General features: G+C 45.0%; 3 protein-coding genes across 4 annotated transcripts in view; 1 reads left to right on the top strand and 2 right to left on the bottom strand.

Moving 5' to 3' along the window:
• The window catches only part of OST4 (oligosaccharyltransferase complex subunit 4, non-catalytic), a 6,794-nt gene extending 5,514 nt beyond the window's left edge, over positions 1-1,280 (bottom strand). The window contains exon 1 of the mRNA XM_077489097.1: positions 1,185-1,280. The gene's annotated coding sequence lies outside the window, so the exon portion shown is untranslated. The remainder of the gene's footprint in view (positions 1-1,184) is intronic.
• A 2,924-nt stretch (positions 1,281-4,204) lies between these two features.
• On the top strand, positions 4,205-18,941 carry LOC143989082 (coiled-coil domain-containing protein 166-like). 2 transcript variants are annotated; one of them, XM_077489095.1, is made up of 2 exons: positions 4,205-4,394; positions 16,959-18,941. In XM_077489095.1, the coding sequence occupies exon 2, from the start codon at positions 16,959-16,961 to the stop codon at positions 17,808-17,810; it is 852 nt and encodes a 283-aa protein (XP_077345221.1). In that variant the 5' UTR covers positions 4,205-4,394; the 3' UTR covers positions 17,811-18,941. The 2 variants fall into 2 exon arrangements, with proteins under 2 accessions (XP_077345221.1, XP_077345222.1); XM_077489096.1 differs by lacking the exon at positions 4,205-4,394 and adding an exon at positions 8,598-8,716.
• A 21,294-nt stretch (positions 18,942-40,235) lies between these two features.
• LOC143989080 (putative G-protein coupled receptor 139) lies at positions 40,236-47,738 on the bottom strand. The gene is made up of 2 exons (XM_077489094.1): positions 46,275-47,738; positions 40,236-43,384 (listed from the first exon to the last, which is right to left on the bottom strand). The coding sequence occupies exons 1-2, from the start codon at positions 46,342-46,344 to the stop codon at positions 42,432-42,434; spliced, it is 1,023 nt and encodes a 340-aa protein (XP_077345220.1). The 5' UTR covers positions 46,345-47,738; the 3' UTR covers positions 40,236-42,431.
• Positions 47,739-72,089: the final 24,351 nt, after the last annotated feature.

The raw sequence follows: 72,089 nt of genomic DNA, 5'->3' as shown, positions 1-72,089 counted from the left end.
TTCACGCCTTGACTACTGCAACTCTCTCCTTAATGGCCTACCCTTAAGCAGGCTATCCTCCCTTCAGTCTATTAAGAATGCTGCTCTGCCCCGTACTGCGCAGGAGCATCACTTGTGCAGTACGTAGGACAAGGAGATGCCGAAAGTCTCAGAAGATGAACGGCGCCTGTGCACTTAATAGTACCTTCTGCCCTGAGGCCAGGTTCAAGCCCCACCCTGCAAGCGGACATACGGTAGATGATGTTAAACAGCACTTAGTAAGAGGGCCGCTCGCCGCGATTCGGGCACGGCCTCGCTCTGCAATTTTTTTATTCTAACTCTATGTCCACTTGGACATGGGGCGCAGGCATCGTTCATCTTCAGAGACCTTTGGCGTCTCCTTGTCCTCCATACTGCGCTTGCGCAGTACAAGGCGGACTCTACCCAACGGGGGACATTATTAGACAAGACACCGGCACTGCACACCGCCAATCACAAGCAGCTGCTGGTCCTGAGATGCCTATGACTGGCGGCATGTAGTGACAGCTTCCTGGCGGGGCTCGATCAGAACACGCCCGAGCCTATCACTAGTGGTGAATGATGAACACAGATCCCAATGGGAGTGCTGATTGCCACTTTAAACAAGCTGCTAGCATTCTTCAAGTAGCGGTGAAGCCTGCTAGCAGCTTGCTGGTCACACTGTTATAATAAGCACAAGGCATGTGGGATAACTTCCTGTTTTGGCTATGGGACAGGAAGTGAAAGTCTCCCTAAGGACATCAGGATTACTAGTTCTACCTTAAAATCGATGGGTTTGCTCGCTTTGAATTGGTCCATATTAGGTCAATGAGGTCATCCCCATCCCTTTTTGCCACATATGATTGGAGGGGCGGGGAATTCACACGGCTGCAGCTGATTGGTCCAGTGGCCTATGACCATTTCATGCAGATAGAGGGCGCACCTTACCTCCCCACTACTCCACACCGCCCCCCAGTGTTGGGCACCGATTACAGCAGCCGCAGGGAGCTGTGCCTGAGGCCTGAATACACAGCCATGCCGAGGCACACTCACCTACCCGGAAGTTCGTCATAGACAAGTCATACATTTCTACCGGTCTTCATTATGGGGGTCCTCTAATAGTGTGAGCCCCACACAGACATGAGGCGCCATTACCTCTCCCCCTCAATATCTCAGTCTCTCATTACCTCTCCCTGGTGTCCGGCTCTTATATAATGTCTGTCAGTATCTTGCACCTCTCTGTAGAGTCTCTTCCGCTCTGGACAGACACGTCACCCCTCTGCTGCCTCTGTAGTGTCACAGTTTGCTGCCTATCACAGGATGGTGCGGAAGTGACGTTGTTGCGTACTGCGCATGCGCGATGCGTTCCAAACGCTCGCGCCGTGCGTTCCAACATAGTTTCGGCAATACAGTTCAGCGAAACCATCACATAATGTTACGGAAGTGATGTTACACACAACACAAACACGGGCCACGTTGTTGCGTACTGCGCATGCGCGATGCGTTCCAAACACTTGCGCCGTGCGTTCCAACATAGTTTCGGCAATACAGTTCAGCGTAACCATCACATAATGTTACGGAAGTGTTCGTTACAACACTAATACTTCCCTTGTTACCTAGTAGGTTTTGCATTGCTGGGACTTGTAGTGCCTATCCTGAGCTCATCCCTATCCCCATGCTTCAATGTTCAGTGTCCATCCTTATCCCCGTGCTTCAATGTTCAGTGTCCTCATCCTTATCCCCGAGCTTCAATGTTCAGTGTCCATCCTTATCCCCGTGCTTCAATGTTCAGTGTCCTCATCCCTATCCGCGAGCTTCAATGTTCAGTGTCCTCATCCTTATCCCTGTGCTTCAATGTTCAGTGTCCTCATCCCTATCCCCATGCTTCAATGTTCAGTGTCCTCATCCCTATCCGCGAGCTTCAATGTTCAGTGTCCTCATCCTTATCCCTGTGCTTCAATGTTCAGTGTCCTCATCCCTATCCCCATGCTTCAATGTTCAGTGTCCTCATCCCTATCCGCAAGCTTCAATGTTCAGTGTCCTCATCCTTATCCCTGTGCTTCAATGTTCAGTGTCCTCATCCCTATCCGCAAGCTTTAAATGTTCAGTGTCCTCATCCTTATCCCTGTGCTTCAATGTTCAGTGTCCTCATCCTTATCCCTGAGCTTCAATGTTCAGTGTCCTCATCCCTATCCCCCTGCTTCAATGTTCAGTGTCCTCATCCCTATCCGCGAGCTTCAATGTTCAGTGTCCTCATCCTTATCCCCCTGCTTCAATGTTCAGGGTCCTCATCCTTATCCCCGAGCTTCAATGTTCAGTGTCCTCATCCCTATCCCCCTGCTTCAATGTTCAGTGTCCTCATCCCTATCCGCGAGCTTCAATGTTCAGTGTCCTCATCCTTATCCCCCTGCTTCGATGAGGACACTGAACATCGAAGCATGGGGATAAGGATGAGGACACTGAACATTGAAGCTTGCGGATAGGGATGAGGACACTGAACATTGAAGCACAGGGATAAGGATGGACACTGAACATTGAAGCTCGGGGATAGGGATGAGGACACTGAACATTGAAGCAGGGGGATAGGGATGAGGACACTGAACATTGAAGCTCGGGGATAAGGATGAGGACACTGAACATTGAAGCAGGGGGATAGGGATGAGGACACTGAACATTGAAGCTCGGGGATAAGGATGAGGACACTGAACATTGAAGCTCGGGGATAGGGATGAGGACACTGAACATTGAAGCTCGGGGATAAGGATGAGGACACTGAACATTGAAGCAGGGGGATAGGGATGAGGACACTGAACATTGAAGCTCGCTGATAAGGATGAGGACACTGAACATTGAAGCTCGGGGATAGGGATGAGGACACTGAACATTGAAGCTCGGGGATAGGGATGAGGACACTGAACATTGAAGCATGGGGATAGGGATGAGGACACTGAACATTGAAGCAGGGGGATAGGGATGAGGACACTGAACATTGAAGCTCGCTGATAAGGATGAGGACACTGAACATTGAAGCTCGGGGATAGGGATGAGGACACTGAACATTGAAGCTCGGGGATAGGGATGAGGACACTGAACATTGAAGCATGGGGATAGGGATGAGGACACTGAACATTGAAGCATGTAGCTCAGGATAGGCACTACAAGTCCCAGCAATGCAAAACCTACTAGGTAACAAGGGAAGTATTAGTGTTGTAACGAACGGCCCAGTGTTTGTGTTGTGTGTAACTTCACTTCCGTAACATTATGTGATGGTTTCGCTGAACTGTATTGCCGAAACTATGTTGGAACGCACAGCGCAAGTGTTTGGAACGCATCGCGCATGCGCAGTACGCAACAACGTGGCCCGTGTTTGTGTTGTGTGTAACATCACTTCCGTAACATTATGTGATGGTTTCGCTGAACTGTATTGCCGAAACTATGTTGGAACGCACGGCGCGAGCGTTTGGAACGCATCGCGCATGCGCAGTACGCAACAACGTCACTTCCGCACCATCCTGTGATAGGCAGCAAACTGTGACACTACACCTCCTCGGGCGAGCACCGCCCCCCCTTTCTATGACTAACCAATAGTCAGTGTGCGACGGCGGCCATCTTACTATACCCAAAGAGTCTGTTTGCCTTCGGCACGCTGGTGGGTGTATACGTGTGACGTAGCGCGTTACTAAACGCAGAGACGCGCTTTCCTGCGTGCGCCCCTCATTCGCGCATGCTCAAGAGATAGCTATCCGTGTTATGCGTTTGCGCATGCTTAGGGGTGTCAAAGAGAAGCGCGCTCAAGTGCGCTGGAGGAGGGGTTCTGTAAATGTCTCTTTCACTATAAATAATAGAAATGTGATTGGTATCATTATACATACATTATAAGGGTATAGTTCTGTCTACCGAGTGTGGTTGGGAGGGGGCGGAGGAATGAGGTGGAATGGAGGTTGACAAGAAGTGATTGGTAGAGATGGAGTTGGACAGAAGGGATTGGTGTAGGGCGGAATTGGACAGCAGTAATTGGTGGAGGGCGGAGTTTGGAGAGCAGTGATTGGTGGAGGGCGGAGTTTGGAGAGCAGTGATTAGCGGAAGGCGGAGTTTGAGGAGCAGTGATTGGCGGAGTTGGACAGCAGTGATTGGTGGAGGGCGGAGTTTGGAGAGCAGTGATTGGTGGAGGGCGGAGGTTGATAGCAATGATTGGTGGAGGGCGGAGTTGGACAGCAGTGACTGGCGGAAGGCATAGTTTGGAGAGCAGTGATTGGTGGAGGGCGGAGTTGGACAGCAGTGATTGGTGGAGATGGGCGGAGTAATGAGATTTGTTTCTGGTCTCCAGGTAACAAGCAGAGTGATGAATACACAGAGTGCAGAACACATTGTAGAGGTGTGATCCCTCCTGACCAGGGGTGAGTATTACAATGTAAATAGCTTCCTATATATCACCCCTGTATTATCACCATATCATACCTGAGAGCATCTTCCAGGCACACAGCCCACATCTCTTATAATAGAGGATTAGTGATGTACAGAGAACCCCCCAGCAGCCTTTCTCTGCATTTTTACACCCAAAATAACATTCTGGTCCCAGAGAACTTCTATTAAAAACAGTTTATTAGTGGGAAGAATTTCCTGCCTTACACTAATGTTCAGAATGTTACCCTCACACGCAGAAGGCCCTGACACCCCTCTGAAAAGCAACCCCTAGTGGATCACCTTTCAGAGGGTATTTGACAGGTGGTGAGGGGGGGGGGGGGGGATATGTCACATTTTCACTCTAATAAGGGAGAACTGGCATGTTGTAAACCCTTTAAAAGTGTTTGTAAATCTCAGTCATGAAATATGAACAAAGCATATCCCCATAGTGTGTACTTGTCTCAATCCAGAGCACTAAGTGTCATTTTTGTCTGCTGCCTCCTTCCTCTGCTATCAGCATGAAGTTTTCCTGACACCAAGAGAAAAAAAGGTGACAGGGGAGGGACCTCCAGCTGATTGACAGCCTCAGCTCTGTTCCTGCATGCTGTGTGAAAGGGGGGGGGGAGCGTCCATTCCCTTCCCTCCAATCAGCTCTCAGAGCTCTCCTTACTGAGCTCCGTAGAGGGTAACTTCAGCCTCCCACCCCCTTTTTCTGAACTGGCAGACACTTTGAACAGATGTAGAGAAGAGAAGACTGCAGATGAACAGGTACAACTTGTAGGGAGATTTGTTTATTCTCTGTGTATCACCCGATGTCAGTCACTTCACTGGGCACATGGAAGGGTTTACTATCATTTTAACTAATAAACCCAAAAGCAAACACTTATTACCAACTCTTAGATGTGATCCCTGGATTAGTTTACTTTTTTTTTTTTTTAGGCTTTCTTTCTTCAGATCAGTGTTCATTTGGGCAGCAAATTTTAGTTTCTTTTTAGTCCCATTTTAGTCTTCTGCAGGTGTTTTAATATTAGTCATATTTAGTCGACTAAAATCTCCAGTACATTTTAGTCGTCTAAAATCGAATGGGTGTAGTTAAATTGTATAAATCTCCCTACAAGGCTTTACCCTCTACAAATCTGCCCTTCTCAAATACAACTCCTGCCTCCACACACTCCTCCCCTACCCAACACAAGAGGTACACCACCACACTCAATACTCTCCTCTTTTTGCCCAGTTACCACAGGTGAAGTAGATAAACTCCTCTCCATGGCCCACCTCACTACCTGTTCCCTGGACCCTGTCCCCTCACAATTACTGCGACCACCTTCCCACTCTATCCTCATCTCACTAACCCACATCTTCAACCTCTCCCTCTCTTCCGGCACCTTTCCTTCCCCACTCAAACATACACTGGTTACCCCTATACTCAAAAAACCCTCACTAGACCCCACTTGTTTGAACAACTTACGACCCATCTCCCATTGGCCTCCAAGCTCATCTTGTCCATGGCCGAATGAGTCGCTACCTCACGGACAACAACCTTCTCGACCCCCTACAGTCTGGCTTCCGCCCACAACATTCTACTGAAACTGCCCTACTAAAACTCACCGATGACTACTAACTGCTAAAACCAACGGTCACTACTCCATACTCCTACTTTTAGACCTCTCTGCTGCCTTTGACACAGTTGACCACCTGCCCCTCCTCAGCAAATTACACTCCTTTGGCCTCCGCGATTCTGTTTTATCCTGGTTCTCCTTCTAACTATCTCAGCGCACTTTCAGTGTCACTTACAACTCCATCTCCTCCGCTCCCCTCCCTCTTTCTGTTGGGGTACACCAAGGTTCTGTCCTTGGGCCCCTCCTATTCTCGCTCTATACCTCTTCTCTGGGCCAGTTGATAACCTCCCATGGCTTCCAATACCACCTCTATGCTGACGACACCCAGATCTCTCCACTCCTCAACTCACCCCCTCAATCTCCTCACAGATCTCAAACTTACTGAATGACATATCAGTATGGATGTCACACCACTTCCTCAAACTCAATCTTTCTAAAACTTTTTATATTTCCTCCTTCACGATCCCCCCCTCCCCGTGACTTCACCATTAATATCAACAACACAACCATTGGTCCCTCCACACATGCCAGGGTCCTCGGTGTAATCCTTGACTCTGACCTCTCCTTCAGCCCCCATATCCAATCACTGGCTAAATCCTGCCACCTTTACCTCCGCAATATCTCCAGAATTTGACCTTTCCTGACTAATGACACCACAAAGCAACTCATTCACTCCTTGATTATTTCCCGCCTTGGCTACTGCAACTCTCTCCTTAATAGCCTACCCTTAAGCAGGCTATCCCCCTTCAGTCTATTATGAATTCTGCTGCTAGACTAATACACCTCACTAACCGATCTGTGACTGCCGCCCCTCTCTGCCAATCCCTTCACTGGTTTCCTCTATCCCACCGTGTAAAATTCAAAATGTTAACCATAACATACAAGGCCATTCACAACATCGCCCCCGTCTACATCACCAACCTCATCTGCAGATATCGCCCAAATGATCCCCTCCGCTCCTCCCAGGACCTCCTGCTTTCTAGCTCACTTGTTACCTCCTCTCATGCTCGCCTTCAGGACTTCTCCAGAGCCTCTCCCATCCTCTGGAACTCCTTTATTCACGGAAGCCTATCCCACACCCACCTAACAACTGTCCCCAGCTACCCCATCAAATCATTCTCTGCAGCTATTACCTTTTGTACCACCACCCTCTCCCTTTAGAATGTAAGCTCTACGAGCAGAACCTTCCTGTACCTTTTGTATTGAACTGTACTGTAATTGTGTTGTCCCCCCCTATACATTGTAAAGTGCTGCGTAAACTGTTGGCGCTAAATGCATTATTTAAGCATTTCTCTACGATTGCATCTGGAGTGTTAATATTTATGGTATTAAAGGGATTGTAAACCCTCAATGTTTTTCATCTTAAGCTACTGTCTCGGGTCCTCATTGGATAGATTGATAGCAGCAGGGGCCAGGGGTACTCGCAATGATCAGCTTTTATTTATTCACATTAACCACTTCCCGTCCGGCACACGCCGATGTACGTCGGCAGAATGGCACGGATAGGCAAATGGGCGTACAGGTACGTCCCTCTAAATTGCCACCGTGCCATCGCCGGTCGGGACCTCTGTGAGTTTTATCGCGGGTCCCACGGGCTTGATCGCCTCGGGGATACCCGCAATCGTCTCACGGGGAGGAAGAATGTGGAGATGCTAAAGTAAGCAAGCATCTCCCTGTTCTGCCTAGCAACAGTGACACTGATCTCTGCTCCCTGTGATTGGAGCAGAGATCAGTGATGTGTAAAACACAGTTAGCAACACACCCCTAGGATACACTTAACCCCTACACTGCCACCTAGTGGTTAAGCCCTTCACTGCCAGTGTCATTTACACAGGAATCAGTGCATTTGTATGGCACTGATTGCTGTATAGATGACAATGGTTCTAAAAACATGTCAAAAATGTCCAATGTGACCGCCATAATGTCGCAGTCACAATAAAAAATTGCTGATCACCGCCATTACTAGTAAAAAAAAAAAAAATTATTAATATAAATGCCATAAAACTATCCCCTATTTTGTAAACGCTATAACATTTGCGCAAACCAATCAATAATCGCTTATTGCAAATGTTTTTTGCCAAAAATATGTAGAAGAATACGTATCGGCCTAAATGGAGGACAAAAAATGTTTTTTTATACATTTTTGGGGGATATTTATTATAGCAAAAATAAAAAAATAATGCGTTTTCCCAAAATTGTCACTCTCTTTTAGTTTATAGTGCAAAAAATAAAAACCGCAGGGGTGATCAAATACCACCAAAAGAAAGCTCTATATGTGGGGAAAAAAGGACGCCAATTTTGTTTGGGAGTCACGTCGCACGACTGCGCAATTGTCAGTTAAAGCAACACAGTGCCGAATCGCTAAAAGTGGTCTGGTCGTTGGCAAGCAAAATTGTCCGGGGCTTAAGTGGTTAAAAACCTTTATCCCAAAGGGAGTAAAACGGTTTGCTGTAACTGACTATAAAGTGAGAGCTGGAGTTTGGTTTCAGTTTGTTAGCGTGTGTAAAGCTGATAGTACTTGTAACACTCCCCCCCCCCCCCCAGACTGACAATGATGCTGCCTGCTGTACCCTCTGTTCTCCTTCATCCAGAGTGGGGGCACCCTAACAGGAAGTGTGTTACTGGGAAGATCACCAGATGAAAAGAGAGGGAAAGATACCAAAGAAAATAAATGCAGTCATCACATCTAATGATTGGTAAGCTGCAATACAGTATATTACATTTTTGGTTTTGGGTTTAGTACCTCTTTAGGCCCCTTTCACACTGCCGCAACATTAAATTTGCGCTATTTTGTGGCCACGATTTTGCAGCAATTTCAAGGGATGCCTGTGTAAACTTGAGGTCTATGGACCTCAACTGGCATCAAAGTCAAACCAAAGTAGTACAGGGACTATTTTGAAGTTGGTGCGACTTGAATTCGCACAAATATGAAACTGTAAAAAGAAGATCTGTCCAAAGATCCGAGTGCAGATCATGTTGCCTGTTTTTATCTTAGGGGAATTGGTAGGAAAACATTCCAAACCATAACCTGGGGAATTACATTGGTTTGAATGATGCTTGATTTGTTACGTTGCTTAGCGGATTGCTTGTGTGACATAGTCTGCCATTCCAGTTCTGGCAGATCCAAGTGGTTAATAACTAAAGAAGAATGTGAAGTTTCAGAAATGATGCCCTATTCGCGTAGAGTGGCAATCCCTTTCGTCTAAGGAGGATATTGAGACGGTAATTCCATTGTGAGTGATGGACAGAATGGCAGGGTATCTCCATTTATGTGGGATTTTGTGGTCTCTCAGTGCCTTGGTAATGGTTGCGAGATTGTGACAGCGTTAAAGCATGTGCTTGGATAGGTCAGGGAGCAGCTGTATGTTGGCGTAGTGCTCGGGTAGGCCTTCAACTTTTCTAAATGTGGTCATTAGGAGTTCTTTTACATGGCAAAAGTGTACCCTTAGAAGCACATCCCTGAGAATGTCAGCTGGTAGGAAGGAGGGTTTTGGTACCCAATGGATTCTATCGATCATAAGGTCCTGTGCTGACAGTGTGGGGGCCATAGAGGATAACAGAGTTAGGGTGAATTGTTGCAGTTGCCTCTAATTTTTATGTTGTTTCTCCTGGATCTGTCCTCTAGGTCAGCAATTTTATCTTTAATCCAGATGATTTCCTCTGTGTGGGTATTGTGAGCATCCACTAAGGAGTTAAATGCGACAGAGTACTCTCCCATTGTCTTCTCCACATGGTCTACTCTGTCCCCCATTGCCTGTACATCTTTTTGGCATTGGCTCACATTTGATACCAGATCAGAGACAAAAGAAGCCCTAAGTGACAGCATCATGTCTTTTAATTATTATTATTATTATACACGATTCATATGGCGCCAACAGTTTACGCAGTGCTTTACAATGTAGAGGGGAGACAGCACAATTGCAGTACAGTTCAATACAGAAGGGACGGGAGGGCCCTGCTTGTAGAGCCTACATTCTACATGGAGGGGGTGGTGGTTCAAAAGGTAATAGATGCGAGTAATGATTTGATGGGGTGGCTCGGGGACAGTTGTTAGGTGGGTGTGGGATAGGCTTCCCTGAACAAGTGAGTTTTCAGGGTGGACAGGTTAGGGGCTGATCGGACATACAGGGGCAGGAAGTGCCAGAGGATGGGAGAGGCTCTGGAGAAGTCCTGAAGGCAAGAATGTGAGGAGGTAATAAGGGAGCTAGAGAGCAGGAGGTCCTAGGAGGAGCGGAGGGGACGATTTGGGAAATATCTGCAGATGAGGTTGGTGATCTAGCTGGGGACGATGTTGTGGATGGCCTTGTATGTTGTGGCTAGCATTTAGAATTTTATACTGTTCGGTGGGGTAGGGGAAGCCAGTGAAGGGATTGGCAGAGAGGGGCAGCAGTCACAGATCGGTTAGTGAGGTGTATTAGTCTAGCAGCAGCATTCATAATAAACTGAAGGGGGGAAAGCCTGCGTAAGGGTAGGCCATTAAGGAGAGAGTTGCAGTAGTCAAGGCGGGAAATAATCAAAGAGTAAATAACATGGTGTCTGATACTGGTTGGCCCATGGTGGGAAAGGCAGTGATGGGATCATCTCTGGGTGGCCCTGTACCTTCCCTGGATGCATGTGGCAGACTGACATCCAAGCCTATGTCCTCTTGGTGCCTGGAAGGAGAATCCCTGTGGGGCTTGGCTTTGGGTGGATGGGCTGGAGCTGCCTGAGGGTGTCCTGCTGTTAGATACCTGAGTTTGGGTTACTTTTTTCCTGGGATTCACGGCCCGCGACCTTTGCTGAGGCCTTGTGTGCAGGCTGCATGGCGTGGACACCACCGCCATTTTGTTGTGGATCTTTCAGGAAAGAGGAAAAGAATCCTGGCATCCTTTGCAGCTGTTGTTGATCTTTGCGGCGCTTGGACATTGTGGCCACTTTCCAGGACCCGGGAAGGCTGTTTGTGGATGACTTGTGTGCGATAGAAGGCTCCCAGGAAAAGTCGCACAGTGTGAAAGGGGCCTTAAGGTGCCTATTCACAGCAGATGCAGTAAAATGCATTTTTAAACACAGGACAGGCATATGCAAGAAAAAATAAATGTACTTCAATAAGCCTAGTGTACGTCATTGGGATGCTACATTTTTGTTGCACATAAACAGAGCACATATGCCTGTAAATGCAACTCAGTGAAATAGAAAAATATATTGTAAAGCGCTGTACAAACTGTGGGTGCTATTGAAATCCTCAATAAAACAATAAATGACACTTAGACATATCTGCGAATGCATTACAAACACATGTAAACGCATGTGTAAAACTGCCCAGTGATTGCGAGGATTGTGGTATAAAGGAGCCCTAATGGGTCAAATTCAGTAGCCATACTGCCCACTAAATGTGATGGGATTTTTTAGTTATTTTTTGCCACACATCGTGGCCAGCGCATGTGTACAGTCCTGAGGACTGATAGTCTCTCTTTAGGTGTGCACTCAGGGGGTGCTAAAACTGCATCCTAGCCACCTGCTTTTACCACCCCCCGGTAGCATATCTGAACAAGCCCTAATGACACACGGGGGAATGTTTTTTTTTTTTTTTTAACAGGGATTAATGACCACTACAGCATGCAAATACAGTGGGGCAAAAAAGTATTTAGTCAGCCACCAATTGTGCAAGTTCTCCCACTTAAAAAGATGAAAGAGGCCTGTAATTGTCATCATAGGTATACCTCAACTATGAGAGACAAAATGTGGAAACAAATCCAGAAAATCACATTGTCTGATTTTTGAAAGAATTTATTTGCAAATTATGATGGAAAATAAGTATTTGGTCAATATCAAAAGTTCATCTCAATACTTTGTTATATATCCTTTGTTGGCAATGACATAGGTCAAACGTTTTCTGTAAGTCTTCACAAGTTTGTCACACACTGTTTCTGGTATGTTGGCCCATTCCTCCATGCAGATCTCCTCTAGAGCAGTGATGTTTTGGGGCTGTCGCTGGGCAACACAGGCTTTCAACTCCCCCCAAAGGTTTTCTATGGGGTTGAGATCTGGAGACTGGCTAGGCCACTCCAGGACCTTGAAATGCTTCTTACGAAGCCACTCCTTCGTTGCCCGGGCGGTGTGTTTGGGATCATTGTCATGCTGAAAGACCCAGCCACATTTCATCTTCAATGCCCTTTCTGATGGGAGGAGGTTTGCACTCAAAATCTCACGATACATGGCCCCATTCATTCTTTCATGTACACGGATCAGTCGTCCTGTTCCCTTTGTAGAGAAACAGCCCCAAAGCATGATGTTGCCACCCCCATGCTTCACAGTAGGTATGGTGTTCTTTGATTGCAACTCAGCATTCTCTCTCCTCCAAACACAACGAGTTGTGTTTCTACCAAACAGTTCTACTTTGGTTTTATCTGACCATATGACATTCTCCCAATCCTCTTCTGGATCATCCAAATGCACTTTAGCAGACCTCAGACGGGCCCGGACATGTACTGGCTTAAGCAGGGGGACACGTCTGACACTGCAGGATCTGAGACCCTGGCGACGTAGTGTGTTACTGATGGTAGCCTTTGTTACATTGGTCCCAGCCCTCTGCAGGTCATTCACTAGGCCCCCCCGTGTGGTTCCGGGATCATTGCTCACCGTTCTTGTGATCATTTTGACCCCACGGGGTGAGATCTTGCGTGAAGCCCCAGATCGAGGGAGATTATCAGTAGTCTTGTATGTCTTCCATTTTCTAATTATTGCTCCCACAGTTGATTTCTTCACACCAAGCTGCTTGCCTATTGCAGATTCAGTCTTCCGAGCCTGGTGCAGGTCTACAATTTTGTTTCTGGTGTCCTTCGACAGCTCTTTGGTCTTCACCATAGTGGAGTTTGGAGTGTGACGGTTTGAGATTGTGGACAGGTGTCTTTTATACTGATAACAAGTTTAAACAGGTGCCATTAATACAGGTAATGAGTGGAGGACAGAGGAGCCTCTTAAGGCTGGGTTCACACTGCAGCGGTTACGAGAACCGGATGTGATTCGCACCGCACTGCAGTGCAAATCACATCCGATCTCAGATAGTATGGCTGAATTTGCATCGCACCCGGCCCAAACTCGCACAGGACCCTTTTTTTGGTCCGCAGCAGAATCGGATCGCATGGGTGTTCACACCATGCGATCCGATTCCTGTCCGAGTTTGCAGATCGCACTGCGATATGCAAACTGATCTGGGGGTGTCATTAACGTTTCACTGACACTCCCAGCAGTTCGCATAGGGCAGTGTGAACTGCCGCCAGGAGGTATGCGATGCGGGAACCCGCCGCGGATTTGCGGCGTTCCCGCATTGCTGCAATGTGAACCTAGCCTTAAGAAGAAGATACAGGTCTGTGAGAGCCAGAAATCTTGCTTGTTTGTAGGTGACCAAATACTTATTTTCCACCATAATTTGCAAATAAATTCTTTCCAAATCAAACAATGTGATTGTCTGGATTTGTTTCCACATTTTGTCTCTCATAGTTGAGGTATACCTATGATGACAATTACAGGCCTCTCTCATCTTTTTAAGTGGGAGAACTTGCACAATTGGTGGCTGACTGAATAATTTTTTGCAATGCTGTACCAATATTAACAGCTATATGTAGAGAGCAATTTAATCATTGGTGACTGTCAAACTTTCCCATGTAAGTGAATGGTCGTTGTTGCGGCACGATTCCACAATTTAAAATTGCCAATTGGTAATAAAAAAAAAGCAACAAAATGACAGTCCTCAGGAGGTGGCAGAATCACCCTCTAAGCTCATTTCACTTCCCACTACAACGTGATCCACTGCGATGGGATATGGGGCAGTAAATCATACCACTAGTGTGAAAGGAGCCTAAGAGCGATTTTGCTGCCAAGCCGAAATACAGATAGGTTGTCATTGCAAATCGGTAGAGCAATAAATTGCTTTAAAAGGAAAGGCTACCTGTCTAACAGTTCCTTCTCGCTGGCATCTTCTCCCGTGTGCCAGTCTTTGGGGCTTCTTATTGGCCGGAGCAGGATGACATCACTCCTGTGCAGGCGCAGAAGGCTGTCATCCCAGCAATAAGAGACCGGCCCAGTGCTGTAAGCTGCTGATGCACAGCTCAGTTGGCAGCACTGGAGAAGACAGCGAGCAGGCAGGACAGTGCATGTCTCTTCTTCAAAGCCCTGCCTGCTCGCTATTTTTTACTGCAGAACTTCTGTTCTACTTTAACCACTTCCCACCCGGCCAATGTATATATACGGCCGGGTGGGAGCCGCCTGCTCCTGATAGGACGTTCAGGAACGTCCTTCAGGAGTAGCGGGATCGCGCGCGCGCGCGCCCGCCCAGCGGCGCGATCCCGATGTGCTCGTGTCACCCGGACACGGCACATCTCAGATCGGCAGGAGGGCTCTGTGATTGGCCCTCCTGATCACATGACGGCCGTGTCCAATCACGGCCGTCATGTGATGTAAACAAACAGCCGGTTGCTAGGCAATCGGCTCTCCTCTCCTCACACGGAAGTCATCGCAGAGGAGAGGAGAGCGGATCGCTGCAGCCGGCTGATGATCAGTGAGTATGGGCTGCTTTTCACAGCTTTTTACTCACTGATCATCAGTGTAGTGTCAACACACAACACACCACACAGTACAAACACAGTCCCCACATATGTCCCCAAAACACACATGTCCCAAAACATACATGTCCCCAAATAATAAAAACACATGTCCCTAATAATAAAAACATGTCCCCCACATATGTCCCACTAAAATCACATGTCCCAATGATTATCTGCACACATATGTACGTGATCACCTGCACACATATGTACATGATCATTTGCGTACATATGTCCGTGATCACACAAACCAATTATTATACACTTAACGGAATTTTTTTTACCAAAAACATGTAGCAGAATACATTTTGGCTTAAATTTATGACAAAATTTGATTTTATTGGATTTCTTTTCAAATAGAAAAAAGAAAATATTGTTTTTTTCCCAAATTTCCGCTTTTTTTGCGCTTATATCGCAAAAAAACAAAAACGGAGTCGTGAATAAATACCACCAAAATAAAGCTCTATTTGTGCGAACAAAATGATAACAATTTCATTTGGGTACAGTGTAGCATGACCGCGCAATTGTCACTGAAAGCGCTAGAGCGCTGAAAGCTGAAAATTGGGCTGGGAAGGAAGGGGGTGAAAGTGCCCTGTATTGAAGTGGTTAAAGTGGTTGTAAACCCTTACATCTACCCAGTGAAGTGACTGGCCTCAGATGATAAACAAAGATTAAACAAATCCTCCTACATACGTTGTATCTGTTTATCTGCAGTCTTCTCTTCTCTACAGCCATTCAGAATTTATAAAGCCTGTGTGAGCTGTCAAAAAATATGGGGGGGAGGGGGGGGCGGAGAGCTGAAATTATACTCTGCACAGCTCAGTGAAGAGAGCTCTGAGAGCTGATTGGAGGGAAGGGACACATCCCACTCCACACAACATGCAGGAACAGAGCTGAGGCTGTCAATCGTCAATCACAAGCTGTGTGCTGGAGCTCCCCTCATCACCCTTTTTCTCTTGCTGTCAGGAAAACTTGTCAGAAGTGATTCACGTTGATAGCAGAGGAAGGAAGCAACAGACAGAAATGATGCACCAACTGCCTGCCGGCCCTTTAAGAGTTGTAAAAGCTGGGAGGCGGAGATGGGCATTTGGATCATGTGACCGCTGTGATTGGCTGTCACAGCAGTCACATGACCAGAAAGCTCCCGAGTGCACATATACAGCTTACCAATCCCCGCCAGCTACTGTGCGAGGAGCATGCGGGGAGCACGCTTTCAGCACGGTAAGTTATGTAGACAGGTCCGCATTTATATGCGTACTGTTGCCGCCTTGGGGATTAAGGTTGATGGCATGTGGGCAACTAGGCTGATAGCAATCCCACCACTGACAATTTGTGAAAATCAGCAGGAGCAAGGATCACTAAGAGGCCACATGTTTTGTCTCTATGGAATCGTTCCTTCTGTAGCTGAGGCAGGGAGGTGTCACTGCTATCACTGGCGATCCAGATTTAGCAGCATTTGGGTCAGGGACACAGGCTGCTGATGGAATCTTATCATTAGTGATCCAGCCAAAGACAACTTGTCCCCTGTGTCGTCTGCTTCAACAGGAGTATGCCATTCCTTCAGAGCTCTGTGCCCCGGCCATAGTTCCAATGTACATGTGTACATATTGACCTCAGATTCATTGGTTTTAGTAAGGGTTCCTCAAAACCTGAAAAATATTTTTGGGGATCCACTGGGGTAAAAAAGTTGAGAAAGGCTGACCTTGCATTTTCAAGCAAGGTTCACCCATCACCATCCTCATACACCATAACTGAGAGATTCCAAAAACACACAAAAATGGATTATCTGCTGCTATACACATAATCCCTGTATTTTACCTAATATGTTCATTTCCTATGACCGTCAGTTCCAACTAGTGGTATAAAGCAGACTTTCCTGATTGAGGTATTTCTGGAAAATACCACATTATGGTCACTAGATGGAAACCCCATAGACTGAATCTTGTTTAAAAACACTATATAATACAGGTGGCTGAATGTCTAGCAAACATTTTGGGGTATGAATTGCACAGTAAATCCTTTATAAGTGGACCCCTTTGTTGGCTGTTCTGTTATAGATGCTGAATTTGTATGTTGTGTTGGAGAGATGGCACAGATTACATGGATTAGCAGAGTCAAAATGTTAAGAATGATCCTAATCCTCACTGCATAGGAGACACTGTATTGTATAGTGACTAAGGCTCTTGTGTAAATGTGAATTTTGTAACAAAACTGACAGATAACGACTGCAAATGTTTTTCTAAAAAACACCCAAATCTCATAGGTTGCTCTTATTTTAATGAGCCCAGGTAGAGAAATTGTGTAATGAAATCTCATCAGAAAATGGTCACTAAACCTCTATTCATGTATGTCACAGATGCCACCAAAAAAGAAGTCCCAAGGCAAAGCTGCAAAAGATTCTGGGAAGACAAGCCCTGAACAAGCTGAAGATGACGGGGACGGAAAAGAAGTTGTGGTTAGCGAGAGAGAGGCGCATCTACATGACGAACACGACCGCCTGATTGCTGAACACGATGGCCTGAGAAGACGACTGGAGCAGTTACGTCGAGAGAATGAGTTCCTCCAGGAAGAGGCTGAAAGAGTCCGTGTGGAGAGTCAAGAATATTTATTGTACGTGGGCAAAAGAAGCCAACGGCGGCAGGATGCCATTATCAGCCTGAATGACCAGAACACACGAGAGCTGGAAGACATCAGGAAGCAGAAAGAGAAACTTGAGGCCTCCTTCCAAGAGAAAGAGAAGAAGATGAGAGATCAACTTCTCCAGCGGGAAACCGAGCTGGCCAATTTGAGGAAAGAGCTGAAGGAGCTAGAACCTATGAAGGAGATTCAGAAGGAGCAGGTCTCACTCATTAGGCAACTGGAATCTGAAGTAATGGCCTCCCGGGGTAAGCATGCAGAGTCCCTGCTGAGGGTGAAGAGCGCCTTCCTGCGACAAAAAGTGGAATGTCAGCAGGACTCAGAACGGCAGCTGAACCAGTTATCCCAGAAGGCCCATGAGGAGGCCAAGAACGTCCTGCAAGATGTAAGCCGGAAGGTGAAAGAAGAGAACCAAACTTTGAGGCAGGAGCTTCTCCAACTTATCAATCAATACCGTGATCTACAGGCCCAGAAAAAAAAACTTCTGGAGCAAAACAAACAGTTACGGAGAGAGCAACAATGTCAGAAAGAGGTGAGGTATGCCCAACGAAAGCTGAAGAATTTATGGTAAACCCAACAATCAAAGACCTAGGACGCAGTAAAAAGATCTTGGAAGGGGTACTATATACCACCTAATTTTTAGTACAAAACACTCATCCTGTGCTGTGAGTTCATTGGCTGCTTCTTTATTTATTTTGTTGGCTCATGCACTAAGGATACCAGACATACCGAGAGGATATCTGTTGTCACGTTTTATACCAGTCAACTAAGGACTTGGTTTTCAGATGGCAGAAAAACACTAACTGCTTTCGATTTAGGCCTACTAAAATGCCAAGCCAACAGTTCAAAATAGATGCCGGGACCTGGGAGTTTAAACTCAGGCTTGAGTATACTTCAAGCCAATTTGCTTTCTAGTTTTTGGTGGAGTGGGGAAAGGGTGATACTTCTGTCAGATTTCTTTTAATCTCTGTGTTCCCTTTTTCTTCTTCTGTGTTGGAGATGTCACAGGAATTGAGAAGAAATCTCCCCAAAATGAGAGGATAGTCCCACCTTTAACAAAACAGAAAAAGTAACCCCTTTACAACTTTTAGTTTATGTCCAGGTGTTAGAAGGGAATATCCACAAAATGAAAAAAAAGTAGACGTAAACGTAGAGTTGCTAATGCCGCGTACACACGATCCGAATTCCGGCCAGAAAAAGACCGATGAGAGCTTTTCATTGGAAAATGCGACCGTGTGTATGCTCCATCGGAATTTAGCTGTCCGAATTTCCGCCAGCCAAAAATTGATAGCATGTTCTCAATTTTCCAGACGGAAAAACTTTCTATCGGTAATTCCGATCGTGTGTATACAATTCCGACACTCCAGAAATCACGCATGCTCAGATTCAACTACGAGACAGAAGCTATTGGCTACTGGCTATTGAACTTCCTTTTTCTAGTCACGTCGTACGTGTTGTACGTCACCGCGTTATAAATGATCGGAATTTGATATGACCATGTATAGGCAAGACAGCTTGAGCCGAATTCCGTCGGGAAAACCATCAGAGCTTTTTCCAAGGAGAATTTCGATCGTGTGTACATGGCATAAGACTGTTCCACTCTACCCACAACTGTTTTTTGTTTTGGCTGTCACTTGACCTTACATTAAAATAATAGAAATGGGTTAATGTATCATCTTAAAATAAAATGTATTTTACTTTTCTTACATTTTCCTTGTATTTTTTTATGTTCATAATTCACACAAAAATATGTATAAGTATTGTGCAGTCGGGGCCAGAAAGGATTTTAGTGATGCTCCCTGTCAAGCACAAATCTTCACTGTGTCCACTGCGTCGTACACGCGATCAAATTGTCCGGCGAATTAGTCGCCGCATTTCACCGGACAATCCGATCGTGTGTGGGCTGCAGCGGACTTTTTCAGCGTAAAGTCCGGCGGACTTAGTATTAAATATTGTTTATTTCGTTTTCCACATTTACAAAAAGAACAGTACAAAATATTCCTTATACATACTTTTAAAAATCACTTTAGTTAACATTCATGTTATTTCAGTATTTTCAACATTCACATAAAAACAGACAGTAAAAAAAAAAAAAAGTACACATTGGGTGTCCGACCGGATCGATCTTAAATATCCCAAGAGGAAAGAAGAAGAAGAAGAGAGAGAGGGAAAAAAAAAAAAAGGGGGGGAAAGGGATCTTTTCCCTTTCTCTTCCTTCCTCCCCCTTCTCCTCTTCCCTCTTTTATATAAAAAAAAAAAAAAAAATTTATAAGGGGTTATGAAGTATATGCATCCTACCTCCCTCCCCTAGACGCCCTCTCCATCCCCCATAATTCCAAGATATATTGAGGATTTTCTAAATTCCATCCAGTTCCTCCAAGTCGCCTGGAATCTAATTTCGGCTCCCCGTTGAAGGTATATTAGTTCTTCCATAATCCTCAATCTATCTATTTCCCTAAACCAATCTCTTATCCCTGGTGTTTCCTTTACTTTCCAGTATCTCGGGATCAGTACTTTCGCTGCATTTAGCAAAAATGGAGTTAATGCTCTTCTATATTTTTCCCTAGGGCCCTCGGCCGCGTGAAACAAACATTTCCAGGGATCCAGTTCTATTTCCTTCCCATCGATCTCTTTAATTAAGCCCACCACTTTTTCCCAATATAACTGGATTGCACTGCATTGCCACCATATATGGGCGTGGGTTCCCTCCCTCCCACACTCCCTCCAACAGAGGGGTGATAAGTCTTTGTTAATCTTATGCATTTTCGATGGAACATAATACCATCTAACCAATAATTTATAGTTCATTTCTTGGATCTTCGTATCTATTGAAGTGGAGTGGGTATAGTCTATAACTTTCCCTTTCAGTTTTTCTGGGATTGATTGATTCAATTCCCCTTCCCACCTCCCAAAAGCAGGTATCGCCTCATCCTCCATTAAAGATATTAAGGTCCTATATATCTTAGAGATCCCCTGTCTGCCCACTCCTCCCCGGTCAATCAATTTCTCCCAAGGGTTTAAATTGTCACCAGAGCGGAGAGGTTTTGGAAGGGACTCAACAAAATGTTGGAGTTGTCTGTATCTCCATCCATCCCATGGTGTTCTTCCATATTTCTCTCGTATCTCCTCCAATGAGCATAAGCTATTTACTTTTAACACATCCCTTAACCTTAATATGTCCCTATGCGTCCACTTCTGGAACATTTTGTTTTCTTTCCCCGGAGGAAAATAGTTATTTCCTGACAGGGGCATTAGAGGGCTATTGTTATTTTGTCCTTCTGTACCTTTGAGTACCCCATCCCATGTTCTTAATGTTTCCATTGTAATCGGGGATATTCTTCTAGAGAGACCCCTAAACTTCATTGGAATCCAAATGGTCTGACTCAGGGCAACATTACTCATATTATCTTCCAGTGATACCCACTTTTTATATGGAGCGTTGTAAACCCAATCCAAAATCCTCCTCATTACCGCTGCTGAATGATATTTTTGAAAATCTGGGAGAGATACCCCTCCCTTATCCTTAGGCCTATTCATTACCTTATAAGAGACGCGACTTCCTCTTTTGTTCCATATAAATTTCTGAATCAGGGATTTAATAATTTTAAAATAGGCCCCTGGGATATTTATCGGGAGGCTCTGAAAGATATATAGAGCCTTTGGCAGAATCATCATTTTAATTACATTTATCCTGCCAAACCATGACAGTCTGTGTGCAGGGTAACCTTTAAGATCTTGTTTAATTTTATTTAAAAGAGGGAGATAATTATCTTGATATAAATCTGTAACTGATGTCGATAAGTATATTCCTAAGTATTTCAGGCCCCTCTCTTTCCACACAAAGGGGAAAAGAGCTCTAAGTTCTCTTCTCTCCTCTGGGGGAGAATAGACATTTAATATCTCAGTTTTCTCTCTATTGATCTTAAAGTTCGAAACATTCCCGTATTCCTCCAGCTCCTGCAGAATCCTAGGAAGGGACTGTTTGGGGTTCGTTATATAGAGCATAATATCATCTGCAAATGCAGATATCTTATGCTCATTCTCTGATACTTTTATTCCCTCAATACCTTGGTTCGCTCTTATAGAAACCAAGAGAGGTTCTAAAGAGAATACGAAAAGTAAGGGAGATAGTGGGCATCCCTGACGTGTGCCATTATAAAGCCCAAAAGAGTTTGATAGGGTCCCATTCACCTGAATCTGAGCTGTAGGGTTAGAGTATAAGGCCTCTATCCACCGCAGCATTCTTGGGCCTAAACCAAATTTATATAATGTCTGCAGCATGTATTCCCATTCTAACCTATCAAATGCCTTTTCCGCATCGACCGATAGGAAAAGGGAAGACTGCTTCTTCTTCTTCTTAACTTCCTGCATTAAGAGGGTTGTCCTCAGTATATTATCCCTCGCCTCCCTTCCAGGTACAAAACCTGCCTGATCTCCTTCTATACAATCTGGCATATGTTGTTTCAGCCTCTCGGCTAAAATCCTTGCATAAATTTTTACATCCTCATTAATCAGAGAAATTGGTCTAAAGCTAGAGCATAATGTTGGATCTTTCCCTTCCTTTGCTAATATAGTTATAAAGCCCCCCAAAGCTTCCTTCCGTATCTCCCTTCCTTCCCCAATTGAGTTCATGTACTGATGAAAATAAGGTGTTAAAGGTCCCAAAAACTTTTTAAAGTATAATGACGTGTATCCATCGGGCCCTGGGCTCTTCCCATTCTTACTATCCTTAATTGCTCTCTCTATTTCCTCCTTAGAGATATCCCTATCGAGCATACCAGCATCCTCCTCTGCTATCCTCGGTAGATCTATCTTCCGGAGATATTGTTCAATTTTTTCCCTTCTCTTTTGTTTATCCTTGGGGTCCTGGTTACCATTTACCTTATACAGTAGTTGGTAGTATTCTGAGAAGGTGTTACTAATATCTCTTGTTGCATATTTCATTACTCCCTTCTTATCTTTAATTTTTGCAATATAATTAAAATTTCTTCTAGGTTTAATTACCCCTGCCAGGATTCTCCCCGGTTTATTACCAAATTCATATTGTCTTTTAGCGGACTTTAAAAAGGCCTGCCTGGTTTCCTGTTCCAATATATCTCTCAGTGCCTCCCTTTTTCCCATAAGTTCGTCCATTATTTTATAGTCATTTAACCCTTTATGTAACTGTTCCAACTCCTGGATTTCCTGTAAGATTAGTGATTTTTGCGTTGACCTTATTTTCCTCCTCTTAGCTGCTTCTGCTATCAATCTCCCTCTCATATATACCTTATGGGTCTCCCACAACACAGTTGGTGCAATATTTTCTACATTATTTTCTTTAAAAAATAAGTTCATATCTCTTTCCAAAGCTTCAAATATTTTATGGTCATGCAAGAGGGATTCATCCAACCTCCATATTCTTTGCCTAATCGGTATATCCTCCAGGTCCAAAACAGCCATAACTGGGGCATGATCGGAGAGAGTTATTGATTTTACTTCTACTTTCTTTAACCCCTCCAAAAGCTGATGGTCCAAGAGGATATAATCGATTCTTGAGTAAGAGTGATGTACCTGGGAATAATATGTAAAATCCTTTCCCCCTGGATGCGCAATTCTCCACGCCTCCACTAGTTGCTGTCGATGTAATTTTTGTTTAATTATCTTTAGGTATTTACCTTCTGAGCGTAGGGATGGGGGTTGGGCATCCAGGGTTGGATCAAATACAAAGTTAAAGTCCCCTGCCATAATCACCCCCCCTTCCTTAAAACATTCTAATTTATTCAACACTTTCCCCAAGAAGGGACAGGGGAGATAATTAGGGCAGTAGATACAAGCCAACGTATACATTTTATTAAAAATCAAGCCTTTGATAAATAGATATCTCCCTTCAGAATCCGATTCCATAGCCTTTAAAGTAAAGGGGGTATTTCTGTCAAACCCAATAGCAATTCCTCTTGCCCTTTTGCTAGAGGAATATCCGTGAAACCAAGTTGGATAATTTTTAGACTTCAGACCACTATTATGGGACCATTTAAGATGAGTTTCCTGTAGGAAAGCAATATTTGATGACCATTTTTTCAACTCCTGCAAAATCTGGTATCTCTTATTGGGACTATTTAACCCTCTAACATTATATGTAACAATCTTCAACGGGGCCATCTTTCATGGAGATTGGTTATAGCCCACCATAAACATTCCATCATGAAGTCAAAAACAAAAATAAACGTATATTTTTTACCTAGATCGATCCAGTCGGTATACCCTTCATTGATAAATGTGAAACAACAACATATTCTCCCCCCCCAATATTTTCCTCCCTCCCTTCCCACCCCCCCACCCTTTACACATTGAATATCAATGTTATCGTCCTCCAGGCTAGTGCCTATTTACTAGACCCCAGCCCTGGTTGGACCTTCCTTGAGGGAGTATAAGTGCCCGCGTGAGCCCCCGAGCCTCACCCCTCCTTGGGGGTGGTCTCGGGGGGGGACGCGGGCACCGCCCCGCCCCTGGCGCATACTTCCCCCCCATGCGAGCCTACTCAAAGTCATCCTTGCCTAGAACCTTTCTTTATTTTTTCCTTTTCTTTCCCTTTTCTTTCTCCTCTTTTTCCTTCTCTTCCCCCTCTCCCCTTCTTCCCCTCCCCTTTCCTTTCTCTTCCCCTTTCCTTCCCTTTTACTATTCTTCCCCTATTCCTTCCCATTAACCTGTTATTATTTATTTACCCCACTATTTGCCTCTTCCACCCCCCTCCCCTCTCCCCTAATCCAGCAAAGGAGAAAGGGAGAGGAATAAGAGGAAGAGAGGCCCTACACTCTATTCCAGGGTTGTTCTCTTAATTTCGTCCAGTCTAGGGGTTTTTTCTCCCAGTTTTCTAGATTAACACATGGTATATTCAGTTTATTGCAAAATTCTTTCAGGTCCTCTGGGAATCTTAAAATGGCTGATATCCCTTGGTTTTTAGCTATCAGACATGCGGGGAAGCCCCATCTATAAGTGATCTTCTTCTCTTGTAGTTGATTTATTAGGGGTTTCAGTGCCCTTCTCCGGCTCAGTGTCTCTTGTGAGAGGTCAGAAAAGAAAAGCAACGTAGCTCCTTCATATTTAATAATTTCAGAGCTTTTTGCATCTTGCTGAATTTGTTGTTTTGTTTCGTATTGAGTGAACCTCACAATCACATCTCTCTCCGTCTCGGGTCTTGGCTTCTCTTTTGTTTGAATTCTGTGTATTCTATCAAAAGCTATATGAGATGTTATTTCTTTTTTCATTATTTTATTAAAGACTTCTCGAAGCACAGTCTCCAACTCAGTGCTTTTCACGGATTCTGGTAGGCCACGGATTCTTAAATTATTGCGCCTGTTCCTGTTTTCCTGGTCTTCTAATTTATATCTGATGTTTCTCATTTCTATCCAGTCCATATCCGCCCTTTTTTGTAGTTCTGAAATAGCTTTTTTATGCTCTTCTAATTGTATTTCCGAGTCTTCTACCCTTTTTAGTACGTTTTGGATATCTGCACGGGTTGCCTTTAATTCTCCCTTAATCATCCCTTCCAGATGTGACATCATTTCTGCCATATCCTGTTTAGTGGGGAGTGATTGGGGGTTGATTCCTTCTTTTTCTAGTTCCCACATCTTTCCTGATTCTTTTTGTTGATGTCGTTCTTTCAAGCTTTTCTGTGGAGTTGTACCTTCCTCTATATTAAGTTTTTTATTTATCTGTTCTTCACGGACGGGTGATGTTCCTTCTCCCCTTTCAGCCTCCCTTTCCTCCCTCTGATCTACTCTGCCCTGGGCCATATAAGTTTTTATAGAGTTCCCTTTCCCGCTTTCTGTTTGTCCCGCTTTGGCTCCCCTCCTTACCATTATCCTTTCTTCCCCCCTTCCCCCCTTCCCCTTCAATTTAATATTTCAAATTTACGTAAGTAAGCGTTAGTATTATTTAATTCTATTACCAACCTAGTCACCCCCAAGTTATAACTCCTCCTGGGGAGCACACTCTTTCCTTATTTATTTCCCTTCTTTTCCCCTTCCCTCTCCACTTCCCCCAATATATTTGTATACAAATCCGTTTTCAATTACAATACATTCACAGTATTATTCAGTTTTTATATAATTTTTCCAAAACTATATTTTATATATATTGTGTATCCTCACTCTTAAATAAAAAAAAAAAAAAAAAGGAAGGATTTTCCTTCCCTTCTTCTTCTTTTTTTAAAATAGATGCAAAAGGTGCAGAAAGTGCAAAAAAGATGCACAAGGTGCAAAAAGTGCTAGAGGTAGTGAATTTGCCAAAAAATGCAAAAAATGCAGGAAACGAGTTCCTCAGTAGAAAGGTGCTTAAAATAAAAAAAAAATAAAAAAAAAAAAAAAAAGAAAAAAGGGAGGATAAATAAATAAGTGCAGTTAAAGCAACGAGTGCAAAAAAATAAAAAAATAAACAATTTTTTTTTACAAAAAATGCAAAACATACAAAAATACTAAAAAGTGTAAAAAAGAATAGAGTGAAGAGAGTGCAAAATTGCAAAAAAAGTGCATAGAGTGCAAAAAAAATTGCTCAAGTATAAAAAAAAAAAAAAAAAAAGGTTTTTTTTTTTTTTTTTTTTTTTTGGGGAAGGAAAGGGAGATGGGGTACTCCCGACAGCAGGGTTGGGGGGGGGGGGGGAGGGGGGTACTAATTATTTCTTAGTTTGTCTACTTTTTTTTTTTTTTTTTCCCTTCCTTCCCTACCAAAACATTTTTTAGTCCAGACCCTATATCCTTTTTATTACCCCCGAAAAAAAAAAAAAAAAAAGGGGGGGGGGGGGGATACAGGCGATAATACAGTGACAATAAGGAAAAAGGGGAAAAAAGGTAGGGTATTATGTTGGTTTACAGATGTATACACTAGTCTAGTCTAATCTTAGTCTCTTGATCTCTACACAAACGGAGAAGCAGTGTCCATTAGCTTTCAACTTCAGCTGTAACAAAGAGAGAGAAAAGGGATTCCAGCACATACATCTTAATATCTATTCAACTCCATATCCAGAGTAAAATAACCGAAAAAAATAAAAAAAAAATAAAAAAAAGAAGGGGGGGGGATACAAGAGCCTGTCCAATACCTCCTCCTGGGTCACACTTTCTCTGTTTGTAGTTGACTTAATAGCATTATTATTTTTTGTAATTCATATAGTGTCCTTATTTCAGGTTCCCCCAAAGCTCTATCGTGTTCTCTCAAAGTATCATATCACCCAGAACCTTCGTTCAGTCTGCTGAGGTAAGTGTTCTGTTTGGGGGAATCCACGCCGCTTCTACCATCCGATCGAATTCACCTCTCACTTAGCCCCAGTGCATCAGTCAGGCCGTGGATCTTTCATCCAACTTAATACTTAGAGGGACTAGTTATATGGACCTAGGCATGAACTGATTTCTATATCCACCATAGACCCAAGGCAATTCTCAGAGGAATAATCCAATGCAGCAAACCTCTCGAAGCAATCCGCGGGACATGGGGGAGGCAGGGGGGGAGAGTAATTTCGGTCTATCAGTCTGTCCGTCTACACAGCCACAGGAATACAGCCGCTCTCTCTTCCCTACCCCCTCAAGAACCCTCTCACCGTCAACCGCATCAGCGTCCTCTCCCTCTGGATGTCTCGGAATCCTTCACACTCCGCTCTCTCACTAGGGGGAAGTCTCAGCGAGCAAACGCCTCCGCAGTCAATAAGTCACGTCCTGGGTCTGGAGCTCCTGGAGCGGACCTCCATCCGCTAATCTCCCTCACTCCTTCTCCTCCACTCCTCCGCGTCTGGCAAGCTCTAAGCTTCTTACCATGAGGGGTACGTAGGTCTCTATGTCTGGCTCCACCGACAGCAGGGTATTTGGGCTCCACACGTTCGTTGCTTCAGTTACTTCAGTAGCTAAGCATAGGCATAGGCATGGGCAATGTCAGTAATTAGCACAGCATGCTTTCAGCTCGCCGGGGAGGTGCGCCTTTGGCCGCGGCGTTCAGCTGGTGTGTGGCGCCATCTTGTGTAGCTCCACCTCCCTTTCTCTCGTCCGGCGGACTTAGAAAGTAGTTTTGCAGCCGAATCTTTCCGCCGGACTTGGGTTTCAGCGGACAATACGTTTGTGAGTATGCTAGTCCGGCGGATTAAGAATGACGCATGCTCTGAAGCAAGTACGAAAAGGAAGCTATTGGCTACTGGCTATTGAACTTCCTTTTTCTAGTCCCGTCGTACGTGCTGTACGTCAACGCGCTAGCAATCGTCAGACTTTCCGTGTGTCTGTGTGTGGCCAAGTCAGTTCAGTAGAAAGTCCGCCGGACTATCCGCCGGATTGTTTGCCGGACTAAGTACACTGGACAATTCGATCGTGTGTACAAGGCTTAAGAATTACAGAAATCACAGGCTTTGAACCAAGAACCTGGTGCTACTTAGTTTTGGTTCAGTGGAGTGGTTTTCCCCAGGAAATCTCCCCTTCATTTCCCCAGCAAGGATCACCTTTTATAGCTTCAATAAGCATAATGTAAATACAGATTGTAAGGAGTTAATGTTAGAGGTTGAAGCTGAATTCCAGGAATTATTTGTACATTGTACATATGTTTACATTGGTCCAGCTTGGCACAGTGTATGTATTCCTATTTCAGGGACCGCTGGGGAAGCTGGAAATTACTGTACTAGTTGGCACTACTACAGCGATCGTTCTGCACGAGAGTCTGTTCCATTGTACATTGTCCAAAAGGGGTCTGAATGATGGCAGGCGCCAAGCAAGCAACCCCCTATAGCCTATGTGCAATGGAAAAGCCATTTGCATAGAACCTGAGCATGACCTGGAAGATTGCAGCTATCACTGTAGTATCATCAACTACCATAGTGATCGAAAGCTTCTCCAGCAGCCCCTCAGGTATGAGTAATGAATACGTACATTCTGCCAAGCTGGAGTTCAGCATTTTGGTGGAACTAAATTTGGGAATGGATGTCAGGTCTGCTGGCTTAACATGCTACATTCAAAAAACAGCACCCAGATACTTACCTGTGACCTGGAGAGGTCCCTCTATAGATTCACAAACCCAAATGATTTCAATGAATTCTGTGGTTGACTGAAAATTGTCTGCTCAGGCAAAAGCAGTTGTTCACTGTCTTGGCCTCTCATACCGTATTTCTAGTCTCTTATCCATAGCATTAGGCTGGAAGTACTTGTGGAATTAGCAAGCCTTGCATTCCCACAGGATCCTGGTGCCAGGTATTCTTCTTTAAAGAAAAATTCCAGGTATGGATACTTTTACAAAGTTACATAGTGGTCCTGCTTGGATCAATATAAGTATGTACAGGTATATATTATACTGTATGTGGCCGATACACCTAGAAGCTGGAAATCATTGTAGTAAGCACTGCCACTCCACTATCTTCCAGGTCCCATGTCGAATAGCTGCCCTGCTGCATTGTGAACATTGGAGGTCACCTGGTCGGCATGAGAAACTCCTGTGTTCACAATGCAGCAGGGCAGCTGCTCGGCACAAGCCCAGGAGCTAGTGGAGATTACTGGAGTAGCAGAGACCGGGAAGCTAGTGGTGCCTACTACAGCGACTTCCAGCTTCCAGGGGAGTCCCACAGGTGTGGTGTATGCATAGTTACAAGCTGGACCAATGTAATTAAATAAAAATATCTATAAAAAAAAATATCTATACCTGAAATTCTTCTTTGACCACTAGCCAACCAGCACACGACGATGTATGTCGGCACAATGACATAGCTGGGCAAATGGGTGTACAGGTACGTCCCCTTTAAATAACGCCACTTACTCTGTGACCGTGCCCATGTCTATGTCCGCCGGGGGCCCGCAATCACGGAGCCGATGAATGGGGAAATGCCTTTGTATACAAGGCATTTCCCTGTCCTGCCTAGTGACATGATAGGGATCTACTGCTCACTGTCATCGGGAATAGTGATTGCTGTCATGTCAGTGGTAGCCCTTCCCCCCCACAGTTAGAATCACTCCCTAGGATGCACTTAACCCCTTGATCGCCCCCTAGTGTTTAACCCCTTCCCTGCCAGTGTCATTTACACAGTTATCAGTGCATTTTTATAGCACTGATCGCTGTATACATGACAAGGGTCCCAAAATAGTGTCAAAAGTGTCTGATGTGTCCGCCATAATGTCGCATTCATGATAAAAATCGCAGATTACTAATAAAAAAAAATATTAATAATAAAAATGCCATAAAACTATCTCCTATTTTGCAGATGCTATAACTGTTGCGCAAACCAATCAATAATCAATATACGCTTATTGCAAATTTTTATTTATTTTTTATTTTTTTACCAAAAAATATGTAGAAGAATACATATTCGCCTAAACTGAGAAAGATTTATATATATATATATATATATATATATATATATATATATATATATATATATATATATATATTTTTTTTTTTTTTTTGGGGGATATTTATTTTAACAGCTCTTTTTTTGTTTATAGCACAAAAACTGCAGAGGTGATCAAATACCACCAAAAGAAAGCTCTACTTGTTGGGAAAAAAGGACGTCAATTTTGTTTGGGTGCAATGCCGCACGGCTGCGCAATTGTCAGTTAAAGCAATGCAGGGCCGTATCGAAAAAAGTGCTCTGGTCAGGAAGGGGGTAAATCCTTCCGGAGCTGAAGGGGCTAAGATGAATCTGGGCTTTGGGCATGCAGGGAACTGACTACTACAGTGACTGTCACCTTCCACAGGGATTTTTGATATATGTGGTTACATTGTGCCAAGCTGGACCATGTAGCTATGCAATTAGGATCATAACTGGACTTCAGCTTTAAATGGACATCATATGACATCACACCTCTTTATGCTGCGGTTTGCCAAAACTGTCAGATAATTTGGTTATATATTTGTGCCCGGTACACTCGGTGCAAGCTCTACATTACATCACTTTACTTTCTTCTTTTATGTTGATCCTGAGAGGCAACACTTGTGTGACCCTTTTACTAACACAGATCAACACACATAAAGGCCCCTTTTACACCTATTTTAATTAGGGGCAAGGCATTCATTTGTAGGCGTGGCCCAACAGGAGCGTTAAGTGCACCGCGGTAAAAAATAGGTGTGGTTTAAATTATGTGAGATATTGGGCGTGGCTTAAAGGGGTGTGGTTAGAGTCTGAGATGACTTACATAGTGAATAATGTGGTAATGTATTGGGAAAGAATAAAGAGAAAGGGGGATGGAAGGAGAAAGAAAGAGGGAGAGGGAAAGAGAGAGAAAAGAAAAAGAAAGACAGAAGGAAAGTGAAAAAAAGAGGGACGGAGGGAGAGAAAAAAAAAAGAAAGGGATGAGGGAGAGAGAAAGAGGTGTAGCGATGACACTTTGGACAAAATGTCTGTCATGTACAAATTTAGTTTTTGCCTCAGAACAGTAAAGGGGTTCTGAGGGTTAATTGTGTAGGTTTAACTTTGACATCAGTTTGGCTGAGCTGTGTTAAAGTTCTGCCTGGTCATGTGTACAGTTAGGTGCACATGACAGGCCAGAACCAGGCCTGGTTGGACGTTTTGGGTATCAGCTTCCCCGGAAACCAATCAGTGGGTGCGCCAGGCCCCGTTGAGGAGTCTGGGGAAGGGTACTTAAGATGTTGAGGTCACGTGTTCCGGGTTCATTCGTGAGGCCCTAGTGGTCTGTTCCTGATTCTGGACTGGAGTAGCCCCGCGAGGGGTCCCGGTCACGGGAGTGTTCGATGCTCCGCAACATGCTTCAGTTCACTGACCCCAGTAAACCCGCCAGGTCTGGGGTAAGGATCCGTCTGTTCCTGAGTCTCGGAACCGGCTGGTCCAAGGCGCAGTAACTGAGGGAGGATTCAAGGTGTCCGGGTGTGCTCTTGGCTGGGAGGGGCACCATAGCTCGTGTAAGCGACCGGGGAACGACTCTTCGGAGGAATGCCAACAAGCTGGAATCCTGAGAAGTGCCTGGTTGCTGAGTTGTAAAGGACACTGAGGAATTCACACTTTTTCCAGTACTGTCAAGGAGACAGAGAACGTTCCAGGTACTGAGGAAAAAGGTTCCTGTTCACTTCTGTTACCTTTTACTTAAGGTCAAATATTTCACAAGTTCTGGATCAAAGTGCTGACTGCTAGTGATGGCCGAACGGTTCGCCCGGCGGTCGTTTCGCGGCGAATTTCCGACATTCGCGGTCCGCACGTTCGAACGCCTTTTTCCGTCGTTCGCCGCGGCGGACTTACGTGTTTAATGTATACAAGAACTTTAACCTTTGGTGACACGTTTATCATGTGATACAGGACAGCCAATTGAGACATGACAGCACATGGACACTTGTACATTCCCCCTAACCTATAAATACACCCGATCCGGTGGCCATTTTACATTCTTTCTTCTGTTAAGATAGGGACAGGTTCCTGTGTGGAGTAGGGAGAGATAAACCACTAGCTATTTGGTACACAAAAGTTCTTTTCAGGACTGGTATAGGTGTTAGGTGTTGATAGGTTTGCTGTGCTGCTGATTCTTGCAGCAGCCTGAGTGTCTTTTGTTAGTTTAGAGAAAGGGAAAGGACGGTGTATGCTACAGGGACAGCCAGATTAGTCTTTCATCATCATCATCATCATCATCATCATTAGCTGTTACTATCAAGGTCCACAAAAGAGCTGTTCCAGTAACCACTAATCGTTCTCTTTTTTTGCCAATTTGTATAGGGACAGGAAGGAAGCAGTGTTGTCAGGCAGTGAGGGTAATTTTAAAGACTTGCTGTTATTATTAGTTCCACAAAGGTTCTTTTCAGGACTGGTATCAGTGGTACAGTAATAGGCTTGTACATGTATAATATTCTTTCTTCCAAATATAGAAAGGATATTATACTTGACTGCTGCCCTTCTGCTGCAGTCTGCTAAACATTCACAACTCACTTGTTCCACAAAAGTTCTTATAAGGACTGGTAACTTGGTATAGGGTGCTACGGTACATAGGCTTGAGTGCGGTACAGTCTGCTGTTCTGTAAGGACCGCTATCGGTCCACAATAGATAGGGTTGACGTGCACCACTGCTGACCGCTGCCCTATACTGCAGCAGTCCTTCAGCGGTATAGGGACTGACGTACAGTCTGCTAATCACTAACACACAACCTGCTTGTTCCACAAAAGTTCTTATAAGGACTGGTAACTTGGTATAGGGTGCTACGGTACATAGGCTTGAGTGCGGTACAGTCTGCTGTTCTGTAAGGACCGCTATCGGTCCACAATAGATAGGGTTGACGTGCACCACTGCTGACCGCTGCCCTATACTGCAGCAGTCCTTCAGCGGTATAGGGACTGACGTACAGTCTGCTAAAAACTAATACACAACCTGCTTGGTCCACAAAAGTTCTTATAAGGACTGGTAACTTGGTATAGGGTGCTACGGTACATAGGCTTGAGTGCGGTACAGTCTGCTGTTCTGTAAGGACCGCTATCGGTCCACAATAGATAGGGTTGACGTGCACCACTGCTGACCGCTCACCTATACTGCAGCAGTCCTTCAGCGGTATAGGGACTGACGTACAGTCTGCTAAACACTAATACACAACCTGCTTGTTCCACAAAAGTTCTTATAAGGACTGGTAACTTGGTATAGGGTGCTACGGTACATAGGCTTGAGTGCGGTACAGTCTGCTGTTCTGTAAGGACCGCTATCGGTCCACAATAGATAGGGTTGACGTGCACCACTGCTGACCGCTCACCTATACTGCAGCAGTCCTTCAGCGGTATAGGGACTGACGTACAGTCTGCTAAAAACTAATACACAACCTGCTTGGTCCACAAAAGTTCTTATAAGGACTGGTAACTTGGTATAGGGTGCTACGGTACATAGGCTTGAGTGCGGTACAGTCTGCTGTTCTGTAAGGACCGCTATCGGTCCACAATAGATAGGGTTGACGTGCACCACTGCTGACCGCTCACCTATACTGCAGCAGTCCTTCAGCGGTATAGGGACTGACGTACAGTCTGCTAAACACTAATACACAACCTGCTTGTTCCACAAAAGTTCTTATAAGGACTGGTAACTTGGTATAGGGTGCTACGGTACATAGGCTTGAGTGCGGTACAGTCTGCTGTTCTGTAAGGACCGCTATCGGTCCACAATAGATAGGGTTGACGTGCACCACTGCTGACCGCTCACCTATACTGCAGCAGTCCTTCAGCGGTATAGGGACTGACGTACAGTCTGCTAATCACTAACACACAACCTGCTTGTTCCACAAAAGTTCTTATAAGGACTGGTAACTTGGTATAGGGTGCTACGGTACATAGGCTTGAGTGCGGTACAGTCTGCTGTTCTGTAAGGACCGCTATCGGTCCACAATAGATAGGGTTGACGTGCACCACTGCTGACCGCTCACCTATACTGCAGCAGTCCTTCAGCGGTATAGGGACTGACGTACAGTCTGCTAAACACTAATACACAACCTGCTTGTTCCACAAAAGTTCTTATAAGGACTGGTAACTTGGTATAGGGTGCTACGGTACATAGGCTTGAGTGCGGTACAGTCTGCTGTTCTGTAAGGACCGCTATCGGTCCACAATAGATAGGGTTGACGTGCACCACTGCTGACCGCTCACCTATACTGCAGCAGTCCTTCAGCGGTATAGGGACTGACGTACAGTCTGCTAAACACTAATACACAACCTGCTTGTTCCACAAAAGTTCTTATAAGGACTGGTAACTTGGTATAGGGTGCTACGGTACATAGGCTTGAGTGCGGTACAGTCTGCTGTTCTGTAAGGACCGCTATCGGTCCACAATAGATAGGGTTGACGTGCACCACTGCTGACCGCTGCCCTATACTGCAGCAGTCCTTCAGCGGTATAGGGACTGACGTACAGTCTGCTAAACACTAATACACAACCTGCTTGGTCCACAAAAGTTCTTATAAGGACTGGTAACTTGGTATAGGGTGCTACGGTACATAGGCTTGAGTGCGGTACAGTCTGCTGTTCTGTAAGGACCGCTATAGGTCCACAATAGATAGGGTTGACGTGCACCACTGCTGACCGCTCACCTATACTGCAGCAGTCCTTCAGCGGTATAGGGACTAAGAGTTTTGTCACAGGGTCATTTAAAAAATGACATGCAGAGGAAGAGGCAGGCCCTTCCGCAGGGGTGGTAGGGGTAGGGCAGGAGCAACAGGCTTGAGCCAAAGTGGGAAGTTGCAGAAGGTGCGTTCAATTACTTTAAAGGATGCACCAGACTTGGTTGAGTGGCTCGCTCAGCCTTACTCTTCTGCACCCTCCTCATCCTCTCGATCTGCACCCTCTTCTTCACTCTCTGCTATGTGCACCCCCAAAGACACTACCACCAACAACACGACCACCACCACCACCACCACATACCTTCCGCTTGAGTCACTGGAATTATTTTCCGATCCATATCAAGAGGACATTTCTGATGCGCAGCCACTCTTGGTATTGGATCAGGAAGAGGAGGTAGCAACAAGCGCTACTCAGCAGTCTGACGCCAGTACCCAGATCAGCCCAAGGAGGAGGTTGGTCCCCGGTGTTGCTGCCTACTCCGAGATCTCTACTTATAGCGGTGGGGAAGGTGACGTTGATGATGACGTGTCTAGTGATGTCACGTGGGTGCCCACAAGAGAGGAAGAGGAGGGGAGTTCAGAGGGAGATATGGACCAGCAGATAGGGAGGAGAAGCAGCAATGACTTACATTGCACAGCAGGGACAAAGCAGACTGCAAATGTATCAGGAGCGAGTCATCGACCATGTACGGTCACATCTGGCGCTCCCAGGACACCGGCACATGGCTCCGCAGTGTGGGCTTTTTTTAACGTGTCCGCTGCTGACAATAGCGTTGCCATCTGCAATCTTTGCAGTCAACGCGTTAGTCGCGGTAAGCCCAATACTCACCTAGGGACGACCGCCTTAAGAAGGCACATGAGCAGCCATCACCGAGCCCAGTGGGAGCAACGGAACACACAAAGCCACACTGCAGGCTCTCACCGTCCAGCCTCGTCTTCTACTTCTCCTTCTCCTCTCTCCTCACAATTGTCCTCCACTCCACCTTCCATCACGCCAAGCTCACATTTTTCTGCAAAAAGGCAGGCTTCCGTGGGCCTAATGTTTGAGCGTAAAAAAATGATGATGCCGGATAACCCTCTTGCCCAACGGTTGGCGGCTGGCTTGTCAGAACTCATAGCCCGCCAACTACTGCCATATAAACTGGTGGACTCGGAGGCCTTTCGCAAATTTGTGGCCATTGGAACACCACAATGGAAGGTCCCAGGAAGGAAGTATTTCTCAGAGAAGGGCATCCCAGAGCTATATGGCCATGTTCAGCGGCAAGTGAATGTATCTCTGGCACACAGTGTCGGTGCCAAGATACATCTGACCACAGACACGTGGTCTAGCAAACACGGGCAGGGAAGGTATATCAGTTTTACTGCCCACTGGGTGAACCTTCTGACGGCCGTCAAGCATGTAACCCGTGGCACCCGTGTAGATTTGGTTTTACCGCCACGGATTGCATGCAGGCCTGACTCTTCTTCTCCTCCTCCTACTCCATCCTCCTCCCTCTCCTCCTCAGCTGCCTCCTCCTTTTCCGCTGCTAGCGTCTCTTCCACTGCACCGCCCAAGCTCCCCAGAACCTATTCCACATGCCAGGTGAGACGTTGCCATGCCGTGCTGCGTCTGTTGTGCCTGGAAGCAAAGAGCCACACTGGCCCGGCACTCCTTTCAGCTTTGCGTTCACAGGCAGATGAGTGGCTAACACCGCTCAATTTGACAGTTGGTAAAGTGGTGTGTGACAACGGTGCCAATCTGCTTAGCGCATTGAAACAGGGCAAAATCACGCACGTGCCGTGCATGGCACACGTCTTAAACTTGGTCGTGCAGCGATTCCTTGTCAAATACCCTGGGGTCCAGGACATCTTGCGGCAGGCAAGGAAAATCTCGGCCCATTTCAGAAGATCTTACACGGCCATGGCTCGCCTTGCTGACATTCAGCGGCGACACCATCTGCCGGTCAGACGTCTTATTTGCGATTGCCCGACGCGATGGAACTCAACCTTCTATATGCTTGATAGGCTGCTCCAGCAGAAACGTGCAGTTAACGTCTACCTGTATGAACTCTGCGAAAGAAACGGTTCTGGGGAGCTGGGTTTTTTTTCACCGCGCCAGTGGCTGCTCATGCGCGACACATGCAGACTTCTGCGGCCATTTGAGGAGATCACCAAACTGGTCAGTCGCAGCCATGGCGCCATCAGTGACATGGTACCTTATGCCTTCTTTCTGGAGCGTGCATTGCGTCGTGTCATTGATCAGGCTGTGGAGGAGCAGGAGCGGGAAGATGAGGAAGTCGCAATGCTGGATGAATTCCCAGGGGGGGCTACTCTATCTGAGACAAGTCAACAACAGGAGTCTGATGAGGAGTCAGAGGAGGATGGTGCCGGGGCGGATGAGCAGGAGCAAGAAGAGCATGCTTTAAACCTTTCTGGGATCCCTGTTGTGCGAGGATGGGGAGAGGAGAATGAAGAGGACGACATTATCCTGGATGATGAGCAGGAGCCAGGCCACCACACCGCTTCCACTTTAGTGCAAATGGGGGCCTTCATGCTCCAGTGTTTTAATAGGGACCCCCGTATAAAAAGCATGAGGGTCAAGGACCAGTACTGGGTGGCAACGTACTTAGACCCCCGGTACAAACACAAAATGGCGGAAATGTTACCGCCGTCGCAGAGGGCTGTCAGAATGCAGCACTTCCAGGCCTTGCTTCGAGAAATGCTGCATTCTGCTTTTGCGTGCGCTGGCAGAGGAGCAATTCCCACTCCCAGAGAAGGATTTGCGGGTACCAATCCAACAGCGCCTGCAAGAAGAGGCCGGTTTGAAGATGTGTTGGTGACTTCGGATATGAGGTCATTCTTTCAGCCGACCCATCGACAGGTGTCATCCGGATCCAGCATCAGGGAACGCCTAGACCGTCAGGTGTCCGACTACATTGGGTTAACGGCCGATGTGGACGCTCTGAGGAGTGATGAACCCCTAGACTACTGGGTGGGCAGGCTTGACCTCTGGCCAGAGCTTGCCCAATTTGCAATCGAACTGTTGGCTTGCCCCTCATCCAGTGTCCTGTCCGAAAGGACGTTCAGCGCAGCAGGGGGGATTGTGACCGATAAGCGTACTCGCCTAGCTCACCACAGTGTTAACTACCTCACATTTCTAAAAATGAATGAGGCATGGATCTCGGAGGAATTCAACACATGTGACCAGTAGACCATGTATATGTCTATAAACTATTTTTTTAATCAAGCACACAGACCTTCTTAATTCATTTGGCTCACTTCCTTGACCCAAAAAAGCACACCGTACTATATGCCCCTACCCTCCTCTTTGAAGAGGTTGAGCGGTGTCATATTTCTACTGGGGCTGCTTATGATATCCCTGTGCTGTGCTGACTTCCTCCTGGGGGTTCTTATTATGAAGGGATCACACTATCCCTGTGCTGTGCTGACTTCCTCCTGGGGGTTCTTATTATGAGGGGATCACACCATCCCTGTGCTGTGCTGACTTCCTCCTGGGGCTGCTTACGGTGCTGCTGTCAGTGCTGTATGTCACGGTGCTGCTGTCAGCGCTGTATGTCACGGTGCTGCTGTCAGCGCTGTATGTCACGGTGCTGCTGTCAGCGCTGTATGTCACGGTGCTGCTGTCAGCGCTGTATGTCACGGTGCTGCTGTCAGCGCTGTATGTCACGGTGCTGCTGTCAGCGCTGTATGTCACGGTGCTGCTGTCAGCGCTGTATGTCACGGTGCTGCTGTCAGCGCTGTATGTCACGGTGCTGCTGTCAGCGCTGTATGTCACGGTGCTGCTGTCAGCGCTGTATGTCACGGTGCTGCTGTCAGCGCTGTATGTCACGGTGCTGCTGTCAGTGCTCTGTATTACGGTGCTGCTGTCAGATGCCTCTATCACGGTGCATGTGTCATTCCGGTATGTCACGCTGCTGGTGATCATCTCCTGCACCCTCTTCTTTGCCTACCCTGGTCCCTGACCTTCCCTCTCCTCCATTGCCTTCATTAGCTCCATAGTCCTGAATTGTTAGAACAATTTCCCAAATAAAATAAAAATGCTTGTAGTTATCGATCCCAAATTCACCTCATACATGTATTATGTCATTGTCCAGATGGTGGGACTACGTTTTACCCCCTAATAATTACCACGTGGCCGCAAATTCGACATGAAGGTTTGCAAAGTTCGCCTCCCATTGAAGTCAATGGGGCCCGCGGCGAACGGTCGGTTTCGCGAACGTTTGGGTCCGTTCGCATTTCGCGTTCGCGAAACGTCCCGTCGGAAGTTCGTCCATCACTACTGACTGCCATAACCTCTGGCTAGAGGTTTGTTCAGCGCTGAAGCACCCAGATGCGAATGGCTACTCTCTGGGTGGTATTAGAGACTTTGTGATATTAGCAGTTCAAGGTGCCCGAGTTTCTTCACCCTTGCCTTTTGTTCCCATACGAGACTGTGTTTGTTGGATGTTACCCCTGCAAATAAAAACCTTTTCTAAAGGACTTTTATGGTGTCAGCGTCCAAAGTTGTTGGGTACTAACCCTGGGAACCCCTAGACATGGAAGAACAAGCCAAGCGGAGGTAACTGGTAAGCCCAAAAGTTAAGGCCACCCTGCCAAGGGTTATGGCCGCTACAGAGGGATGGAGGGAGGCAGAGAGAAAGAAATAGGGATGGAGAGAGAAAGAAAGAGGGATGGAGGGAGGGAGAATGAAAGAAATGTAGAAAGAGGGATGGCGGGAGGGAGAAAGAGGGATGAAGGGAGATAGAGGGAGGGAGAGAGAAAGAAAGAAAAAGACAAGGAAAGAAAGAGGGATGGAGGGAGAGAAAAAAAAAGAAAGAGGGATGGAGGAAGGAAGAGAGAGGGAGAGACCTTTGCTAACCATCTGACCATGCTCACGACACATCAGTTGACGGCAGAGCAGTGCAGATTTTTTATGGGGGATCAGACCCCCGACCCATTCTGCCCCTGTCCGGGACAAAGCCTGTTTTCTGCGATTCTGCCCGGGACATATTTAGATCGGGACACGGGTCTGAATTTTGTGAATGTCTCGTCAAATCGGGACTGTTGGCAACTGTGAAAATGGTGAACAATGAAAATGTCATGTATTTAAATGGTGCTCACAGCTGATCGCTTAAGGCCCCTTTCACACGGACGGATAGAATGGTGCTTTTAGCTGCAAATTTTCTAGTTTTCTACCGCAGCTAAAAGCACACAATGCTTTCCTATGGCCCCATTCACACAAAGCGTTTAGCTGCGAATTCGTTAGCGTTTAGCTGCGAATTCGGTTTGGTTCGAATAGAAAAAATAGAATAGAATGCATCCAGGTGCGATGTAGCGCAGCTATATGCACATAACCGCAGGTAATCGCGGTCTTTTGTGTCAACTACGGATAGCAGTGAAGGGATTCAAGGGACCAAAAAAAAGGGGTTGCTATGGGAACGACTATATTAGATAACTGCAGCTGAACGCAACTGCACAGAAACGCACATAAACGCAGGTAATTGCACTGTACAAATGCAGCTGATCACTGTGCCTGGAGTCTTGAATTTCACAGAAAAAAATAAACATGCTAAACTGCGTCAGAACAGTCGTCCGTGTGAAAGGAGCCTTACAGGCAGATTTAGGCAGTTTTGGTGTCACAGACATTAATAGAAACAATTGGAAAATTTTGGCTCTCTCATAAAGAGGTCTATGGGGCCAAAAACATCTCCAAACCACAAAGAAGCTTGTGTACTCAACATTGTTCCTAAAATGTTTGAAAAAAAAAAAAAATATACAAAAAAACATTTAAAACGCCTTGCATATTCTACACTCAAGTGTGAATGTATCCTCACAAAGTACTACAATCCTGCATCGCCACCTGCTGGGTAAAAACAGAGTTGCATTATATGTGCCTATTTAAAGTGAAACTATACAGAGAAGTTATATGAAAAAAAGCAAAGGAGGAATAAGCCACGGGACTTTTAAGGTGCCAAGAGAAAAAATTGATTGCAATTGATAAAATTCAATAAATTTAATTACAACAAAAAAAGTTGATAAAAGATTCCTCGTTATATCATTTGTTCAATCCATAAGCAAATACAGACACTACCACTCTACATGTTTTGCTTCAAAAGAGCTTCTTCAGGAGACTCAAGAGTGCTGTATGAATTAAATGTGGATACACATGGATCTGGGTTAGTCAAGAAAGCAGAGAATTCCTGATTCATTTCAATAGATGCCATATCAATGGATATTGTGTGACCATAGGGGAGCGACAGATATAACGCCTATATCATTTATATAATAGGATCAATTTATTTATCCCCCCCTCTTCTTTAAAGAAAAGGGTAACCCGTTGATGATAGAGGGATGGCAGAGATGTAAAAATGCTGCTGAGTATCCTTGATAAGGAAACCAAGACCCACCAGGATATCACTTCAATTAGGAATCTTAAGTCAGAGGCATTCTGAGAGAGAGAGAGAGAGAGAGAGAGAGAGAGAGAGAGAGAGAGAGTTTGCATCTCTCCTGTCCCTCTGCATTATTTCCATTGATTTCACAGAATAGGCTATATTCAATTGACCATTATTGTGAAGGAGGAGAACCATTAGGATTCCTAAGTGAAGGGATATCCTGGTGGGTCTTGGTTTCCTTTCCAAGGATACGCTGCAGCATTTTGTTCATCTCTGCCAAGATGAAAGGGGGAACTAACTCCAAATATACTGGCCACCGCTCCAGACCCTACTGCATATAGTGGCCATGATGTCCTATGCTACTTCTGTAGTAGTCTGTATATCACACACTGCAATACGCAGCCCCAAAGTGAGTATCCACAATAACGATGTCAAGTGCTTGTTGGTTATTGCAGTCATGTTACCATGCTGACCAATGAGAAGCCCTTCTTTCATTTGGGACACATTACTTGAGAAGATGTTCTTCTCATTGGTCAGCATACTCACATGCACATGCCATAAAAATCCCTTTAAGTACTTTTTATATAGGCCTTAAAGAGACACTGTTACAAAAAAGAAGAACTTTATGGGGTCTATTTCTAAAACATTCAGTGGACGAATGTCACAAGCATTTGTCCAGGCAGCACAGATTTTCCACATATTTTCTCCAATAATTTGGCTTCCAATGGTTGTCAGCTTTAACTAGTGGTATTTTCTGATGAGGTAATACAGAAAATATACTGTATTTTTGTATTTTGTACTGTATTTTAAGAGCACAATTGTCTAAAATGTCTTTGAATGCTGTAGCATTAAAAGTATCCATCACTGGTAATACCTGAAATCCATTATTTGGACTAATATCCACATACATTTGGCCATATAGTTAAGGAATTTTGGTCTCTTATGGACCTAAAATACACAGCAAAAATGGCAAAAAAAAATTGGGCTGTATAGTCTAGGACAGATATATATTTTTTGCAAGGCACCAAAAGTGGCTACATTTTGTCATAAAATATATATTTAAATTTACAGAAGATGTAAAGGCATCAGCATTTTGGTGAAAGCCTAACCTCCTTATGCCGCGTACACACGAGCGGATTGTATGGCGTACTTAGTCCGTCATACAATCCGAAGGACAATCCGTCGTAGTTTCCACTGAACGGACTTGACCACACACGGATACACAAACAGTCCGTCGAAAGCTTGCGCGATGACGTATACAGCACGTACGACGGGACTAGAAATAGGAAGTCCAAGACACAGCAAAGCACCCTTCCGCCGTGTAAATCCTTTCTGGGCATGCGCCATTCTTAGTCCATCGAACTAGCATACTGACGACCGTATTGTCCGCTGAAACCAAAGTACGATGGACAATATTACGGAAATTCAGAAATACTTAGTCCGCCAGACTGCACGCTGAAAAAGTCCGCTGAAGCCCACACACGAGCGGATTGTCCGCTGAAATGTGTTTCAACGGACTAAGTACGTCAAACAGTTCGACTGTGTGTACGCGGCATTAGTTGTACTTGCACAACCTCGAAACACACTCAAACTAAAACCTACACATGTTTTACACACATATCCCTGTACAGAAAAACACAACAATCCTGCAGGTCTTAGAAAGGAATGTGGATCTAACAGTTGTTCATCTACTGAAATACCACTCTACATTTAAGAAAATGTTTGCATAATTCTTAACCATAAATTATGATCTCCTTTTGTCTTCTGAAATGAGGCAGCAATTGGCTGTCCATGTTGTAGCATCATATAGCAAATACATTCATAGGTTTAGAAGGTGGGAGATATGAGGTAGAATTTCGGCAGAGGACGGTGAGGACGACCTTGACTCCACGAAAGAGTTCCTCTCGGAATTTGGTGACAGTGAGGGAGTAGATACACACATTACTGAATGAGCTGAATACAATCAGCATATTGCAGAGCATCCTAACCACATTCACTGGGTGGTAGAAGTCATATCGATTCACTGGTGGGTAGGTGACCCTCTCTACCACTTTGACTACCATCTTAGGCAGCCAGTGAGCCAGGAACGAGATGGAGATCATTGCCAGCAAGGTCACAGACTTCTTCCTGCGTAACACCTCTGGATCATCGGACTGCTTTCCCCCGTTTGCCTTTAGGACTTGCCGCACTTTGGTGGTCATGGTGATATGCCACACTGTTAAGCCATTGGTCAATATGAGTGACACCAGAGGAAAGACAATCCACACAGTGGTCTGAATATGGTCATAGACTGACAAAAATGGAATGGAGCTAAGATTGCGGTGGAGGGAACAGATATGGAAGATGGTACCATCAGGTTGGGTGGTACGGATAGGAACATACATCCAGAAGGTTGGCATGGCCACAAGGAAAGCGCTTGTGTAAACACCAAGAATGACCCACCTTGTAACTGAAGGCCTGCAGTACCGAAGCTTCAGCTTCATGCAACAAACAATTACATAACGGTCAAAGGAGAAGGCCACTGTCAACCATGTTAGAGAGTACACGCAAGTGAAGTATATCCAGTTGCTGACACCGCAAGATGGTTCGGGCCAGTAAAGCGTAACATCAACATAGAAGTAAAAGATGTCCCGGAAAATGGTCACCACCAGGATGAGGAGGATATTGGCAACAGCCAATGACACCAAGTAGTAGACAATGGACTTAGACATGTCCAGGTTCCCCTTCCACAAGACGGCCATGGTCACTATACTGGCTGCAATGAGAAAGAAATCAATCTTTACTGGACATCATATAACTTTACTGACTCTTCATCAAAGTCTACTTTTGTCTTCTGTATTCAGTGCAAAAAAATAGCAATACAGGAACTAAGCGACATGATGAGATCTAATAATATCAAAACTGTAATAGACAAGGATAAAAAGAAAATGATATTAGAAGTGGAGTTATTCTTTGTAGCATCCAATCAGATTTCATCAATTATTGTATATGAAAATAATTTTGAATTCTGATTGGCTGCTGTAAAAAATGTCTCTGACCTATTCACATTTCTCACAACATACTCCAGCATCCAGTTCACTGAACATCCACTCAAATATGATATTTTATCTTTTATTAGCTGAAGTGTTAGACTAACTAACCAGCTTTTATTTTCTTGGAAATCTATTAGTGAGATTTTTACACTGAGCTCACAGGTATGCACCTGAGGTGCTCATTATAAGCGGTTCCAATCATCCCTATGCTGAGTTCCTTGGTCTGCATACCTGAGGTGCTCATTATGAGGAGCTTTCCATCCTTGCTCTTGGGGTCTGTATACCTGCTGTGCTCATCTACCACTGTCTCCACACTAAGTCCCAAGGTTTACATACCTGCAATGCTCATTATAAGAGGTTCCCACCATCCCTGCACTGAGTTTCTGGGTTTGCACACTTACTGTGCCCATTATAAGGAGTTCCCACCTTCCCTGGGCTATGTTCATGGGTCTGCTTCCCTGCTGTGCCCATTGTGAGGAGCTTCCAGCATTCCTGCTTGACTTTCAATTTATTTTATATTATAGGGAATGGAACAGAAGGAGCTGGAACACACAAAGGTGGGCAGGAACACCAGTAACTCCTGGGTGGGCAGGAACAGAGCCAGAAATGTATAGATGGGGGATTTTGTTGCCATCATATCCAAGGCATTTACATTGCAAATGGACTTTTTACAAACTTCTGGTTATTTCGTCTAAACGGCCACCAGTTTTGGAGGCAAAGCTAGCCAATAGTGACCACCTGGAATATCATAATCTGTATCTACAGGGTTTAAAGGATAACTCCCCTTGTGTGGAATTAAATTATAATAGCATATACACTTGCCACATAAGCCATATTGTAATTTAATGTTATTAAAAATGACCTTACCTTTTTAATCTTTTTCCACTGTAATTTTTTGCTAAATTAAATGCAATATGGCAACCTGGAGAGCGTTCCATACACTGCTAGTGTACAGAATGTCCCCAGAAATGTAGCTACCTGCTTGTGTGATTGGTTCACAGATTTTCTCAGAAGCCTACAGTACGATACATGTAACGTTTTAGGCATCTGCTGCAATAGGAATTTCAGTTTTGTTGAGATACTCCCCAAGGGTTAAATACGTCCAATGAGATGCAGACACTGCAACTTTTTTCAGTACAACACTCAGAGTACCCCAGGCGATTGTGATGAATCAGATCTTCCCATTTAGAATCAGTCTGCAAAGGACATTGTGCAACAAACAGCTAATTTCTTCACAGCAACAAAAAGTATGTGCAACAAAGTTTATCAAAGTGCCTGCAATATAAATTGATCACTCAGAAGGGATTTTTTCCTCTCAACAGAAGTGGAGGTAACCTTTTAAAAGTTCTATTTTTTGTTCTAAATTTTCTACACATTTGCAAATGTGAGAATGAGAGAACAAAACATGTTATTGAGTAAATTAACTATTTCTACAAGCAGTCGGTTGTCCTTTTCCATCATAGGCTAAAGTAGGACAAACAGAGGATTGTTTATCAGAGTATGGTTTTAAGTAAATTGATGTCTGAGTTCAATATCTTTTTTGGGTTCATAGTTAAAAAAAGAAAAAAAAAAGAAAAGATAATTAATTAGAGATTAAGCTCCTGGGTAAGACCTGTAGAGAGTGACAGAGAAGAGCCCCGTGTGTCATCACTGGTTATTTGGAGGTCCAGCAGCACATCTGTGCCATGTTAATGGAGCCATCACACAAGGGTCCTCCTGAAAATCGTTCGGGAGCATCTGCCGCACTTCACAGTCCCGTGAGATGACCGCTATAGAGGATGATTTGTCACTGGAGAGAACGAGGGTCTTCCTTATTACCATCTCTACTGATACAAACTGATTCATAATTTACATCCATCAGAGACTTTTGTGAAATTAAGGCAATGGAGGAAACCAAGAAAAAAAAACAGATGCACTAGCTAAAAAAAAGACTAAAAAGAAGAAAATGTCAAAGAAAAATTTACAAACTGGAAAAAATGTAGCATACCATGAGGGATATGCAATCAATTTGGCACCCCAAAATGCATCACTAAGGCTGGATTCACACCTATACAGTTTTAGTGCTTTTTGCATTTTGCAGATTTGCACTATAGTCCATTTAACATGGTTTCCTATGGAACACTTTCTGTAGTGCAAATCTTCAAAATGCAAAAAGCATTAAAAATGCCATAGGTGTGAATCAAGCCTTAGTGACCTGCCTTTGGCAGAAACCTCAGCTTTTTAATCCTTCTTTTATTCTTTCTGCCTTATGGAGTTTTTATCTACTCTTCCATGTAGAACACTTCTTATTCAGAAATATTTTAAGGTTGTCTTGCTTTTGCTACATGTCTGACATCTATAGAATAGATTTGCAATACTTGACGAACAATTTTAATTTATCAAATTCAGTAATAGTAAATGAGCAATACAATTTGCAGGAATTATACTTTGGTGTGTCCCCTGTAGAGGTTGTGTAAATTAATACCCTATATATATATATATATAAAAATATATTATATATATATATATATATATATATATATATATATAAAAATATATATATATATATATATATATAAAAATATATGATATATATATATATATATTTCCCTGCCATTAAGAGACAAGACTCACCTGGGAGACCGAATACACACATAATGGGATAGAAAAGTTTCTGGATGGTCCGGATCCATGGCTCCTCCATGACGATTCACCTAACTGCCTCCTGTCTGCCTTTCCCACACTTACTGCTTCTATATGTCAAATCACAGTGCTCCACTTACTACCCTCTGTTCACATTAAAACTAAGTAATTACTACCCTCTGCTTACACTGCTTTTTACAGTTGCTACCCTCTGCAACCACCTCAGTGCCCTTCGCTAATACTGTCCAGTAATATTACTACCCTCAGCTCATGATTCTTCCACCAAGACTACCACCCACATTCTCTCTGCCTCTTTCTAACCGCTATACCTCACCTATCTGTGCTTCTCATCATTTCACAGTTGCGTCCTTAGACGATGGCCCTAGTATATGCAGAGTCCTTTTATAATATTACCTTATTTCACTAGTCCAAGTACAGCCCTGCTTACTCTTCTACAGTCTGAGTCACTCCACCACCCCAATACTGTGTCTAGATATCTACACTGAAATGTGAGGAAGAGTGTCTCATTACTTAAAAAAATAACACTGCAATGGTGGCCTGTTTACAGAACAATCCAATTAAATGGCCTTTACTCTGGTGCCCTTAGTGATGTATAAGAGCATAAAATCACCTCCTTGTATCTGTATTGTAATCACCTCCCCATATATTTATTGTAATCACCTCCCCATATCTGTATTCTAATCACCTCCTTGTATCTTTATTGTAATCACCTCCCTATATCTGTATTGTAATCACCTCCTTGTAACTGTATTGTAATCACCTCCCTGTATCTGTATTGTAATTACCCCCTTGTATCTGTATTGTAATCACCCCCTTGTATCTATATTGTAATTACCTCCTTGTATCTGTAATGTAACCACCTCCTTGTATCTGTATTGTAATTACCTCCTTGTATCTGTAATGTAACCCCTCCTTGTATCTGTATTGTAATCACCTCTTTGTATCTGTATTGTAATCACCTTTTTACATCTGTATTACAATGACTATTTATTTTATAATCGCCTCCCTGTCTATATTATAATAATATTCCTGTAACTTTATTACAATCAACCTGTATCTATAGTATAATCTTCTCCCTGTATCTATATTATACTCACTTTAATGTATCTATATTATAATTTTGTCCTTGTATCTATAGTATAATCACTGTACTGTATCTACATTCAAATCAGTTCTTTAGGTCTGTATTATAATCCTATAACTTCATATATTCTGTTCAGTCCAGAGCCCCGATATGTTTGGTATTATTTTATAGTTGTATATTTTATCCTGAGCCTGTTCATAGAATATGCACGCTAGAATATCATATAATATCTTCTAAAACTATAATCTTTCTATTTCCCAGACTGTCCTATCTTCCCATTAACGTATACATTTGTAGAGTAGTGTTATTTCTAAAATCTCATGGATGTAAATATCTATACATCTGTCCACGTTCTATGTTCTCCTGCCAGTGTCTCCCCCATTGCTCTTCTAGCTCCTTGTCTTGTCTGTCAGTCCTCGGGCAGGTCTGTGAGCTTTTAACTGTCTACCATTAACATACTGCAATTTATTTCTGCGCTGGCTCTCTGATTGGCCTCAACAGCTTCCTATGATGGCCCTGGGGAGATATTTACCCAAAGTGTTGTGAGACCTGAGGGCAGGTTGGAATTTTTCCTCTGTATGGTCTGCCCTGAGGGATCATCCACATTCTGTCAGTGTTCAAATCCAAGCTTCATGCTCGATCACACTCATGCGGTAATCACCCTGCAGTACCTTGGGCGACACCAACGTCCCCTAACACCATGATAAGGCACGTCACTGTCACAATACATTCAAATATACATATATATATATATATATATACTGTGTGTATATATATATATATATATACTGTGTATATATATATATATATATATATATATATATATATATATATATATATATATATGCAGTGCCTTGCGAAAGTATTCGGCCCCCTTGAACTTTTCAACCTTTTGCCACATTTCAGGCTTCAAACATAAAGATATAAAATTTTTATTTTTTGTGAAGAATCACCAACAAGTGGGACACAATGGTGAAGTGGAACGAAATCTATTGGATTTTTGAAACTTTTTTAACTAATAAAAAAATGAAAAGTGGGGCGTGCAAAATTATTCGGCCCCCTTGCGTTAATACTTTGTAGAGCCACCTTTTGCTGCGATTACAGCTGCAAGTCGCTTAGGGTATGTCTCTATCAGTTTTGCACATCGAGAGACTGAAATTCTTGCCCATTCTTCCTTGCAAGACAGCTCGAGCTCAGTGAGGTTGGATGGAGAGCGTTTGTGAACAGCAGTTTTCAGCTCTTTCCACAGATTCTCGATTGGATTCAGGTCTGGACTTTGACTTGGCCATTCTAACACCTGGTTACGTTTATTTGTGAACCATTCCTTTGTAGATTTTGCTGTATGTTTGGGATCATTGTCTTGTTGGAAGATAAATCTCCGTCCCAGTTTCAGGTCTTTTGCAGACTGCAACAGGTTTTCATCCAGAATGGTCCTGTATTTGGCTGCATCCATCTTCCCCTCAATTTTAACCATCTTCCCTGCTGAAGAAAAGCAGACCCAAACCATGATGCTGCCACCACCATGTTTGACAGTGGGGATGGTGTGTTGAGGGTGATGAGCTGTGTTGCTTTTACGCCAAACATATTGTTTTGCATTGTGGGCAAAAAGTTTGATTTTGGTTTCATCTGACCAGAGCACCTTCTTCCACATGTTTGGTGTGTCTCCCAGGTGGGTTGTGGCAAACTTTAGACGAGACTTTTTATGGATATCTTTGAGAAATGGCTTTCTTCTTGCCACTCTTCCATAAAGGCCAGATTTGTGCAGTATACGACTGATTGTTATCCTATGGACAGACTCTCCCACCTCAGCTGTAGTTCTCTGCAGTTCATCCAGAGTGATCATGGGCCTCTTGGCTGCATCTCCGATCAGTCTTCTCCTTGTTTGAGCTGAAAGTTTAGAGGGACGGCCAGGTCTTGGTAGATTTGCAGTGGTCTGATACTCCTTCCATTTCAAAATGATCGCTTGCACAGTGCTCCTTGGGACGTTTAAAGCTTGGGAAATCTTTTTGTATCCAAATCCGGCTTTAAACTTCTCCACAACAGTATTACGGACCTGCCTGGTGTGTTCCTTGGTCTTCATGATGCTCTCTGTGCTTTCAACAGAACCCCCGAGACTATCACAGAGCAGGTGCATTTATACAGAGACTTGATTACACACAGGTGGATTCTATTTATCACCATCAGTCATTTAGGACAACATTGGATCATTCAGAGATCCTCGCTGAACTTCTGGAGTGAGTTTGCTGCACTGAAAGTAAAGGGGCCGAATAATTTTGCACGCACCACTTTTCAGTTTTTTATTTGCTAAAAAAGTTTAAAATATCCAATAGATTTCGTTCCACTTCACAATTGTGTCCCACTTGTTGGTGATTCTTCACAAAAAATTAAAATTTTATATCTTTATGTTTGAAGCCTGAAATGTGGCAAAAGGTTCAAAAGTTCAAGGGGGCCGAATACTTTTGCAAGGCACTGTGTATATATATATATATATATATATATATATATATATATATATAGATATATATACAGTATATCACTAAAGTGAGTACACTCCTCACATTTTTGTAAATATTTTACTATATCTTTTCGTGTGACAACACTGAAGAAATGACACTTTGCTACAATGTAAAGTAGTGAGTGTACAGCTTGTATAACAGTGTAAATTTGCTGTCCCCTAAAAATAACTCAACACACAGCCATTAAAGTCTAAACCACTGGCAACAAAAGTGAGTACACCCCTAAGTGAAAATATCCAAATTGGGCTCAAAGTGTCAATATTTTGTGTGGTCACCATTGTTTTCAGCACTGCCTTAACCCTCTTGGTCATGGAGTTCTACAGAGCTTCATAGGTTGGCACTGGAGTCCTCTTCCTCATGACATCACGTTGGTGGATGTTAGAGACCTTGCGCTCCTCCACCTTCCATTTGAGGATGCCCCACAGGTGTTTAATAGGTTTTGGTCTGGAGATATGCTTGACCAGTCCATTACCTTTACCCTTAGCTTCTTTAGCAAGAGAGTGGTCGTCTTGGAGTTGTGTTTGGGGTCGTTATCATGTTGGAATACTGCCCTGCGGCCCAGTCTCTGAAGGGAGGGGATCATGCTCTGCTTCAGTATGTCACAGTACATGTTGGCATTCAAGGTTCCCTCAATGAACTATAGTTCCTCAGTGCCAACAGCACTCATGCAGCCCCAGACCATGACACTCCCACCACCATGCTTGATATACTTGTCTTTGTACTCCTCACCTGGTTGCCGCCACACATGCTTGACACCATCTGAACCAAATAAGTTTATCTTGGTCTCATCAGACCACAGAACGTGGTTCCAGTAATCAATGTCCTTAGTCTGCTTGTCTTCAGCAAACTTCAGCCTTTCTTGTGCATCATCTTTAGAAGAGGCTTCTTTTTGGGAAAACAGCCATGCAGATCAATTTGATGCAGTGTGCGGTGTATTGTCTGAGCACCGACAGGCTGACCCCACCCCTTCAACCTCTGCAGCAATGCTGGTAGAAGTGTTAACAAACCCCCCTCCCGAAGTGAAAATTACTGTCAGGATGCCAAAATTTACAAATGGCACCAAATGTTTTACTGGCAAAAATCATGAAATTGTAATTCACTGACAGACCACATTTTTTGCTGACACTGCTAAAAAGTACCTAGAGTAACCTACAGTTTTCAGTGCTAAACAGTGCAAATATTAATATTTAAACTATAAACATATAGACAGTGCTATTAGCAATGTGTTAAACAAAAGTCAAAAACATATTTCTTCATTGATTTGAAGGTCAGATTACTAAAACCCAGCCAGCGCAGATTTCCCCCTTACATCAGAATCTGCAGGATTCCCCTTTACAGTGAAAGGGAACTTTTATGTAAAGGGGAGTGCTGCAGATCATGATATAAGGAGGAACATTGATGTAAGGGGAGGCTCTGGTGACCAGAGACCACCTTATATCAGAGTCCACTGCATTTTCTTTACATCAGAGTTCCCACTTACATCAGGGTCTTCAGCATTGCCCTTGCACTGTAATGGGGAATCCTGCTCACTCTGATGTAAAGGGGAAACCCAGGAACTCTGATGTGGGGGGGGGGGGGGACTGTGGTCACCAGAGACCAGCTTCTGTAGAGTGAATACACTAAGGTGGGGGGTTACTAATATAGGGGGGAACCTTTAAATCAGTACCCCTTACATTATTGTATTCACTCCCCCTTCCATCAGCAACCCCCCCTCAGACTGGCCTGGCAGCACTGTCACTGATCTCCTCTCAGGTGCACCTTGCAGGGCTCAATCAGATGGCTCCAGCTTGGCGGCTCTGGCTTTATCCTATAGTTTCCTCTCCACAGTCCACACACATCTGACTCCTCCTGTGAGCCCCATCCCAGCGATGCTCCCAATCTTGACTCCTCTCTCAACTGCAGCCATGATACAGGAGATGGTTAGAGGCTTCAGACATGATACAGAAGATGGTCAGAGGCTGCGGACAGGATACAGTAACAGGAGATGGTTAGAGACTGCGGACAGGATACAGTAATGCCGTGTACACACGGCCGGACTTTTCAACAGCAAAAGTCCAAAGGAACAATTTGACTGGGTATGGTCTTCATCGGACCTTTGCTGTCGAAAAATCAGATGGATTTTAGATTTAGAACATGTTTCAAATCTTTGCAACGGACTTGAGTCCGGTTGAAAAATCCATTCGTCTGTATGCTAGTCCGCCGGACGAAAACCGACGCTAAGGCAGCTATTGGCTACTGTCTATGAACTTCCGTAATTCTAGTCCGGTCGTACATGATCACGGTTGAAACCGTCGGACTTTGGTGTGATTGTGTGTAGACAAGTCCGATTCAATGGAAGTCCGTTGAAAGTCCGTTGAAAAGTCTGACGGAATTCAGTCCGTCGAAAAGTCCGGTCGTGTGTACACGGCATAACAGGAGATGGTTAGAGGCTGCGGACAGGATACAGTAACAGGTGGTTAGAGGCTGCAGAGATGGTTAGAAGCTGCAGGCAGGATACAGTTACAGATGGTCAGAGGCTGTGGACAGGATACAGTAACAGTAGATGGTTAGATGCTGCAGACATGATACAGGAGATGGTCAGAGACTGCAGACATGATACAGAAGATGGTCAGTGGCTGCGGACAGGATACTGGTAAGTGGCTGCGGACAGGATACTGGTAATTGGCTGCAGACAGGATACAGTAACAGGAGATTGTCAGAGGTTGCGGACAGGTTACAGTAACAGATGGTTATAGGCTGCGGACAGGATACAGTAACAGGAGATGGTTAGAGACTGTAGACAGGATACAGTAACAGGAGATGGTTAGAGACTGCAGACAGGATACAGTAACAGGAAATGGTTAGAGACTGTGGACAAGCTACAGTAACAGGTGGTTAGAGGCTGTTGAGATGGTTAGAGGCTGTGGGTAGGATACAGTAACAGATGGTCAAAGGCTGTTGACAGGATACATTAACAGGAGATGGTTAGAGGCTGTGTACAGGATACAGTAACAGGAGATGGTTAGAGGCTGCGGACAGGATACAGTAACAGGAGATGGTTAGAGGCCGAGGACAGGATACAGTAACGGGATGGTTAGAGGCTGCGGAACAGGATACAGTAACAGGAGATGGTTAGAGGCTGCGGAACATGGTAGTTTCCAGCTCTGTCCCCTTTTATAGTACCATACATGTCTCCACATCAATCAGTGTCCTCCTTCTGTCACTGTGTTCCTTTCACCTCTCCAGTTAGGCACCGTGCACATCAGTGTCCTCCTCTGCTGAGCCAGCTTCACTCCCCAGTAATGTCTTCCTGAGTCCTGTGGCCTGTGTCCCCTTTTTCTTATCCTTCTCTACTTCTCTGCACTGTTGCAGCGCTGTGGCACCACTGAGAACGAGTGCTTTCATTTTAAAAATGGCGCCAGACAGCAACATTACGTTACTGTGCATGCACCGATCAAATACGATGCTTCCATATTGCAGCCATATTTTTTATGGGCACCGCTGCCCGTAACTGCCATTTATGGGCAGCCTGAAAATGGGGTGAAATTTACGGGGTGCCCATAAATTAACGGGCGGTTGGCAACACTGGCTGGCAGCACTATTTCCCAAAGACAACCTCTGGATATGACACTGAGCATGTGCACTCAACTTCTTTGATCGACCATGGGGAGGCCTGTCCTAAGTGGAACCTGTCTCGTTCAACCACTGTATGGTCTTGGTAACCGTGCTGCAGCTCAGTTTCAGGTTTTGGCAATCTTCTTATAACATAGGACATCTTTATGTAGAGCAACATTTTTTTTTCCCAGATCCTCAGAGAGCTCTTTGCCATGAGGTGTTGAACTTCCAGTGACCAGTATGAGAGAGTGAGAGCGATAACACCAAATTTAACACACCTGCTCCCCATTCACACCTGAGACCTTGTAACACTAATAAGTCACATGACACCATTGAAGAAAAATGGTTAATTGGGCCCAATTTCTTTTTTAATAAATTGTGACTGTGATGTGCCTTATCACAGTGTTAGGGTTGTTGGTGGCTCCTGAATGTGTGTCTCATTAGGAGAGAACTTTTGTTTTCTCCAGGATTAGTGAATCTTGGTATGGTAGACTCCAAACCTGGGTCCACAATTTACTGCCAACCAGCTTCTGGAGTGTGCCCTCTTTTGGTGTAGGGGCTGACTATGGTTCAGGGCTCTACCTGGGAGACTGGGTCAGGGTGTGGGCCAATGCAGCAGGGAGTCTGAATTTTTTGATATGGCTTGAAATGTAAGGCCAGAGCAGCAGTGCTGAAAGAGTAAGCCAGGAAGCTGATTTAAGCATTTGTATTATGTAGCATTGGAAGAGGAATGCTGGTAACCCCTGCAAGCGTAACCCTTTTTGTGTTGGAATTGATCTTTTCCAATGAAAGAGGACATAGAAAGCCTTTAACTGCAAGTTTGGCAACTGGACTGTGCTATATTGAAGATGAAACCCCCAATTAGTGCAGGATGTGGGCAAAAGTGAAATCAGCTGATCCTTGCTGAAACGAGAATTTGTGTGATGAACTGTTTGCTCTATGCTAAAAGGAGCCATTAAAATACTAGCACATCATATATGGCAGGTGGTACTTACCTGCAAGAGTTGAAGTGAGAGCAGCCCTTAAAAGAACAATGCACGAGTTGCTTGGAATGGTACAGGTGTCTGTGGACTTTGTAAACAATGTGCTTGCAATATGCAACAGAAAACAAATTACCGCTCAGGTGTGGATGTTTATCAGGGATGAATCACAGGTGCTCAGCCCGACTTGCCACCGCATAGACATGAAATCATTGATTGAGCACTCATTTGTGTGAAACGCGTTAACTATATGCTATTCCTAGTGCTGTTTGCCCCACGTTATGGAAAAAAGGACTTTTATGGATAATACTACAGTATACGGCCAATCTTCACTTTATAATGCTTGCAATATGGACATTTCTAAAAAGAGTAAGATAATTCTGTGCCTGCAGGGCATTTCACCACTTGGACAAGTCCCATATGTGCACAAACTGAAACTGCCAGTTCGGGAGTCTGCCATGGACTGCTGTAAATGTAATTTAGCTGCAGTGCATCAGAATTGCTACTGTCTGTTCTGAAAGTAAATTATTAGGTGGTCTTCTGACTAATCCTGATAATGGAGAAGATGCATTGCGACTAAAAGAGCCTAGTTGTCTCCCCTAGCAGCAGGGGAGCGGTGGCATTAGGAAACATAAGCTTTAGTGAATGCGTTACTCAGCCATCCCAAAGAGATATTAGTGATAGGGCATGGAATCTAGTTAGTGGGGTCATGCTATTGCCAAGGGTCCCCTGTCCCTGGATACAATGCCAGATATTTTGGCATGGTAGAGGTCTTTGACCCCAGCTACTGAAATGGGGAAGCCTGCTCTGACTACCATGAGACAGCAAGAGGCTGACCAGGAGCAAAACAATGTGTGTGTTTAGCAATGCCTGGAGGTCAGCCAGTTCCTTGTATTGCATGTGTCCAATGGGGGCATAGTATGGTGAGTCGTCGTGTGCTCTGGAATACTAATAGAAATACCGCTGAGCATTAAATGGTATCCGCAAGTCCAATTTCATGTACAAAAATGTCTGCTGCCACCCATGGCAAGAGTAAGAATGTTCCAATCGTGTTTGCAGGGGTTGCCAAGGAGCCTTTGAAGCTTATTATTGTTTCACCTTATAGCCATTTGGGTGAAATGGCAGGTCTAGGAGAAGCGAATGAGTTGTTTTAGACCCAGCATACCCAGTTGAAGATAACGAGGCCTACTGAGGTAATGGGTAACACTATCTTTAATGAAACAAATTCTGCAACTTGCTAATAAATGAATGAAAGAGGCGGGTTAAAAGTTGGTCTGTTATGAAGTGGGAGTTACCCTAGCTGGGAGACCCACTGATTATGTTGAGAGACCTGCCTCTATAGAGTAACCTTTCTAGTGAGGAGGCAAGTGTTGAATGTAATAACAATGCCATCATCTAAGAACAGACAAAGTCACCCAACTGGAGCCTTTAGAATCCTTTTGAATTTTTAAAGGTGGAGCTTTTCTGATAAATTACATCTCTTCCAGGTTCTTGAAGCCGGCCCTCCCTGATGATGCACCATGGCACATGCGGAAGAGACAGGCAACTTCTTAAAGCAGAACTAAACCCTACTATCTTTTACAGTCTCTCCCATTAGCAGGGTAACCTCTAACACTTCCTCTCAGGTCTTCATCAGAGCCTTCTGTGTCCTTTGATCAGCTCCAAATCACAGAGTCGTGAGCAAATGTTTAGGCCTCAGGCTTCAGGCCTAGTCACATCGCTGCCCCACTTACACCCACCCCAGGCCAGAGCCTGGGTGGAAGAGAGCGATCACCTGGCCTCCCAAAATATTTATACTCTTTCCCACCATGCACCATTGGCCAGGAAACTCCTACTGATTGGCTAAGAGAAGAATAAATCTTCATAAACCAATTTTACTGTAGCTCATCATACTAATACCAGAGGTACCAATGACACCTACTGGCAAAAAGGAGGCACTACACCTACACTGGATTTAGGGGAACCCAAATGATCAAATAGACTACAAATCAGCTGGATCAGTTACCACCCAGCAAAGATAAATTTAACCAGTAGACCCTGTTTAAGATAAGGGGGCTGCAGATGGAAAGTGGGTGGGAAGAGTGAATGTCGACTTTACCTTTAAATCCACATACCCAATTTCTATTTCTTTCATGATATGTATGTAGTGCTGGCTCCCGAAGAGCATGCACAATGTGTTTCGAAACTTAACGTTACACCTGAACTGCAGTTTGGTTTGGATATAATTATTCCAAATTTTGACCTTAGCATCAGTCTGACTGGACTATAGGGTGTTCAGCCTGGCCATAGGGGGTGCTGTCTCTTCTGGCTGGCATGGAAACACAGTCTGGTTGGGTGCTTTAAGGTTACTTTCTCTCGGAGCCAACCCAGTGGTAGTGTCACTCTTGCTGTGCTTTCTGGGAGAGTGTACTTAAGATGCGGATATCACGTGGTTCGGGGTTCTGGTCCAGAAGTATGTTCTGACTCCATGGTCCTGGTCCACCTGACCAGTCCCCAGGACGCCTATGGCCTGGAGTACAGATCCCCCCGACTTTATGTCTCGGGGCTGGCTAGCCCGAGGCAAGGAAACTAAGGAAAGGATTCGTAGGTGATCCGGTGCCATCTCAGGTTGTGGAGAGGCCCAGCAACTTCATAGTTATCCAGGGGAGGACTCTTCAGAAGAAGGCCACGTAAGGGTTGGCTTCTTAGCAAGAGCCTGGTAAAGCTGAAGGACCTAAGTGAATACTATCTCGCGCGGTATCGTCGGGCCTGGCTGCAAGATACTGGAACCACATGAGTGTTCTACAATTATTCAAGTTTCCTTGTTCGTGTTCTACAACAAAGTCTGTGGCAGAGACTTATTCTTACATGTTTTACAAAAAAGTCTGTGGCAGAGACTTATTTCTACATGTTCTACAACCAAGTCTGTGGCAGAGACTTGTTCCTGATTTAAGCACCTTGTTGGCTGCTAGGCCTTGTGAGAGAGGGACTACCCAACTAGAGTGAACATCCAGCTGTGAATGGCTATTCTCTGGATTTATTCAAAGTAAGAAAGTTCATTATTACTGACTTTGATATTAAGAGTACCTGGACTTTTCACCTAACCCTCTGATCCCACACTAGAGACTGTTAACTAAGTTTTAGCAAATAAAAATCCCTTTAAGCGGATCTGTCGTCAGTCTCTAAAGTTTCTGGACCATCTACCACGGGAAACCCTAGACACGAGGAGCGAGCGAGAGAAGGTAACGGTAAGCCCATCAAACCAGCAGCTCCTTCGGGGGTCAGTGCTACATGTAAGTATAAAAGTATACCACATTGTGTCATGATCTCATCTGTCCCAGTGTTGTGCACGCAGTACACTCCATCAGTTCCCATATCCTCAGAGGAACCCTTATCTTCCTGTTCAGTCACTGTATTCTGATGTGATGTGACAGGTCCTCACTGGAGATCCCTTCTCAGGGAGTCCTGTCTCAACTGGTAGTCAGGCAGGAGTTGATGCCATTTGGCTGCAGGTCTGGACTGTTCCAAAGGTGTAATGAATGCAGCAATTAGAGGATGACAATTTAATTGTGTTTTGTCCAGATATTTCTCATGAGAAAATCCAATCTTGTCAAAATATTCCCAGAGAAAATAAGTAATGTGACATTATTGACTCAAAGAATGGCCAAGTTTACATGTAAAAGCCTAGATCAAATCAACGTCCTCACACTGATGAGCCCTAGGCAGATACAAAAGACACAGTTTAATACAGCTCATGATTCATTAATATATCATTGCTTGTATTTTTTGAAATGGAAGCAGTATGGGTACCTGAGTTTGACCTGGTATCAGTCTCTTGTAGTCCCCTGTATAGCAGAGCTCAGGCCCCGTTCACACCTGATGATTTGCAATCGGGGCAGATTCACCACGATCCCAGATCTTTCTGCAAAACGGACAAATCGCACCAAGCCTGTTCAGATGCCATTCCTTTTCAATGGCATCTAATCACGGGTGCAATTCTGCCACGATTGTTTGGTGATAAATTATGCTGAAATCATGGCAAACCACATCGCGGGAAGCTTGTCTCCAAACAGAAGCAATTGCTACTTTTTGAGCGGAATTGCAGAATCGCACCCACATTTAGGTGCCATTAAAAATAAATGGCACCTGAACAAGCGTGGTGAGAAGTGCCAGTGTTGCAAAGCGTTTTGGTATTGTAAACACCCTGGTGCAAACAGGGCCTCAGACTGGGAAAGGAAACAGCAGCACAATCAGCCAGTTCATGTACTAACGAGAAGCATGGTAATAGGAGGAGAAAGTAGAGTGACAAAGAGATGATCTCATGCCTGGGCTCAAAGGAAGTTTTTTTAAATTATGCTAACCTGGAAGATTGAGGACATATAGTGGTGGAATAGAAATACTATATGGAAGGTTGCTAGGACACTGATGGCCCATGGCATCTTAGCAGCTAATAATGCATCCCCTGATCCATTCTGGTGTTAGCCAAGAGATTCTCCAGTCAGCCAGCTGAATGTAAGCTAAGGGACGGCAATGCCCACTGATGTCTTTAACTAAACAACTAGCAAAAGCTGAAAAAGGCAGTCATGTTTACGATAATGGTCGTCTCCGCGGCGGATTTGCCGCAAGATCACCGTTATCGGCGGCGGGAGAGGTGCCAACCCCTCCCTCCACTCTCCCCCACCCTCCGTCAAAACGTCACTTCTGCCCCTACCTCTTAAAGGAACATTTTTCTGTTGTCATTTTTTCAAATTACATTATTTTTTTTTGCATTTTAGTCCAAATATGAGATCTGAGGACTTTTTGACCCCAGATCTCATATTTAAGAGGACCTGCCATGTTTGGGTCACTTTTATTCCTATTACAAGGAATGTAAAAATGGGTCACTTTTATTCCTATTACAAGGAATGTAAACATCCCTTGTAATAGGAATAAAAGTGACCCATTTTTTTTTTTAAAACAGTGAAAATTAAATAAAATCAAGTAAAATAAATAAGAATTTTTTTTTTTTTTAAAGCACCCTGTCCCGACGAGCTCGCGCACAGAATCAAACGCATACACGAGTAGCACCCGCATATTAAAACGGTGGTCAAACCACACATGTGAGGTATCACTGCAATTGGTAGAGCGAGAGCAATAATTCTAGCCCTAGACTTCTTCTGTTATGCAAAACTTGCCACCTGTAGAATTTTTTAAATGTCGCCTATGGAGATTTTTGAGGGTAAAAGTTTGACACCATTCCACCAGCTGGCACAATTTTGAAGTGTGACATGTTGAGTACCAATTTACTCGGCGTAACATTATCTTTCACAATATAACAAAAAATTGGACTATATTTACTGCTCTTATTTTTTTTATTTAAAAAAGTGATTTTTTTCCAAAAAAAGTGCACTTGTATGACCGCTGCGCAACTACGGTGTGAAAATAAGTATTGCAATGGCGGCCATTTTATTGTCTAGGGTGTTAGAAAAAAAATATATAATGTTTGGGGGTTCTAAGTAATTTTCTAGCAAAAAAATGTTTAAAACATGTAAACACCTAAATTCCAAAATGAGGCTGGTCCTTAAGTGGTTAAATGTGTAATAATGCACTGAAATATACTGCGTTGAACATGCAGTAACGCACTAAAATATATTGTGTTAAACGTGCACTAATGCACTGAAATATTCTTCATTAAACAAGCACTAATGCACTGAAATATACTGTGTTAGGGTCCTTTCACACGGGGCGGATCAGTGATGAACCACCCCGTGGATATCCTCTTGCTCAGCGAGTGATTCCCGCTGAGCAGGAAGATGACAGGTCTGTCTCTGCACACTGTGCAGGGACAGACCTGTTAGAGCGCCGCTCTCCCCTATGGGAGATCGGATGATGACGGACCGCATAGTCCGTCGTCACACGATCTGATCCGATGATGGCTGGAAAAGTAGGTTTTTCCTCCGTCACACTTTTTCGGATTGGAGTGGGTCGGATGTCAGCAGACATGTCACTGCTGACATCCAACGCTCCATAGACCTCTATGGAGCATCCTTTCAGGTCCGCCTGAAAAACTGACAGGTGGCCCTGAACGGATCGGTAGTGTGAAAGAAGCCTTAAATGTGCAGTAAAGCACTGAAATATACTACGTTAAACGTGAAGCAATGCACTGAAATTTACTGCATTAAACGTGCACTAACTCACTGAAATAGGCTGCGTTAAACGTGCACTACCGCACTGAAATATGCTGCAGGAAACCTGCCTTGACAAAAAAACTGACACTAAAGTAAAAATGAATAGTGATGGACGAACGTTTCGCCCGGCGGTCGTTTCGCGGCGAATTTCCGACATTCGCGGTCCGCACGTTCGAACGCCTTTTTCCGTCGTTCGCCGCGGCGGACTTACGTGTTTAATGTATACAAGAACTTTAACCTTTGGTGACACGTTTATCATGTGATACAGGACAGCCAATTGAGACATGACAGCACATGGACACTTGGACATTCCCCCTAACCTATAAATACACCCGATCCGGTGGCCATTTTACATTCTTTCTTCTGTTACGATAGGGACAGGTTCCTGTGTGGAGTAGGGAGAGATAAACCACTAGCTATTTGGTACACAAAAGTTCTTTTCAGGACTGGTATAGGTGTTAGGTGTTGATAGGTTTGCTGTGCTGCTGATTCTTGCAGCAGCCTGAGTGTCTTTTGTTAGTTTAGAGAAAGGGAAAGGACGGTGTATGCTACAGGGACAGCCAGATTAGTCTTTCATCATCATCATCATCATCATCATCATTAGCTGTTACTATCAAGGTCCACAAAAGAGCTGTTCCAGTAACCACTAATCGTTCTCTTTTTTTGCCAATTTGTATAGGGACAGGAAGGAAGCAGTGTTGTCATGCAGTGAGGGTAATTTTAAAGACTTGCTGTTATTATTAGTTCCACAAAGGTTCTTTTCAGGACTGGTATCAGTGGTACAGTAATAGGCTTGTACATGTATAATATTCTTTCTTCCAAATATAGAAAGGATATTATACTTGACTGCTGCCCTTCTGCTGCAGTCTGCTAAACATTCACAACTCACTTGTTCCACAAAAGTTCTTATAAGGACTGGTAACTTGGTATAGGGTGCTACGGTACATAGGCTTGAGTGCGGTACAGTCTGCTGTTCTGTAAGGACCGCTATCGGTCCACAATAGATAGGGTTGACGTGCACCACTGCTGACCGCTGCCCTATACTGCAGCAGTCCTTCAGCGGTATAGGGACTGACGTACAGTCTGCTAATCACTAACACACAACCTGCTTGTTCCACAAAAGTTCTTATAAGGACTGGTAACTTGGTATAGGGTGCTACGGTACATAGGCTTGAGTGCGGTACAGTCTGCTGTTCTGTAAGGACCGCTATCGGTCCACAATAGATAGGGTTGACGTGCACCACTGCTGACCGCTGCCCTATACTGCAGCAGTCCTTCAGCGGTATAGGGACTGACGTACAGTCTGCTAAACACTAATACACAACCTGCTTGGTCCACAAAAGTTCTTATAAGGACTGGTAACTTGGTATAGGGTGCTACGGTACATAGGCTTGAGTGCGGTACAGTCTGCTGTTCTGTAAGGACCGCTATAGGTCCACAATAGATAGGGTTGACGTGCACCACTGCTGACCGCTCACCTATACTGCAGCAGTCCTTCAGCGGTATAGGGACTGACGTACAGTCTGCTAATCACTAACACACAACCTGCTTGTTCCACAAAAGTTCTTATAAGGACTGGTAACTTGGTATAGGGTGCTACGGTACATAGGCTTGAGTGCGGTACAGTCTGCTGTTCTGTAAGGACCGCTATCGGTCCACAATAGATAGGGTTGACGTGCACCACTGCTGACCGCTGCCCTATACTGCAGCAGTCCTTCAGCGGTATAGGGACTGACGTACAGTCTGCTAAACACTAATACACAACCTGCTTGGTCCACAAAAGTTCTTATAAGGACTGGTAACTTGGTATAGGGTGCTACGGTACATAGGCTTGAGTGCGGTACAGTCTGCTGTTCTGTAAGGACCGCTATCGGTCCACAATAGATAGGGTTGACGTGCACCACTGCTGACTGCTGCCCTATACTGCAGCAGTCCTTCATCGGTATAGGGACTAAGAGTTTTGTCACAGGGTCATTTAAAAAATGACAGGCAGAGGAAGAGGCAGGCCCTTCCGCAGGGGTGGTAGGGGTAGGGCAGGAGCAACAGGCTTGAGCCAAAGTGGGAAGTTGCAGAAGGTGCGTTCAATTACTTTAAAGGATGCACCAGACTTGGTTGAGTGGCTCGCTCAGCCTTACTCTTCTGCACCCTCCTCATCCTCTCGATCTGCACCCTCTTCTTCACTCTCTGCTATGTGCACCCCCAAAGACACTACCACCAACAACACGACCACCACCACCACCACCACATACCTTCCGCTTGAGTCACTGGAATTATTTTCCGATCCATATCAAGAGGACATTTCTGATGCGCAGCCACTCTTGGTATTGGATCAGGAAGAGGAGGTAGCAACAAGCGCTACTCAGCAGTCTGACGACAGTACCCAGATCAGCCCAAGGAGGAGGTTGGTCCCCGGTGTTGCTGCCTACTCCGAGATCTCTACTTATAGCGGTGGGGAAGGTGACGTTGATGATGACGTGTCTAGTGATGTCACGTGGGTGCCCACAAGAGAGGAAGAGGAGGGGAGTTCAGAGGGAGATATGGACCAGCAGATAGGGAGGAGAAGCAGGAATAACTTACATTGCACAGGAGGGACAAAGCAGACTGCAAATGTATCAGGAGCGAGTCATCGACCATGTACGGTCACATCTGGCGCTCCCAGGACACCGGCACATGGCTCCGCAGTGTGGGCTTTTTTTAACGTGTCCGCTGCTGACAATAGCGTTGCCATCTGCAATCTTTGCAGTCAACGCGTTAGTCGCGGTAAGCCCAATACTCACCTAGGGACGACCGCCTTAAGAAGGCACATGAGCAGCCATCACCGAGCCCAGTGGGAGCAACGGAACACACAAAGCCACACTGCAGGCTCTCACCGTCCAGCCTCGTCTTCTACTTCTCCTTCTCCTCTCTCCTCACAATTGTCCTCCACTCCACCTTCCATCACGCCAAGCTCACATTTTTCTGCAAAAAGGCAGGCTTCCGTGGGCCTAATGTTTGAGCGTAAAAAAATGATGACGCCGGATAACCCTCTTGCCCAACGGTTGGCGGCTGGCTTGTCAGAACTCATAGCCCGCCAACTACTGCCATATAAACTGGTGGACTCGGAGGCCTTTCGCAAATTTGTGGCCATTGGAACACCACAATGGAAGGTCCCAGGAAGGAAGTATTTCTCAGAGAAGGGCATCCCAGAGCTATATGGCCATGTTCAGCGGCAAGTGAATGTATCTCTGGCACACAGTGTCGGTGCCAAGATACATCTGACCACAGACACGTGGTCTAGCAAACACGGGCAGGGAAGGTATATCAGTTTTACTGCCCACTGGGTGAACCTTCTGACGGCCGTCAAGCATGTAACCCGTGGCACCCGTGTAGATTTGGTTTTACCGCCACGGATTGCATGCAGGCCTGACTCTTCTTCTCCTCCTCCTACTCCATCCTCCTCCCTCTCCTCCTCAGCTGCCTCCTCCTTTTCCGCTGCTAGCGTCTCTTCCGCTGCACCGCCCAAGCTCCCCAGAACCTATTCCACATGCCAGGTGAGACGTTGCCATGCCGTGCTGCGTCTGTTGTGCCTGGAAGCAAAGAGCCACACTGGCCCGGCACTCCTTTCAGCTTTGCGTTCACAGGCAGATGAGTGGCTAACACCGCTCAATTTGACAGTTGGTAAAGTGGTGTGTGACAACGGTGCCAATCTGCTTAGCGCATTGAAACAGGGCAAAATCACGCACGTGCCGTGCATGGCACACGTCTTAAACTTGGTCGTGCAGCGATTCCTTGTCAAATACCCTGGGGTCCAGGACATCTTGCGGCAGGCAAGGAAAATCTCGGCCCATTTCAGAAGATCTTACACGGCCATGGCTCGCCTTGCTGACATTCAGCGGCGACACCATCTGCCGGTCAGACGTCTTATTTGCGATTGCCCGACGCGATGGAACTCAACCTTCTATATGCTTGATAGGCTGCTCCAGCAGAAACGTGCAGTTAACGTCTACCTGTATGAACTCTGCGAAAGAAACGGTTCTGGGGAGCTGGGTTTTTTTTCACCGCGCCAGTGGCTGCTCATGCGCGACACATGCAGACTTCTGCGGCCATTTGAGGAGATCACCAAACTGGTCAGTCGCAGCCATGGCGCCATCAGTGACATGGTACCTTATGCCTTCTTTCTGGAGCGTGCATTGCGTCGTGTCATTGATCAGGCTGTGGAGGAGCAGGAGCGGGAAGATGAGGAAGTCGCAATGCTGGATGAATTCCCAGGGGGGGCTACTCTATCTGAGACAAGTCAACAACAGGAGTCTGATGAGGAGTCAGAGGAGGATGGTGCCGGGGCGGATGAGCAGGAGCAAGAAGAGCATGCTTTAAACCTTTCTGGGATCCCTGTTGTGCGAGGATGGGGAGAGGAGAATGAAGAGGACGACATTATCCTGGATGATGAGCAGGAGCCAGGCCACCACACCGCTTCCACTTTAGTGCAAATGGGGGCCTTCATGCTCCAGTGTTTTAATAGGGACCCCCGTATAAAAAGCATGAGGGTCAAGGACCAGTACTGGGTGGCAACGTACTTAGACCCCCGGTACAAACACAAAATGGCGGAAATGTTACCGCCGTCGCAGAGGGCTGTCAGAATGCAGCACTTCCAGGCCTTGCTTCGAGAAATGCTGCATTCTGCTTTTGCGTGCGCTGGCAGAGGAGCAATTCCCACTCCCAGAGAAGGATTTGCGGGTACCAATCCAACAGCGCCTGCAAGAAGAGGCCGGTTTGAAGATGTGTTGGTGACTTCGGATATGAGGTCATTCTTTCAGCCGACCCATCGACAGGTGTCATCCGGATCCAGCATCAGGGAACGCCTAGACCGTCAGGTGTCCGACTACATTGGGTTAACGGCCGATGTGGACGCTCTGAGGAGTGATGAACCCCTAGACTACTGGGTGGGCAGGCTTGACCTCTGGCCAGAGCTTGCCCAATTTGCAATCGAACTGTTGGCTTGCCCCTCATCCAGTGTCCTGTCCGAAAGGACGTTCAGCGCAGCAGGGGGGATTGTGACCGATAAGCGTACTCGCCTAGCTCACGACAGTGTTAACTACCTCACATTTCTAAAAATGAATGAGGCATGGATCTCGGAGGAATTCAACACATGTGACCAGTAGACCATGTATATGTCTATAAACTATTTTTTTAATCAAGCACACAGACCTTCTTAATTCATTTGGCTCACTTCCTTGACCCAAAAAAGCACACCGTACTATATGCCCCTACCCTCCTCTTTGAAGAGGTTGAGCGGTGTCATATTTCTACTGGGGCTGCTTATGATATCCCTGTGCTGTGCTGACTTCCTCCTGGGGGTTCTTATTATGAAGGGATCACACTATCCCTGTGCTGTGCTGACTTCCTCCTGGGGGTTCTTATTATGAGGGGATCACACCATCCCTGTGCTGTGCTGACTTCCTCCTGGGGCTGCTTACGGTGCTGCTGTCAGTGCTGTATGTCACGGTGCTGCTGTCAGCGCTGTATGTCACGGTGCTGCTGTCAGCGCTGTATGTCACGGTGCTGCTGTCAGCGCTGTATGTCACGGTGCTGCTGTCAGCGCTGTATGTCACGGTGCTGCTGTCAGCGCTGTATGTCACGGTGCTGCTGTCAGCGCTGTATGTCACGGTGCTGCTGTCAGCGCTGTATGTCACGGTGCTGCTGTCAGCGCTGTATGTCACGGTGCTGCTGTCAGATGCCTCTATCACGGTGCATGTGTCATTCCGGTATGTCACGCTGCTGGTGATCATCTCCTGCACCCTCTTCTTTGCCTACCCTGGTCCCTGACCTTCCCTCTCCTCCATTGCCTTCATTAGCTCCATAGTCCTGAATTGTTAGAACAATTTCCCAAATAAAATAAAAATGCTTGTAGTTATCGATCCCAAATTCACCTCATACATGTATTATGTCATTGTCCAGATGGTGGGACTACGTTTTACCCCCTAATAATTACCACGTGGCCGCAAATTCGACATGAAGGTTTGCAAAGTTCGCCTCCCATTGAAGTCAATGGGGCCCGCGGCGAACGTTCGGTTTCGCGAACGTTTGGGTCCGTTCGCATTTCGCTTTCGCGAAACGTCCCGTCGGAAGTTCGTCCATCACTAAAAATGAATACCCAAACTACACACACTGCACTATCACTAGACAAACATTAAGTAAAAATGAATGGTCAAACTACACTCACGCCACACTATCACTAGATTCACACTAAACTGATATTCTACACTGACAATAGAATCACAATAGCACACTATAGCACACTAACTCCTCGCTAGTAGCACTGAACAAAGACCTCTTCTATCAATCTCCATGGCAATATCACACTGGAAATGGCCACTATTGGAAGAATAATAGTGTGGGGTGGGACTAAGAGCAATGAGCCATGATTGGGCACAGTCATTATTACTTTCTCCAATCATTGCTCTGACAGTGCTCTGTGCCCTAATTGGGCAAATCTTTCATTACTTCTGCCAATCATAGATTCCAATGCACTGTGCGACGGCATAGGGCAAAGTGGTCGTTTGGCAGGCCGAACAAACAGACAAATGCCCTGACAATTTGGGGGTTCATTGAATGGGTGAATAGTCAATGTTCAGCCGGAGCTCATGCTCGGGCCGAGCTGTTCACCCAATTTTAGCTACATCATCCAGATAGCTTTGATTTCAACCTGCAATTTCTTCTAATGTAAAAGCTATCCTAGCGGCTGATCAGCCACTGAATTGCTTTTACAGGCAGTGGGAGCGGATTTTCCCCCAGCCTTTTTACACAATGCGGAGGATTGACCCTTTAGGTTCCACAGTGAGTATTAAAAGCATGCTTTACTGCATTTACAGACTGATTTTACTCTTGTGGGTTTAGTAATGGCATTACACATGAGCAGAATGTCCAACAGAAAAAGTCAGACGGAAGCTTTTCATTGTATATTCCGATCATGTGTATGCCTCATCTGACTTTTTTTTTTTGAAAATTCTGACGGACCTAGAAAGAGAACATTTTTTAGAGTTATGATTCAGACTTCCATCAACACCCAATATACATGGCACTTCATCCCTGTTAACAATATTCAGAATTTTTTGGGAAAGAGGAACCCAAATATAGGGAGGATGGGACATTAACAGTGCCATATTTTAATTAATGAAATATAGAGAAATGTATTTTAGAAAAATCTAAAACATGTATTTATTATAACAATTCAATAAAACAAAGCCAGCCTTTTTAAATATACAAGGATGTTACATATAGCATGAGGTCCATATAGTAGTTCAGTTAAGATGCTTGTAATCGCTTATCCATGTTACATGTACATGTTTCGCAACAGCTTCCTCAGGGGATATACAAGCTAACAAATAAATGACAATAAATGACATAAAGGTAAGTAAATTATTGACAAAATGCATTCAAGATACATTCAAACCAAAATTAATCTTTATAATATATGAATGTAAACATGACCAGAGCTTTAAGTAAAGAGGTGTGCTTACCCTTACTCCACAACTATATTTCCCGCAGAAAGAAACCATCCAGATATTATAAAAAAGGGGAGAGTGCACAGGCATCGGATCAGATAGCCAAACATGCAGCAAAGGGAGCACAGACGGGGGCTAGTCTGGACAATAGAAAAAATTAAGACAATGAATAGAGATTTCTCAACAAGCCAGTGAACTCTATGTTTTTTTTTTTAAAAACCAATTCAAAATTAAAAATTATTTTTAAGAAATAGAGGTAGGTCAAAAAAATAACCTCCAGAGCGATTGTTCATTTTAAATAATTCTATGGTTATCAAAACTTTTTTATCTAAAAAAAAACAGACATTTGAGCCTTTATGGACTTCTGAGAATTAAAAATATATTATTTAGAACAAGAGGATTTTTCTTTGTGAGAGAATATACTGAGGTAGTATTATAATTACTTACATGGTTGCAAAAAGAAGGGATTTTTTACACATTCAGTCCTTTGTTCCACATGAACCAATAAGGATATCATACAGCCATTTGAAGATGGAATACAATGCTGTATACTAGCACCCACAAGCTATCCAGCTTGCTTCACGGGTGTCTGCAATATATAGGAAAAAAGGAACGGATTACCATAGAAAAATTAAGAGTTGAAAGAGAGTCTGTATGAATATTTCAGCATGTAATGCACTTACTGGCAATATAGATGTATCTATCTCCCATGCGCGGCTCCTCCGTGACTGAGCCGAGCGTAGTTGTGTCCGACTATATAGTCACCGTCCATCGAGCCGGTGTCTGACGTCACCGGCTCGATGCGGACACCTGTTTTATTGAATTGTTATAATAAATACATATTTTTATATTTTTCTAAAATACATTTCTCTATATTTCATTAACCACTTGGGTACCGCGCTATTGCCGAATGACGGCATTAGCGCGGACCTAGATTTCCAGGACTACGTCTATTGACGTCGTCCTGGTTACGAGCGGCCTGCGCGCCCCCTGAGGGGCGCGTGCGGCGCGCTCTGTGATCGGCGAGTCCGTGAGACTCGCCTGATCACCGATCCGTGTAAGGGGTCGATCCCGACCCCTTATCACGTGATCAGCTGTCAGCCAATGACAGCTGATCATGTGATAGAACGGAGCCGGTAATCGGCTATTATTCCTCCTCGCGCTGACAGCGCGAGGAGAAAAAAAAAAAGCCGATCACCGGCGGCCGTGATCGGGACATCAGTCCCGATCACGGCCAGCAATGAAAGGCACCACATGCCACCTGCCAGTGCCCACCTGCCTCCCGCAGTGCCATCCTGAAAAATAACAAAGTAAAAGTAAGTGCCCCCCGTCTGTGCCCATAATGCCCACAGTGCCACCCCACAGTGCCACCCACAGTGCCACCCACAGTGCCACCCACAGTGCCACCCAATCTGCCTCAAAGGTGCTGCACCCCAGTGCCGCCCATCAGTGCCCAGCAGTGCCGCCCATCAGTGCCCAGCAGTGCCGCCCATCAGTGCCCAGCAGTGCCACCTATCAGAGCCACCTATCAGTGCCACCTATCAGTGCCCATCAGTCCCATCTATCTGTGGTACCTATCAGTGCCCATCCGTGCCACCCATCCGTGCCTATTAGTGCCGCCTTAACTATGCCTATCAGTGCCCACAAGTGCAGCCTATCAGTGCCCACCAATGCAGCCTATCAGTGCCCACCAATGCAGCCCATCAGTGCCCACCAATGCAGCCTATCAGTGCCGCCTTATCAGCGCACTTCAATGAAGGAGAAAAATGACCCGTTTGCAAAATTTTATAACAAACTATTAAAACATGATTTTTTTTTTTTTGCATCTTTTTTTGTTTGTTTAGCAAAAAATAAAACTCCGAGCTGTAACTAAATACCACCAAAAGAAAGCTCTATTTGTGGGAAAAAAATGATAGAAATTTCATTTGGGTACAGTGTTGTATGCCCGCGCAATTGTCATTCAAAGTGCATCAGCGCTGAAAGCTGAAAATTGGTCTGGGACTGAGGGGGGTTTAAGTGCCCAGTAAGCAAGTGGTTAATTAAAATATTGCACTGTTAATGTAGAAAGAGAACATGTTCTAAATATTTCCGACGGAACCAATTCCTATCGGGAAAATCACTCATTTGTATGCTGTTCCGACGGACCAAAAACGACACATGCTCTGAAGCAAGTACGAGACGGAAGCTATTGGCTATTGAACTTCCTTTCTATAGTCCTGTTGTACGTGTTGTACATCACCATGTTCTTGACGGTCGGCGTGATCATGTGTACGCAAAACAGTTTCAGTGGGACTCCGTCAGAAAAACCTTCAAAGTTTATTCCGACGAGAAAACTGGTCGTGTGTACAGGGCATAACACTTACATTTTTTGTTTGCTTGGTTTCCCAGAGTTGGGATTTGAAGTAGATGTTGAGCTTGCCTTTTTCAACCATGAAGGGTATCGTGGGAACTTGCCCTAATAATATGATGACTAGTGATGGACGAACTTCCGTCGGGACGTTTTGCGAACCGCGAACGTGGCCGATAGTTCGCGAACCGTAACGTTCGCGGCGGGCCCCGTTGACTTCAACAGAAGGGGGAACTTTGCAAACCTACAGGTCAAATTTGCAGCCACAAAATAATTACTAGCTGTGCAAACATAGTCCCACCACATGGCCAATGACATAACACATGTATGAGGTGAATCTGGGATCGACAACTACAAGCATTCTTTTTTTTATCTGTGAAATTGTGACAATTCAGGACTGTGGAGCGCATGAAGGCAATGGAGGAGAGGGAAGGTCAGGGTAGGCAAAGAAGAGGGTGCAGGAGATGATCACCAGCAGCGTGACATACAGCAATGACACCAGCACCGTGATAGAGTGATCTGACACCAGCACCGTGATAAAGAGCACTGACATCAGCAGCGTGACATACAGCAATGACACCTGCACCGTGATAGAGTGATCTGACACCAGCACCGTGATAGAAAGCACTGACATCAGCAGCCTGACATAAAGCACTGACACCAGCACCATGATATACAGCACTGACACCAGCACTGTGATATACAGCACTGACATCAGCAGCGTGACATACAGCAATGACACCTGCACCGTGATAGAGTGATCTGACACCAGCACCGTGATAGAGAGCACTGACATCAGCAGCGTGACATAAAGCACTGACACCAGCACCGTGATATACAGCACTGACATCAGCAGTGTGACATACAGCAATAACACCTGCACCGTGATAGAGTGATCTGACACCAGCACCGTGATGGAGAGCACTGACATCAGCAGCGTGACATAAAGCACTGACACCAGCACCATGATATACAGCACTGACATCAGCAGCGTGACATACAGCAATGACACCTGCACCGTGATAGAGTGATCTGACACCAGCACCGTGATGGAGAGCACTGACATCAGCAGCGTGACATAAAGCACTGACACCAGCACCATGATATACAGCACTGACACCAGCACAGTGATAGAGAGCACTGACATCAGCAGCGTGACATACAGCAATGACACCTGCACCGTGATAGAGGGATCTGACACCAGCACCGTGATAGAGAGCACTGACATCAGCAGCCTGACATAAAGCACTGACACCAGGACCATGATATACAGCACTGACACCAGCACCGTAATATACAGCACTGACATCAGCAGTGTGATATACAGCAATGACACCTGCACCGTGATAGAGTGATCTGACACCAGCACCGTGATAGAGAGCACTGACATCAGCAGCGTGACATAAAGCACTGACACCAGCACCGTGATATACAGCACTGACACCAGCACCGTGATAGAGAGCATTGACATCAGCAGCGTGACATACAGCAATGACACCTGCACCGTGATAGAGTGATCTGACACCAGCACCATGATAGAGAGCACTGACATCAGCAGCGTGACATAAAGCACTGACACCAGCACCATGATAGAGAGCACTGACATCAGCAGCGTGACATACAGCAATGACACCTGC

Source organism: Lithobates pipiens, unplaced genomic scaffold (assembly GCF_037356315.1).
Source record: "Lithobates pipiens isolate NorthernLeopardFrog02 unplaced genomic scaffold, aLitPip1_a1.2 Scaffold_18, whole genome shotgun sequence".
NCBI classification, from domain to species: Eukaryota; Metazoa; Chordata; class Amphibia; order Anura; family Ranidae; genus Lithobates; species Lithobates pipiens.
The sequence above is the reverse complement of the archived record's forward strand: the minus strand, read 5'-3'. Positions and strand labels throughout refer to the sequence as shown.

Excerpts from the sequence above, each read along its gene's own strand:
- LOC143989082 (XM_077489095.1), top strand. The coding sequence starts at position 16,959 with ATGCCACCAAAAAAGAAGTCCCAAGGCAAAGCTGCAAAAGATTCTGGG.
- LOC143989080 (XM_077489094.1), bottom strand. The coding sequence starts at position 46,344 with ATGGAGGAGCCATGGATCCGGACCATCCAGAAACTTTTCTATCCCATT. Across the intron at positions 43,385-46,274 it reads GTGTGTATTCGGTCTCCCAG|CCAGTATAGTGACCATGGCC; the intron begins GTGAGTCTTGTC and ends TTCTCATTGCAG.